General features: G+C 37.5%; 2 protein-coding genes across 10 annotated transcripts in view; both read right to left on the reverse strand.

The window, feature by feature from the left end:
* CFAP69 (cilia and flagella associated protein 69) overlaps positions 1–21,159 on the reverse strand; it is a 66,391-nt gene extending 45,232 nt beyond the window's left edge. For 2 of the 4 annotated variants that reach the window (XM_032252974.1, XM_032252973.1), the window contains exons 1-5: positions 20,804–21,159; positions 9,397–9,456; positions 7,106–7,171; positions 3,624–3,733; positions 440–516 (exon numbers count right to left, since the gene is read on the reverse strand). In XM_032252974.1, coding sequence (XP_032108865.1) covers positions 440–516; positions 3,624–3,733; positions 7,106–7,171; positions 9,397–9,456; positions 20,804–20,923 — 433 coding nt within the window. In that variant the 5' untranslated portion in view covers positions 20,924–21,159. Of the gene's footprint in view, positions 1–439; positions 517–3,470; positions 4,454–7,105; positions 7,172–9,396; positions 10,910–20,803 lie in introns of those variants that run through there. The other 2 variants (XM_032252976.1, XM_032252975.1) reach the window with 2 other exon arrangements.
* A 7,363-nt stretch (positions 21,160–28,522) lies between these two features.
* Positions 28,523–56,105, reverse strand: STEAP2 (STEAP2 metalloreductase). 6 transcript variants are annotated; one of them, XM_032252979.1, is made up of 8 exons: positions 55,463–56,105; positions 55,026–55,204; positions 41,292–41,816; positions 38,641–39,168; positions 36,028–36,192; positions 33,230–33,377; positions 29,165–29,292; positions 28,523–29,129 (listed from the first exon to the last, which is right to left on the reverse strand). In XM_032252979.1, the coding sequence occupies exons 1-7, from the start codon at positions 55,611–55,613 to the stop codon at positions 29,261–29,263; spliced, it is 1,728 nt and encodes a 575-aa protein (XP_032108870.1). In that variant the 5' UTR covers positions 55,614–56,105; the 3' UTR covers positions 28,523–29,129; positions 29,165–29,260. The 6 variants fall into 6 exon arrangements, with proteins under 6 accessions (XP_032108870.1, XP_032108869.1, XP_032108871.1 ...); XM_032252978.1 differs by having other exon boundaries at positions 29,165–29,876; positions 30,247–33,377; XM_032252980.1 differs by lacking the exon at positions 55,026–55,204 and having other exon boundaries at positions 29,165–33,377; positions 55,463–55,581; positions 55,781–56,105.
* Between the last annotated feature and the right edge of the window lie 15,984 nt (positions 56,106–72,089).

Here is a 72,089-nt window from a genome sequence, read left to right on the forward strand (position 1 = left end):
TCTTAATATGCTATCATTTTATGATTTGATTTAAAATTTTAGATCATTTAATGAATAATTCTATGATTGTAGCATCTAAGTATTAGAGTTCAAAGTTGAAATGTTTTTGTGATTACTTAAAAAGGGGGATGTATACTTTCTAATACAAAAATAGTTAACAAACATTTCATCAAATTAAATAATAATTCATTAAACTAAATAATCAGCCTGTCCTTGTACTTAAGGAACACAGACTTTTACTGGTATCATGAAACACCTGAGCAGAATACAGTACCAGAATTATCACCAAGCACACTGTGATTAATTCCCTACCAGAAAATAAGAGAAGATCCTAGACATGGAGAAGGAGTTCTCTTAGTCAAACTTGAAGAAAATAGATATTTCCTTGTCAGTAGGACCTGTCATGTGTTACATCTACCTTAAGGAAATCTTAACTTACCCAGAAGTGCAATTGAATTAGCAGTATCTTCAGCATAAGTTATTTCATCCGATACTTTCTTTTTCAAAAATGGCAAGCTTCAATAAGAATAGTAAGAGTAATTTTTAATAAGGTATTTGATTGAAGCATCATTTGTAAGTGGGGGAGATTTCATTTCTAAAGAATAAATTAATAATAATATTCTATTCTTTAGCCCTGGGGAATTGACAACTATTAATTACTAGTTGTAATACACAGTATTATACTTTAATAGTATTATAACTGTTTCTGGGACCTGGCACGGTGACTCATGCCTGTAATCTCAGCACTTTGGGAGGCCAAGGTGGGCGGATCATGAGGTCAAGTGATTGAGACCATCTTGGCCAACATGGTGAAACTCTGTCTCTACTAAAAATACAAAATTTAGCTGGGTGTGGTGGCAGACAGGAGAATCACTTGAACCAGGGAGGCATGGGCTACAGTGAGGCGAAATCGTGCACTACACTCCAGCCTGGCAACAGAGGAAGACTCTATCTCAAAAAAAAAAAAAGTTTCTGATAAACTGACCAAAAAAATTATATTAATTATAAAAATTAAGAGATGGATGTAAAAGCCACAGGTTAAGGAAGCCATTTTGCATCACTTCATGAATAAAAACTTAGTAACCCTCTTTCTCTTTGAGGTCAAAATAGTAATTCTATCAGAGTTAGTACAACATTGGAAAATCTGATACAAACCATAGATTTAAGTTCACTAATAACTTAAAAACTGGTTAAGAGCTTTTCCTGAAATTTCCAAAACTCTAGCCAAAATCAAATAATTTATTCATTCTTAGAGATCAGTGCCTTTTTCCTTATTAGCTGGGTTAGTTACTAACCACAAAATAACAGAATGCTTTTGCAGACATTAAGGCATTCAAGTTTACAAATATTACTATATTAGAATTGCATTTCATGCCATTATAACAAAGCTATTTGAATGTAACTTATTTATAAATCTTAAAGATCTAGCACATAAACCTGGGTCAATCTAAATTTCAAAGGAATTATAAAAGTTATTCTTAAATATATAAACTATCTTGACATTTCATGAGTTCAAAATGTGAACCTCCTATGCTATTTAAAGTACAATATATCCTATATAGAGAGGACTTTAAATTCATGTTTTTGAAGAAAAACTAAACACGTGGTTGAAAATGGCAGTGAGAACTATCACATGAGGATGTATTAATAGCATATAAGACCAATTTGAATTTAACGAAATATCTGAAGAGCAAGCTACAAAAAGGACAATTTTGTAAATGCCACAGAAGTTCATTTCTAGTGTTTGTCAGAATTTGTCATTTGAAACAAATAATGTGTATTTGTTGTCCAGCTGCTTGTTGGATCTCTAAAGTGAAAGACTCCAAAACTAGTACTTTTTGTCAAACTTTTTCCTTTTCTAGCAAAGGCGACAACCTATAAGATAAAGCATCAGAAGAGTTTTCAGCCAAAAAGTTATGAAAAAATTAGCATTATACTTCTTTTCTTTTTGAGATGGAGGATCGCTCCATTGCCCAGGCTGGAGTGCAGTGGTGCGATCTCCGGTCACCGCCACCTCGGCCTCCCGAGTTCAAGTGATTCTCCTGCCTTAGCTTCCCAAGAAGCTGGGATTACAGCTGGGATGGCAGCTGCCATCACACCCAGCTAATTTTTGTATTTTTAGTAGAGACAGGCTTGCACTGTGTTGGCCAGGCTGGTCTCAAACTCCTGATCTCATGATCCGCCCAACTTGGCCTTCCAAAGTGCTGGGATTACAGGCGTGTGCCACCGCAACGGGCCAGCATTATAGTTGTGATGCAATGAGAAAACCATACTACTTGGAGGCCAAAATGGAAAGCCTTGGCATTATTATTCTATTTTCATTGTTTTTATCTTCGAAAAATGTCTTGAAAAGAGAAACAAGTGAGGGTGAGGCATAAAGAAGTTATCTAGACATATGCTGAAATTAGAAATGTAGAAAAAATTAACAATGTGAATAATTATGAAATATGAGGGAAAATGAAGACTCCAGTTAAAAAAGATTTATCATATTATACAATTAAACATTCAGTGACAAGTTTTTATAGAGAACCAACCCTGTGCAGAGCTCTGTAGGAACATGAATATTGAAAGTAATGCTTATGAACTTGGCATTCTAGGACTTGCAAAGCCTTGAAATTTAAGTTTTATATTATATAATTATATGTCAATATAATAATTTCCAATTTGTTCCTGGAAAACACCAGAGCAACCATTTATTTCTTTATTTCCCATTGTTCCTATTAAAAAGCAAGGCATGGTGTAGATATTCAATACATTATTTTGATTATTTTATCCAGATATCAAAAAAATTAAACATAAGTGGTTACAAACATTTCAAATATTATTACTGCTAAATCTAAAAGTGAGAGTCAGAACCTACCATATATGCATAGTTTTACTAAACTTTTCTATTACTTATATATTTGTATATTAGGGTAAATAATTGCTATTTTAAAAGTTAAATTGGTAGAAAGGTTCAGAAGGTAAATAATTTGTCAGAAAGGTTTATTCCTCCCTACTACATTACGTTTAACAACTAAAAATATTTTAATATATACCTAGATTAGCCACTATGTGGCACCAAGGACCATACACTCTTAGTTTCCTGAACTTGTTAGGGAACCAACAGTAGAAAGAATGAGACATGTTAATTTTATAATTCTTACCTCTAACTTACATTGTTAAAATGTAGGTCAAATATGATTGTTGATGTTTTATTCTCTCAAATTTCAAAAATCAAGTAAAACATGACATATAACCGAATATATCTTTGAGACCCAAATTTTCTAAAGACAGAGGGAAAAGCTAGACTGAAACTATAAGTATATCCATAAGTTCACTCAAGGATTCCATGAAAAATACTACAATTCCTTGGTTACCTCTAATATTTATCATTCACTTGATAGCAACTAATTACAAGAAAGAATTTCAGTATACTTACAGTTTAATCTCTTGTGGCTAGCAATCTCAGAGCACAGAAAATTGATTACCTGAAGTCTCAACTGCTGGAATCAAGGGATGAACTGAAGTTGTCTGAGTTCTGTAGCAACCTGCTACACTATAATGCATAGTATGTTTGTGACATGAAACATAATAAAATATTCCATGCTAATACAAAACAAAGTTAAAGAAAGATAACTTACCCACACAATTTTATGATATCATATGCAGATTCTACAAAACGAGGCTGGTTTTTTATTTTTCCTGCACACAGATTCAGAATTTTAAATATCTGTGCTAAATCCCTTAATGGCTTTAATATGTTTAGTTAAGAAATAAAATTAAGATTAATATTTTTGTTAACATACTCTTTATAATAATTCTGTGAAAAAAGTCTAGAATTCCAACTATTTTGTTAAATGCAGTAGATACTGTTTTAATTATTCTTATTTTGAGGTCTAAGAAAGGAAATTTAGAACAATATTTTTTCAGAAAACTATTTTCTTTTTGCCTCAGTAAACTCCTACTCACAATTTTTTTCCTCTCACAACTTGAGTTGGATTACAAACTGCTACAACACAGATTTAGTTGATCAATAATTTCCCCATTGGCAATGAGTAATAGCACATTAAAAACATTAACTTATTGATTAGGCTCAATTTTACCCTTCATCTTCATCCCCTACCCTGCCCACACAAACATATTCTGTCTCAGAATAAGCAACCCAAACCTACTTTATTCCACTATTTTATTAACATTAAAACTCAGATGAATTTTCCTGTATTTAAGGTTTAAATTGGTTAGGATTTTATCTGAAACTAATATGAAAGCAAAATATAGCCTTTCTAGATCTTCAGATAAAGGTATCTTTTATTTTATCTATTAAAAATCCTATTGGCACATAAACACAATTCATTGATTTTGTTTTACAGCTAAGAAATTATGGTAGATGTGACTTAAACTTCTTGGTGAATCTTATTACTTCTAGCCTTTCTTTAGGACCTCTTAGGAAGAGATGGGAGAGCTGGGCACACTGGAAATAAAAAGCTCTGTTAACCTCCAGATAAGTGACCAACACACTTCTCTAACTTTGGTAAGTTTTACCACTTCTATAGCCAATCTGTGAAAAGCATTCAGAAATAGAGCCAATTGCCACCAATGGTTTAACCTGAAGAAAAACAATGATGGAGGTGTGGAGGTGTCAGGTTAAAACAGGAAAAGAAACCACCTGTTACTAGACTTTTTCAGCTACCAGTAAATAGGGCTTTATATACACGAGCCCTAAGATTGAACAGGTCAAAATAAAACCAAGGCTAAAATATAATAATAAAAGATTTAGCTAAAATTATAAGAAACATGGCACAAACACAGCTCACTGCAGCCTTGAATTCCTGGGCTCAAACGATCCTTTCACCTCAGTCTCAGCCTCTGGAGAAGATAGAAGAACTACAGGTGTGCACCACCATACATGGCTTTTTTTTTTTTTTTTTTTTTTTGGTAGAGACAGGTCTTGCTATTTTTTCCAGGCTGGTTTCAAACTCCTGGTCTCAAATGATCCTCCTGCCTCAGCCTCCTAAGGTGTTGAGATTACAGGCATGAACCACAATGCATGGGCTTGATACCTTCTTTAGACCAAGTCAGAAAACTGTTCAAGATCATTTTCAGGGGTGTCCAATCTTTTGGATTCCCTGGCCCACACTGGAAGAATTGTCTTGGGTCACAGATAGATGAAATACTCTAACACTAATGATAGCTGATGAGCTCAAACAAATTGAAAAACAAAATCTCATAATGTTTTAAGGAAGTTTACAAATTTGTGTCGAGACACATTCAAAGCCATCCTGGGTGGCATGCATCCCATAGGCTGAAGGTTGGACAAGCTTGATTTAGATGAATACTATTCCAAGTGTGGTCTATGGACCACTGTCAGTTCTGGAAGTGTATTTACCAGTCTATGACAAAATGAATACAGAAAGCAAGAGTGGATATATGAAAACTTTTATAACAACCTAATATCTGTGTGATACTTTTATTTTATTTTACAATAGCATATATATGTAAACATTTTTTTTTAATGGCCAGCTGCGGTGGCTCACATCTGTAATCCCAGCACTTTGGGAGGCCAAGGTGAGAGGATTATTGGAGCTCAGGAGTTCAAGACCAACCTGGACAACATAATGAGATCCACAAAAAAATAAAGCAAGCTGGGCATGGTGGCTGCATGCCTGTAGTCCTGGCTGCTTTGGAGGCTGAGGTGGGAGGATCACTTGAGCCCAGGAGTTTGAAGTCACAGTGTGCTATGACTGCATCACTGTACTCCAGCCTAGGCAACTAAGGCTGGATGGAGACCGTGTCTCAAAAAAAAAATAAAAAACACCCAAAAACCAAATCACAACCCAACAACAAACTGGTTCTTATCTACGCGTACTATCTGTTTGTTTGTTTTTGAGACAGGGTCTCACTCAGTTGCCCACACTGGAGTGTAGTGTCACAATCTTAGATCACTGTAACCTTGAATTCTTGGGCTTCAGCAATCTTTCTGTCTTAGCCTCCCCAGCAGCTAGGAATTTGGGCACACACCCACACCTGTAAAGGCAGAGTCTTGACATGTTGACCTATCTAGTCTTGACCTCCCAGCCTGAAGCAGTCCTCCTGCCTTGGCCTCCCAAAGTGCTGGGATTATAGGTGTAAGCCATCACACCTGGCTTTTATGTACAGATAGTTTTAAGATACACTGGTTTCCATGTATTCTGATCAGGGTGGTAAATTTGGTGGGGATAATATATTTATACAATATTTTGCAGATTATCAAGCGCCTGCATGTATATAATCTCATCTAATCTTCCTAACAACCTTATGAGCTTCTATTACTTTATAAGGGTGGAGAAGTGAAGAAGCTTATCAAAGGTATACCGCCCATGTAAATTAATAGAAACAAGACTTTGGTTTGGCCTTCCTAACTACACCCACTGTTTTTCTGAATCTACAAAAAACTGACATTATCCACAGTTACTTGTGTTATATTGTTTCTTCAATTTTATTTACATTTTCTGATAGAAAATACAGTTTTGTAAAAAAAACATAAAACATTAGATATTTTATGTGGTAGACAGAATAATGGCCTCTCCAGTTTTTCTGCGGTAGACAGATTAATGGCCTTCCCCAAGATGTCCATGTCCTAATTCCTGGAGTCTGTAACTATGTTACATGGCAAAGGGACTTTTCACATATGATTAAGGATTTTGAGATGAGACAATTATACTAGATTATCCAGGTGAGCCCACCATAGTCACAGGGATCCTCATACAGGAAAGAGGGAGACAGGGAGGGTCAGAGAGAGAAGATGATGTGATGACAGGAGCAGAGGTGACAGTGATGCCAGTGGGTGGACGAGAGCATGAGGCAAGGAATCCAGGAAGCCTCCAGAAGCTGGGGAAGGCAGGGAAATGATTCTCCTCTGGAGTCTTCAGGAGGAACCAGTGCTGTCAACATCTTGACTTAGTCTAGTGAGGTAGATTTTGGATTTCTAACCTCCAAAACTATAAGATAATAACTTTACGTTGTCTTAAGCCATCAAATTTGTGGTAATTTGTCACAACAGGAATAGAAAACTAATACATTTTCTAACAGAAATTCTCTTGTTTCAGAATAAATGAACATGTATACATACACATGTAAAGGATACAAGTCCATTCTGATAACACTGTACCAGTTTCTTGACAAATTTAAGTTGTTTTTCTTCTAAGCCATCCTAAAACAAATGACCTGTTTTAGTTCTTTTGTGCTATTAAATCTGTTGAGATTTTAAAAAGTTATTCAACATAAAAAGTAGACACATTAATATTATCAAGTAATTCTTAAATTTCTATATTATAATGTAAATATTATAAAATGTTTTCTGAAACAGTGAAGGTAAAAATAAACTATTAAAACTGTATGATCTAGCAATATCACTACTGGGTATTTATCCAAAGGAAAGGAAATCAGTATATTAAAGAGATACCTACAATCTCATGTTTATTGCAGCACCATTCATAATAGCAAAGATATGGAATCAACCTAAGATAATGAATGGATGAATGGATGAAGAAAATATGGTATACATACATAATGAAATACTATTAAGCCATAAAGAATGAAATCCTGTCATTTGTAGCAGCATGGATAGAACTAGAAGATATTAAGTGAAATAATCCAGGTTTAGAAAGACAAATATCACACATTTTCACTCATGTGGAGGCTAAAAAAGTTGTTCTCATGGAGACATAGACTAGAATGATAATTACAAAAGGTAGGAAGACTGTGATGGTGAATATTTGATAGCAAAATAGGGTGACTATAGATAACAACAATGTAGTATGTATTTCAAAATAGTTAGAAGAGGGGATTTGAAATGCTCCCAACACATAGAAAAGATAAATGCTAGAGGTGATGGATATCCTAAATACTCTGACTTGATCATTACACATTTTATGCACGTAACAAAGTATCACAAGTACCCCATAAACATGTACAAATATTATGTATCAAAAATAAACTATCATTTAATTTTGATTAGGAAATTGGGAATCAAAACGAGGTTAATATAAAAGCAGTAATTGTTTCCAGAAATAATATTAACAACAACTGAAGTACACTGAATATTTTTTCTATGCCATGTACCACATGGGCACCATATATACATATCACTTCATTAATTTCCACAATGACCCTGTTAGGAAGATACTATTATGATCTCTCTTTTCCAGAACAGGAAACACAAGCTGAAACACTTTAAAGTAATGTGTCCAAAATAAACAGCTAAAAAGTGGTGATGTTAGAAGTCAAATTTGGAAAGCTGACTCTAGAAATTGTACTTTTAACCTCTAAGATATGCTCAGTGTTCTATGCAAGCCAAACATCTTAAATAAATTAAAAATGAAAATAAGCAAAACTTCTACATAGTGATATGTTTCCATGACTGAATTCCATCTGTCCTTAAGTGTTTCTGAAAAGCTGTAATGTTGTCTACACTTTTTCTCTGTAGCCTTATTAAACAGCTAATGGGAGCTCTATGTAAAAGCTGTGATATTGTCTATACTTTTTCTGTGTAGCCTTATTAAACAGGTAATAGGAGCTCTATGTAGTTGTGTGTGTTTTTTTAATGCAGATATAGTCGCAATAAATATAACTTTTCACAACAATGTTAGCCAGCAAAAGATAAATTATTCCAATAGTCATTTTTTCTCCTTTCTATGTAAAAAAAAAAAAAAAGAGAGAATAAAAATGTTAAAACAGTGACCAAATTTTTGTGCCTACTATTCATAGGACATTGTTTTCTTTTGATAGGCTATACTGGGGTCAACCCATTTTCTGCTTACTAACAATATGTATTCCTTTTTGGAAATCACCACATAAGTTCCTAGTGTGTGCTGGCTTTTAGGCATTCTGTCAATTCTTGGTAACATCAGGTGGTGTATGAGCATGTGTGCACACACATTATCTTTTCTCTCAATGCCTACTCTCCCAATTTTGAGTCTTCTGTCTAAAATAACTTCATTTTCATTACATCTTATATATGATTGGTCTCAAAATAAATTATCTATGTGTACGTGTCTATGTGTATCTATCCCAATTTCATAATTAGTACACCATGGTACCGTGTTTTCTACCATTCCCCTCCTCCAATCCTTCTTGGTAACAAGCACTTAACAGAGGCTAGATGATCCTTTCTCTGCTCTTAGGATTCCTTCTGTTACAGCCACCATGGGTTTGTCCATCTCATAAAAGCAACTATTCTCTTCCTCCAGTCTCCCCACTTCATTAAATATATCATACTAAATTTAAACAGTCCTTGAATATAAGATATGTACTATTTGAAATGTTTTCAACAAAAGGAGATAAACGAGACTTACATTTGAAGGAATATATGTTACCTTTCAGGGAAATAGTTTGTAAGTAATGCAATGGAGTAATTTTCTCTCAAAGCTTACTCACTTTATTAGTCTCTTCAAGAAGTTTGATGACATGGTTAAGGTCCACAGGCTTGAAAACACCCTAAAAAACATAAAACTCTTAATATTCTATATCAATAAGTCATATCTAACAAACTAATTTATATTTTCCCTTTGTAACTTCAGAAATGTCTCATGACACTAACATAGTAAGGGGAGAATGAAAAGTAGATGAAAACTTAGAGGAATAAATAGATTTTGGAGTAAAAATAACCCTTCTGAATTCTAGTATTATCTTATAATCTCAATGTTTTAAAATTCCCTCAGCCCTAAAAGGCCTAAGAAAATATTTAGAATAATAGCCCTTCCATACCTTGAGAAATAAAATTATCTTTTACTTGCATGTACATTAAACCAAGTTTGCCTATGCAGATCTATGGTAAGAATAGCTTGTAAACTACAGGTAGGAGATTGCTCTTCTGAACTAGGTATCCCCTTCTCTCAGTACCACCATTCTTCCAGTCATCTACATTAAAAAAAACAGGAACTTGCAAGTTCTACGGATTTTACATCTTAAATATTTCTTGAGCTCATCCCATCTTACTGATTTATTCAGTTCTTAGCTCTTATTCAATTTCACAGGCTTCCTGCTGTTCTCCCTGCCTCCACTCTTGCACCCTTCAACACCATCCTCTACTCTACCATCAGAATAATAAAACTCAAATCTGAACATGACCCATCTAAACTATCCAATGACTCCCCACTAATGCCCCTCACCTCTCCTCTGTTTTCACTCATGTTGTTACATTCCTATTCCTCTCCTTGGTTAATTCTCACAGGTCCTTCAAAAAGAGGCTCAGGTATTACCTTCCCAAAGGATGAAAAAGGCTAGAAAAATGCTGTGCTCTCATAGCACCCTACGTTTACATCCATTAAAATTCCCATGACATTGTTCTGAAAGGGTCTATATGTTGGTTCCCCACCACTTTCTGCCCCAAAGTTCACTTAAGAGCAAAGATGTTTGCTTTCAGGCTTTCCCAGCATCGAACACTGGGCCTGAAATATAATATTGTTAGTTGCTTAATAAATACTTGGAAAATGCAAACAAGAAGAGGCTATATAATTTTATAATAAAGTTATTCATAGGTAAACGGAGAAGGAAATGAGTTCTATCATCCAAAGTATAAGTAGCAGACCCTGAGCAGCCAAAGCAACCCTAAGCAAAAAGAAAAAAGCTGGAGGCATCACACTACCTGACTTCAAAATATATTGCGAAACTATAGTAACCAAGACAGCATAGTACTGGCATAAAAACAGACACATAGGCTAATGGAACAGAACAGAGGACCCAGAAATAAGTCCCTGCATTCACAGCCAAGTCATTTTTGACAAAGATACCAAAAACATACAGTGGGGAAAGAATGGTCTCTTTAATAAATGGTGTTGGGAAAACTGGATAGACATGCAGAAGAATAACACCAGCCCCCTATGTCTCACCATATAAAAAATCAAATAAAAATGGATTAAAGACTTAAATGTAAGATTCCAAACTATAAAATTACTGAAGAAAACTTTGGGGAAACACTTTAGGACCCTAGTCCGGGCACAGGTTTTTTTTGGGTAGGACCTCAAAAGCGCAGGCCACAAAAGCAAAAATAGACACACGAGATTACATCAAGCTAAAAAGTGTATGCAAAGGAAAGAAAACAATGAACAGAGTAAAGACACAACCTAAAAAATGGGAGAACATATTTACAATCTATCCATCTGAAAAGGAATTAATAACAAGAATATACAAGGAACTCAAACGACACAATGGCAAAACAAGGCCAGCCACGGTGGCTCACGCCTATAATTCCAGCACTTTGTGAGGCCAAGGTGAGTGGATCACCTGACATCAGGAGTTCAAGACTAGCCTGGAAAACATGGTAAAACTTTGCCTCTACTAAAAATACAAAAAATTAGCTGGGCATGGTGGTGGGCACCCATAATCCCAGCTACTCGGGAGGCTGAGGCAGGAGAATCGCTTGAACCCAGAGGTGGAGCTTGCAGTGAGCCGAGATTGCACCACTGCTCTCCAGCCTGGGCATCCAGAGTGAAACTCCATCTCCAAAATAAATAAATAAATACATAAATAAAATACAAACAGCAAAACAAAAGAAAATGAAAAAACCCCAACAACAAGAAAGTTAAATAATCCAATCAAAGGTAAAGTATTTATGATGTACAGAGATCTACAAATTCTCAGTGTAGTTTTGACACTATTTATATTTGAAGTTAATGCATTGCTACCTGACATTTTATCCTTAATTCAGTATTAGGTCCTGTAACGCCATTACAGCAGTTAAGCTCTCCCAGTTTCCTTTGTATCCTCTTTCCTGCTTTCACGCTTACTTCTACTTTAAAACAAATGTTTGAAAAGATGATGTAATGATATGAAACATATGAAAAAGGGGAAAAAAATCCTACTTATTCCTATCATGTAAATGCATCTATTTTTATTTTTATATATTTTGCTTTTCCTTATATGCATAAGTATTTTATATAATGTAACTTAGTGTTAATACCATGGCAGTTTCTGAGTTTTAAATCTGCAATACTTTTCCATATTTCTACATAACAATTATTACATTGTCTTAGGTTTAGAATTTCCTTGCCTTTAAAAATTACAAATTCATATATTCTGATCTCAAGAAATTTCTTTCAAAAACAATTTTAAAAAATGAATCCTAACTCAGATGTCTTGGCATCAAAAACAATTTGTAATGAAACATTCTAACTTTAAGTCTGTGGAGTAAGTATCTGAATAAGCTCATTTACTCAAAATTATATTTATATGTATTTATTTTTTTAGACATAGGGTCTTACTCTGTCGCCCAGGCTGGAGTGCAGTGGTACAATCATGGCTCACTGCATGCCTCAACTTCCCTGGGCTCAGATGATCTTTCTACCTTAGCCTCCTGAGCAGCTGGGACTACAGGGGCACCCTATCCCACACTTGGCTAATTTTTATATTTTTTGTAGAGATGGAGTGTTGCCATGTTGCCCAGGCTGTTCTAGAATGCCTGGGCTCAAGCAATATGCCAGCCTCAGCCTCCCAAAGTGTTGAAATTATAGGCATGAGCCATCATGCCCAGCCATGTTTACTTTTAAAAATAATTTTTAAAAGGATTTACTAAATACTAATCTATACCTGGTCTTATGGTACCACTAAAAATAGTTAAATATTACTGTTAAATAGTTAAATTTATAGTTACTAAAAATTTTGGTAAATAGACTTCCGCCTTTTAAGATGTGGGGATTTAGCAGTGATATCCACCACTACCTTAGCTGTCTTTTCTCTTTTCCTCCTACGGTCTCAGATTTTATACACACACACACACACACACACACACACACACACACACACACAGAGTGGGTTTTTCTTTTCTGATTTTGTACAATATTTGCTTAGAGAGCTAGACAAGGATATTAGAATGAAATGCCAATGCAGGATTTTTTTTAAGGCTAATCAAGTGAAGCAGTGGGAATGAAGAAGGAAGAAATCCTTAATTGGTTGTAATCAATTAGCTGTAAACAGCACTGCACTCAGGCCAGCCCAAAGCACAATTTCCTTTCTAATATTTGTGTGAATTTTCAGATTTTTTCTCCAAATGAGGAGGTATAATTTTTATAAGAACAGGGAGTAGTAAAGATTAAAGCATAGATTTCTCTTAGATTTATCTTGCATTATCCATTTCATGTTACTCTAGGTTTTACCTGCTTGGCAGATTTTAAAAAGATTTCTTTCTCCCCGTCTACCTTCCCTAGCCTTTTCCTCCTTCTATAACTATTGATTAGCAGGTTTTTTATTTCAGGAATTGTGCTAAGTGTGGGGAATAGCAATGTCCTCACCTCATGCAGCTATTCGTCTGGTATAGGATTTTATAGAAGGCTTTGCATGTATACAAGGATCTTAAAAAGCCATTGGATGGATTGAGACTGAACATATTAACAGACACTGGTCAGACTATATATGACAAAATAACTCTGGCTGACAACCTCTGCAGCAACTGGCTCAGAAAAGTCAGAATTTGGCCAATGGCTGCCAGCTTTCCCGGTTTTTGTCCCCCTACTTCTAACTTAAGACCAGAGAAAGACAAATATGCTTTCCAATTCAATCACAGAGGATACCCTGCTTCTAGCTAGCCCACCTCCAGTTTTCCCATGTCAACAACCTACAATCAGAATATACCTGAAGACTCTCCTACACCTTTTTATTTTCCCACTATAAAGCTTTCCAGGATGCATTGGAGTCTCTGCTAAAAGCAAGTGATAGTGGCTGACTCCATCCCTATAGCAACCCTATAGCACCTCTAAATAAACAGTCTGTTTATTGTGGTTGTCTTCATTTATTTCCACAACATTTAACAAGAATTTAATTATGAAAAGATCATCTTGTATGCTGTGTGAGACTGAACTGAAGAGGACTAGGATGGAGATAGACCGTAACTTCAGGTGTTGAATAGGTAGCAGTAACTGGTATAGAAAACAGCAAATGAAATTAAAAACATCAAGGAGGTAGATTCAGCAAGACCTAATGACTGGACACAGTAGGAGAAAGAAGGAAAAAGTTGAAGATAATTTCCTGGCTTGAGGAATTATATAAATGATTTTAACATTTCCTGAGACACAGAATGCTGGGGGAAGAGGTGTGTGTTGGGGGTTGGACATGAGAAAAATTTGGTGCAGAGGTTTCTGAATCATAGGTTTAACATGATAATTGCAGATTTTGGGTAAATGAGAACACACAAGCAGAGAGTAGAAACAAAATAGAACATACATATGTAAATATCAAAATACTAATAAAATATTTACAAATATCAAAATACTTCAGATGTTTATGAGGAAATTGTAAAAATATCCACAAAACCTTTTAAGATCAAAAGTTTAATAAATTGTGTTGGAGAAAATTAGACTTACTTCAAATTACAGAATGAACTTACTTCCCACTTTACCAAGGGACATTTCAGAGGGGAGAAACCTGCTCATTTGATACTCAGTTACGGGGAAAAAGACTAACACTTACAGTGGTCCTTTCGTGTGTCCGGCATTTTTTATCTCAATTAATCTTCAAATCTACCAAGTAAAGGTAGCACTATCATCCCTCTTGATGAAACTGAGGCTCTGGGACCTAACTTGTTAAAGACACATGGCTATTAATAATTAATGTGCCAGCAGGTCTGTCTAATGTAGAAACTCTGATTCTTTGTTCCTTAGTTCTCTGACTCCTCAATGGACAACCAAGGAGTTTCTCTCTCTCTCTCTCTCTCTCTCTCTTTAAGGAGATGGGGGTGTCCCTATGTTGCCCAGGCTGACTTCGAATTCCTAGGCTCAAGCGATCCTCCTGCTTTAGCCTCTCAAGTAGCTGTCACTATAGGCACGTGCAGCCAACTACAGAGGTTATTTCTTGCGAAAAACCTATAAACCGGGCTAGGCAATTTTAAGCACACAGTTCATGGAAGTATTATAGACAGTGACAGGATACGACATCAACTAGAAGGTTGTGAAAGTTCTCGTAGGTTCTCAGAGGGAGACCAAATTTGAGCAAGGAAGTTCAGCCATGATACCTATGCCAGTCAACTAATCACTATATTAATTCTATAAATAATATTAAGCACCTACATTGTGTCAGGCATTGTTCTAGGTGCTAAAGATAAGGCAGCGAATAAAACACAAAATATGCTGTCATAAAGAAATGATATGTTTTCAGGGAAACAAAAATCAATAAGTTGTATATTGCACAAGAAGATGAAAGTCTTGGAGAAAATAAAGGGAGGAGGAAGTGCTGTGATGCTCAAGGAGTAAAATTTTGCACCCGGTCATCAGTGAAGGACTCACAGTGGGTAACACTTCAGCAAAATCTTAAAGGAGGTAAGGAAACCAGTCATGGATATCAAGGGGAAAACTTCCAGGCAGTGAGCATAATAAGTATAAAGGCCCTTAGGCTGAGACATCTGGCATGCTGGAGGAGAAGCCAGGAAGCCAGAGTGGCTGCAGCACAGAGGCTCTGGAAGCTAAGACTTAAATTTCCACTCTGATCTCAGAGAAAAAAAATTCTGGGAAGGACACAAAACTACTGAAATATTTCTTACTCTTAAAGGAACTCATGCTCTGGTGGAAGAGATAAAACTTACACAAATGAAATAATGACTAACATAAAGCAAGTGCTAATTAGGCGAGAAACAGTATGACTCAGAGCCAGGACTATACCCATTCATGAGGAGACTATGAGGATGAAAATCAACGGAACGCACTTCCTGTTGGACAGATAGGATCGAAAGGTAGAGTAAGATTTAGTGAAATTCGGAAGAGAGGGTAGGACATTTATATTCAATAAATATGCGTCCTATATACCAGGTATAGTGCTGCATAATGTATTGGGGAATATTACAGAAAAAAAACACATAAGGTTCCTGCCCTCATGGAGGTGGCAGTAATCAGAGCATACAGTACAGATAAAGTATAACTCATGTATTGGAAAACCCAGAATGTGGGACAGAGAAGTAGAATGGAGGCACTTTAGACTTTGGCAGAGATCTTAGATACCATCTAGTTCAGTGGTTCTGAGGCTAAAAATCATTTGAGGAAACTTTTTCAAAGTGTCCCCGGCTCCACACTGGGGATTATGACTGAGAACATCTGGGGTAGGGCCCAGCTGTGTAGTTTCTTTAAAAGACTCCTCAGATGATTGTAATGATCATGCAGGTTAAGGGAACACTCATCAAATACAGGCTGGGGAGAAGAGAAACAGGCCTAGAGAGGTGAAGTAATTTAGTCAATGTAGGCCGGGCGCGGTGGCTCATGCCTGTAATCCTAGCACTTTGGGAGGCCGAGGTGGGTGGATCACCTGAGGTCAGGAGTTCAAGACCAGCCTGGCCATCAGGGTGAAACCCCATCTTTAAAAAAATATAAATAAATAAATAAAACACTTCCTGGAAGGTGCATACATTTAAAAAAAATTAGACAATGTAATTATATTAAAGTGCAATAGAAGCTACTGTGGAATTCTGAAAGGAATAAGGTGGGGCTGAGGGGGAGGAAGGAAGATGATAAAGTGGTGTTTAAGGAAAACAGATTGGGGAGAGAGGACGAGGTGTGAACCAAATGGCTAACTAGAAGGAGTGACATTAATCCAGGATCAAATGAGGCATTGTGCTGACAGAGGAGAGCAAGTAGTATTTTTAAAGCTCCATTGGTGCTCCTTGTTTCATCTGATCTGATGGGGAGAGGTTTGAAATTTTGCTTTGTTGTTTTTATTGTTTCATAATCTGAATTTACATGAAACTACCTCTTATGACTTTCCAAAAATTAGTTGTTGTAAAACTCTGTAGAACTGTTCATACCATCCTACAGCTATCATGCACTAAGCATTGTTACTCAAAGTGGGAAATGAGGTCCTCCAACCAGCAGCACAAGTATCATCTGGAAACCTGTTCGAAAAGCCGAGTCCTGGGATCCATCTAAGACCTACAGAACCAGAATCCACATTTTAATAAGATCCCCATGTGCTCCATATGCACATTAAAGTTTGAGAAGCACTGCTCTAAAGGGGGTTGGGATTCTTTAGTATGAGGGGAGCAACATTAAATAGAAAATAGATAAAGGGTAGCCAATTAGATATCTTGTAATTTCAACATATTAAGGTGAATTTCACTGCCAATCCTACCATTCTCCAGGGATGAAGTGCTCTTTAAACTACATTACCTCTACCTTCCCATAGGAAGCCAGAGCCACATAAATCACTGGGATTAATACTAAAAAACAATCTGAGAACTATCTTCCTATTTGGTAGGTTTTTATACCCTGTGTATTAGTCTGTTTTCACACTGCTACAAAGACATACCCGAGACTGGGTAATTTAGAAAGGAAAAAGGTTTAATTGACTCACAGTTTCACCTGGCTAGGGAGACCTCAGGAAAAACAGTCATGGCAGAAGGCAAAGGGGAAGCAAAGACCTTCTTTACAGGCGGCAGGAAAGACAGAGAGAGACAGCAAAGAGGAGGAGTCCCTTATAAAACCATCAGATTTTGTGAGAACTCACTATCATGAGAACAGCATGGGGGAAACCACCCCCATGATCCAATCTCCTCCAACCAGGCCCCTCCCTCAACACCTTGGGTATACAATTTGAGATGAGATTTGGGTGGGGACACAAAGCCAAATCATATCACCTTGTAAATATCATCTGAATTTATTCAATAATTTAATAAAGCTGTTATGACTAGAGTCATTAATAATAACAGAAAGTTACCATTTATGGGGCACTTGCAATGTATGTGCGGGACACTGTGCTAAATGCTTTACAAATACTTTAAACTTTAATTCTCACAATAATTCAATGAAGTGGGCATTTCTAAAAATATCTTTTACAGACGAGGAAACAGACACAGAAAACACAAGTAACTTGTCCTAAGTTCCTAACAATTAGAAAATAGCCACCAAAATTCTGGTACTATTTTATTGTTTTGAAACTGAAAAGCATGATAAATCACTTTAAAAAAGAAGACACTGGAATTATTGCAGTAGGGATTATAAAAAAAGTTTTAGAGAGAAAATTTGAAGATAGAATGCTTACATAGAATATGTCTATGAGAAATTCACAACATGAGACAAAAATAACAATTCAAAATCCCAGATTCCTAAACTATTGTTTTCCCTATTTACTAATAACTTTACTCATAATATATATTTCTATTTTCCATAATTCCATCAATAAACATTTCAAAGTTATTGAAGTTAGAAAAGTCTAATACTCTGCAAATACCATTTGTTGTAGCTTAGATAGAATTCATAGGAGCTACTGCCTTTTACAAAATATATTTTTGTGAAAGATGCAGGAAAAAAATACCACTTAAGGCAGAAGTGAAGCATACACACAAAAAAATGAACAAAATAACCCGTACATTTTACCTGCTGCCTTAGGCAGCAATATTCAAGCCTATTTCTTTAATTGTATAAACTAAGGTTAGGGTAACTGAAAGCTACAATTTAGGTCTGTAATAAAGAAAATGATGCAAAACAGCTATCAAAAGCCCATGTAGCCAGAGTAGCATTTCTATATTAGGAAATCCAGCCACAACTTAGAAACATCTCCGAAGGGATAAAATGAGCAGACCGAAATATGCATTAAAACACATATTATTTCAGGGGATCCAGTCTCACTCTCACATCCTGGAAGCCAGTGGGAACAATAAAAATTCTAGAGAATCCCTTAGCTTTAAGGCCCAAATAATTTTAGGAGCTATAGTTCCCTGGATAAAGGATGATGACAATGACGATGATGATGTTGATAACTGCATGTTTTCAATATATAGGTCACTGTATAAGTTCTCTACATTATTATATAAGTTTGCTATTTGTGTTATTTCATTTAATCTTTATAATGAACATGGGTACTATCACTATCTCCGTTTGACAGAAAGGTTAAGATACTTGCCTTCGGTCACATAGCTGGTAAATGATGAAGCTGACAATGAACTGAAGTAGATGTCATACTCTCACTTTTAGCCACTAGGATATACTGTCTCGGAAGCACACACAGGCAGAAGAGAAGTTTGGAAATGTGCAGTGGTTTGAAAGAACTGGAAACAGTTCCAAGGGTCTTTCCTAAACTGGCCTTATGTAGAGGCCTAAAAGATTATCATTTTTTCATTCTAGGGTGTCTAGACACCATTCTATGAGTAAAGGAACTAAGTAGCTCAGTTAACTTTTCATGTACTTAGGGTCCTCATTTGTAAAAGCAACCACAAACAAAAAAAAGAAGGCTGAGTGATCACTAAGATTTCTCCCAGCTCTAAAAAGTTCCTATTCTATTTCTTTGGGGAGAAACTACCTTTTTCCTCAGTACTTTGAATGTTACTACTCCTAGAACTGGTTATTAACAAGTCAGAAACATGAATTAACTCAATTTGATTGCTTTCTTCTTGGAAGAGAATCCCAGGCCCTTGGAAAGAGCGTTAGTAATGAACGAAAAGAAATAAAACCTAAAAAGGGAGGAAATGCACACATATTCACAGGTATACTTGTTTAATTTGGTATGTTTTGGACTATTTTGGCAACTGCTTTTTAAAAGTATTTTTCCAAAAAAAAAAAAAAGTTGCCCAATTATTCTTGCAGCAAGTAAAGGAAGACTGAGAGCCATCCATTATCAAATTCACCGACTTTTCAGTTTTGCCCCCTGCCTAGGAGTATGGCTGTACTGTTTGTTGATCTTTCTTGCAGCCCAGGGAGTGGAGAGCTATTGTTCCTCAAAATTCTCCCCGCCCAGATGGGAATAGGTCCACAAAGTCGATTAGGCTAATTCCGCTAACACCTATTTCTCCTCTTGCAAAGTGCTATTGCTGGGCAGGCTACCTCAGACGTCAGAGAACTCAACCCTAATTCTCATGGTGGAAGAGGTCCCCAGTCAACTGACCACTCCCAGGGAACTCTCCAAGGTTCCAGAATGTGAACGCAGGAGACAGGGTTCCTGACGCAGTCTGAGACCTGAGAAGCCTCATTAGGAATTCCCACAGTGGCCTCACACCATTAGTGTGAGGCAGGACAGGGTTCCTCCGGGAATTCGCGGCTTTTAAGGCACTATCAAGGCTCTCTGGGAGAGCCTTGGAATGGAATCTTAGTAGGCAACAAACAACTTGGGGTTTCTAAACCCCTCCGCCACGAATGGGGATCCAAGGGCTTCAAGTGGAATTTCTCAACAGACCAACCTGAAAGAGTGAATTCTGTACTCATAACAAAAGCAAACCCCAAACCAAACACAGTACAAACTCAATCAACTCTCTTCTCTCCTAGTTCTCTCCGACCTAACCTGTAACAACCAGCTTCCAATTTCATTGTTTAATTTGGTATGTTTTGGACTATTTTGGCAACGGCTTTTTAAAAGTATTAAAAAAGGTTAATTTATAATTTTAACACCGTTTTCTTCCCCTCTCGGTGCGGGCTTTAGTCGCAGCAAATCTAAGCATGAGAAAATTTACATCTATGTCAAGAACATCATTCGGTAACAAGGATCTACCTATAAAAAAGTTCAGTGCAAACAGTGATCTGGTCATCAAATCAGATGTCGCTAAGAATGATTCGTTTCCTCCCAGGAGCTCCGTGGCCACTTTTACAAGAAGCTCGGCAAAGCCCAGCCCTCTCAGTTGGCTGGGACCCTCTAGGAGGACCACACAGCGCTGGTCCCCGGACAGGATGGTTGACAACAGCTAGCCCTTTGCAACCCGTGCAGTTCGCAGGGGCTTGGGGGATCCGTTATTAGCTCTGTGCTTGGAATCTCCATCCTGCGGCTCTCCCCATCTTCACTCCTGTCCCTAATTCCGCTCTTGCTACCCGCAGGTCGGAATCCAGTTCCCAGACCTCACCCCCACCCCCATCCCCTCCCCGCTCAAAGCACAGACACCTGTTCATACCTGCGCCTCATCGTCCTCCGTCACCACCCCAACCACAGGGATTTGACGGGAAATGCTAGACCTGTTCCTGCAGCCGGATTCCTGGGCCTCGGCCGTCGCCGCGGCTTTCTCTGTCCACATTGCCGGTGGCGGCGGGGTGGAGACTGAGGGGTCTTCCTGTCCTACAGTGCGCCCGCAGGCGGGGGTGGCCAAAGAGACCCCACTATCGAGAAGGGAAGGCAGCCTGAGAGTCGCTAGAGGACCCAAAATTCCGCCAGGGATCTAGGCCACCGGCATGCAGTCCGCACAGCGCAGGGCCGCACCCCAGAATGACCCAGGCGTCGACCCCCGGCCGGTTGTTAACACAAGCCAGCGCGTTGCTAGGGGGCGGGGCCAGAGGCGGCGGAGGCCGTGGCTCCTACGGAAAGCAGGAGAGCCAAACCACTCCGCGCCCGGGGTGCAATTAGGCTTTGGGGCGGGTTTGTGGGCGTGCAGTGAAGAGCCTGCAGGGGGCATCTCGGTAAGTAGCGGGGAGTGGTGCCTTAGGCGCCCGGTGCGTTTCAGTCTTGATAGTCTTGCTTCAAACAGGCATGGGTGGGTGGAGGGATGAGGGATGTCTATGGGATACGTTAGCGGTGATAGGATGGACGGATAGTGTTGAAAGCGTTTCTCACACAAAGGAAATGACCAGTCTCGCTTAAATTCCCCAGCTTTTATCTGTGTTTTAGCAGCCCAACTCGACAGTTAAACAAACAAGGCATTGTACAAAATGTGAAAAGGGTTTTGAGTCACATTACTGAATCTAGAGCGAGTTATCACTTGGAAGTCCCACTTCTCTCATCTGTAAAATAGAATTGTGAGGACTGAAAGACATGACAGTGTTAAGTGGTGCTTGGCGTAGCACCCATATGGTCGAGATTATCATGATCTTTATTACTGTTTGAGAACTAAAAATTAAATCCCGAGCCACCCAACCGACTGAACGGACCCCTTTTTGGCCAAGAGGACCCCCGATAAACTTTAAAAACTGAACTCCTGGTCCTGGCGGGACTGAAGGATGGACACGCCTCATTATAGCCCCCATCCCCTCCCTTTTCACGCCCCCCTCACCCCTGGTCTTTTGAAACAGAGTCTCACTGCGTCCCCCAGGTTGGAGTGCAGTGGCAGGATCGTAGCTCTGCAGCCTCCAGCTCCCGGCTCAAGTGATCCTCCCGCGTCAGCCTTGGGAATAGCTGGGACTACATACAGGTGCACATGCCACCAAGCTCGTCTCCCCCTCCCATTGAGCATCAATGTTAAAATAGAGATCAGAAGACTAACAGAATGGACTGCAGCAATAACAAATTATAAGCAAGACCTAAGGCCATGCCAGGCAAGTGTTAAGTCACTCACACCTACACTTAAAGAATAACCTACGTTTTAATTGTTGCAAGGTTTTTCTTTTTCTCTAGCTGTTAAATAAGCAATATTGAAATAATGGTCAAATGTTGACTAACAAGACCCTCCTGTTCCACAAGTCATAACTGCTGCTTTGATTGGACAAAGAACTCATTCAGTAACTTTCCCTTGGTGAAAGACCACCCACCGTGGACTGGTTCTGGCAGGTTTACAGAGGGTGAGCACAAGTACCTTCATGTCTCTGCTTCTCCTTTTGATGTATAGGGCCTGAAATGCATTTAAATGTTAAGTTTCCACTCCACAGTGAGCATGGGATACATGTTACATGCATGTTTATTCAGCACCCCTCTTCGTGAAGATTCACAGCTCCTCTTATAATCTGTTGAATATGTCTGTTTAGCCAACTCATTCAGCACGAAGCTCCTGCTCCAACCCCCCTCCTTCCAAGTGCTTGTTGACCCTCTCTGTCAGAGGCTGGGCTCCCTAGCCTGCAAAATGGCCAACCTGCAGGATGTAACCCTTTATAAGAAATAAAGTCTCCTTTCTAAATTTATAGATATCATTATTTTTCAGTTGACATGTTGCTACCTATCCATTGTAGCCTGAATAAGAATACAAGGGTCAAGACTTTAATGGAAAGTTTCTCATGATAATCATCAATATAATTTAACAACTCAAACACCATGACTGAAAATTTTTAAAAAACTTTAATTCTTTTAATCTGTTTTTTAAACGTTCAAAAATTATTCAAGGTTTAAATGTGCATTTTTGTATCTTCCATAGAATTTATGAATTTAAAATCAATTATAAACTCAATGACAATAAATGTTACTTCACTTCTCAGGGCTTCTCTTCTCATTTCTAGAATGAGATTGATAAGTGATTTTAAAGGTTCCTTCTACCTCAGACACTGAATATTTCTGGCCCTAAAAGAAAAATGGGAACACTAGATTGGGACTGGCAGCACTTGATGGTAAATCCTAGCCAAAGAGACCAAGTTTTGTTGAGAGAGTAGTGAGCACTTCTAGCACCTGTTTCTACACTTCTAGTCATTCTTCCACTTTCTCATCCTCAGCCCTCTGAAACTGTGAGATCACCAACACTTGGGGTCAAAGTCTATTAGCACTTTTCAGTTTTCATCCTGTTGTACTAGTCTGTAGCATTCTACACTGTTGCCCCTCTCCTCTTCTTACAACTCCCTTTCCTAGGTTTCCACATTCTTTTTGTTTTTCTTTCATTTTTACAGCTACTCACTGGCATCTTTAGGGCCCAGCACGCTTCTGCTGCACCACTCTGCTACCTAGCTACTGACAGTTACCTTTAGAACCACTCTTAGATGTTATATATAGAGGCCAGTTTAGTAGGTCTAAAGTTGCTTCCACCCAGGAAGAGTGCAAAGAGTATGATAAGTGTTTTATTCATATGTCCCTTAATTGCTGTTACACAGTCCAAGTAAACCACATCAAAAGACTGAAACTACTTGGATGAACTCAATGGAATCCTGTGAGAATTGCACCCCAAACTAAGATGGTGGCAGAGACCTAACAATGGTATTATTTGTTTATCCTTTGTGTGGTCATCCTAGCATCATCTCAGGATCAGGAAAGATGAAGAGGAGAGAGGACAAAGGAAAAAATTCCACTTAAAGTAGAGCTTGCCTAAGAGACATCAAGTGACACTTCTGAAGCGGATAAAGGTCTTTAAGCCTCAGTGACCTTAGACAGGCACCTTCCTCAATGGACCTAGCTGAAGAGACTTTCCTGACTAGTGAACAATGGGATATTTATTTTATGTAACCAACTATGTAAAGACCTATATATTCATTCTGCCCTATATCCAGAGTTCCAGTTTCCAATGCTTAATTAGCATAAGCCCCATGAGCTCCCCACTTCTAACATTTAAAAACCCCTGACTCTCTCTCCTCAGTGAAATTCTTCACAGAGTGAGTTCTCTTGCTTGGCAAGTTAATAGACTCTGCTTTGTATTTTTTTTTTTTTTTCTAGCTCTAATGGTATGGAAGGATGGAAGGGTCCTCAAATATCCCACAGCCAGCCATCTTGGGTGAATTACTTATAGTTTTCCAAAGATGCCAGCAGGTTTCTTCCTGCATTATGTTGTACGTGCCACCATCTTCAGATGGCGAATCCCTATGAAACTCAGTTCACATGACATTTTCTAGGAAATCTTTACATCCTTCTTTTCTGTGTTGGGTGCCACCTTGTCTGTCATTCTGTTTTTGTACTCATCACATACTTAATGATATCAACTGGTTCAGCAACTGGACCCCTTCCTACTGTACTGAGATTCTTGAAATTCACTGTGATACGCACCCCAGACCGTCACTATACTGTCTAGAGCAGTAGTTTTCAAAACTTAATGTGTATCAAAATCCTCTGAGGAGGTATTTAAAACAGAATCTCAAGTCCTACCTGCAGAGTATCTGCTTCAGTAAGTCTGGGTGAGGCCCAAGGTTACGCATTTTCAAACAGTTTCCAAACATGTTGATTCTATTGGTCTGGAGAACATACTTTGGGACTTCCTGGTCCAGATCATACTAGTTACTCAAAAAATGTTCATTAAAAGATTTCAAGGATTATAAATTACTTTTTATTTTTATTTGAAGCCAAATTAAAGCATTTTGTAAGTTATCCAAAGTAAGGTAAATATTCCAGGTCCTTGCTTCTCAAAATGGGGTCCTTGGGCATTACTAGGGGATTTGTTAGGAATGGAGGCTCTCTTGCCCCATGGTGGACCTACTGACTCAGAATCTCCATTTTAACAAGATCCTCAGGTGATTAGTACACATTCAAAATTTGAGAAGCAATGCTCGTGTGTGTGTGTGTGTGTGTGTGTGTGTTGTCATTATTATTGCTTTGGAGTAGTTTTAACAGCCTCCATAAAACTGGCTTTCACTATTAATTCAATTTGTGGATTTTCCAACTCCTTTGTTCCCAAATAATACTGGGTTTATTTTTTCTCTTGGTAAGTGTACAAAGATTAAGCTTCACAAAAGCTTTAATTTTTTATATTAGGTATGTTTATTTAATTTTAATCATTATTCATTGATTCTTCTGTTATGACACCAAAACCGAGAAGGATGAAAGGGTGAAAGGAGTAAATTATTTCAGCAAAAAAATAAATAGTAGAGAAACATGAGAAATGAGTTATACATATAGAAGTGCTTGAATCTGATAACGATTCTGCAGAATTTAATATCTGTTAAGTTACAAATTGCAATTTCTGAGTAGCACTTGTAGACTTAAAGATTAACTAGAAGTTTTAATAATATATTGACTTACAATTTTTACTTTTAAAAGTAACGAAGCTAAATATGTTTTAAAATATATTACAAATAGTGGTTCTATTTCCTTCTGACTTTTTGTTTGTACTCTCCCTAATTACCAATGTTTAGTAAAATTATAATTATTTGTAATCATATGAATAATTATATATTCATGAATTAAGAACGTGTCTACTAGTGTTTTAGACTACATGTGAATGTGATAGTCTCTAAACTAATGCCAGATGTTCTAAATGTTCAAGCAAATGTTTATCCTGAGTCAGAGACCGGGTCTCACTCTGTCACCTAGGCTGGGGTGCAATGTATTGATCTCAGCTCGCTGCAGCCTCAACCTCCCTGGGCTCAGGTGATCCTCGCACTTCCCATCTCCGACCTTAGCATCCTGAGCAGCTGGAACTACAAGTGCATGCTACCATGTCTGGCTAATTTTTGCTATTTTTTTGTAAAGATGGGCTTTCACCATGTTGCCTGGGTTAGTGTTGAAACTCCTGGGCTCAAACGATCTACCCATGTGGCCTCTCAAAGTGCTAGGATCACAGGCAGGAGCCACCACTCCCAGCCTATACTTCACTGTTTTAAAAAACTTTTTTCAGATTGACAGCATAGAAACAAAGCCTAAAAACAAAACAAAAGTAATTACCTCTTTCCAACAGAATCATTAATGCAGATCTGGGAAGAATAATTACGTGGAACAGAAAACAAAAGTAAAAGAATTGCTACCTCTGAAGTCAACCATTCTAATGAAAAATATACTAACAGTAATCCAAACTGCAAGTGATTTTTAAGTAGGAAGCTGCAGGAATTACTTATGTTTAGTGAAAAAGTAAATAAATTATAATAAGTGAAAGGAAGAATTTATCCGTCGCAGTGGTGGGAAAAACTACAGGGAAAGGACATAAACATTCTGAAAGGTCGGAAGGTTTTGCAGAGTCCCGGTGAAGATCTGAATACTCATTTCTTCCATCGGCCAGGGTCTGTGGGACAGACCCGGCAATAAAGAGCTACTTTTACCCAATCAAAGCTTCAGTTCCATGAAATGGGAATAATTACATGAAATGAAAAATGTTCCTGAGATTTTGGAACTATTTATTGTGTTTAAATGGTGGGTAGTTATAGTGAAATAACCCCAGGATAGAACTGTCTTTATTGTGGAGCAAGATTACTCAGACAAGTTTGTTCCAATGACATTAGTTATTTGAGTTCTCTATCTAATTTGACTTGTGTGACCCTTGATTCTGTGACCCTTGTATTAGTTTTCAAGGGATGCTGTAATAAATACCACAGACTGGGAGGCTTTAACAACAGAAATTTATTTTGTTACAGTTCTGGAGGCTAGAAGTCCAAGACTAGGGTGTTGGCAGGATTGGTTTCATCTTGAGGCAGCTTTCTTTGGCATGCCATTTTCTCCCCTTTTCTTCACATGGTCTTCCCTCTGTGCATGCCTGATTCCTAATCTCCCCTTCTTATGAGGACACCAGTCATACTGGAGAAGGACCCTACTCTATGACCTCACTTTACCTCTTTAAAGATCCTATCTCCAAATACAGCCACATTGTGAGGTAGTGTGAGAGTTAGGATTTCAATGTACCAATTTTGAGGAAATACAGTTCAGCCCATAACAGATCTCAATATCTTTTGAATTATAACTTGAATTCTTATTAACAACATACTTAAGAATAGAATATGTTTAAGGTACAAATGGTATTCATGCCTAAAGGACATTGATATTTCACAGAGTAGTGCTAATTTACTATTCTGATTTTACAGTGTATCACTGTACATTTGATCAATGTGAATCTGCCCCTGAGGGATTTATCTACTCTCAGGGGTCTCAACAAATCTGGATTTTGAGCCTGCAGGGTCCTGTGCCTGACTTTCTCAAAGTCATCATTTATCTCATTTTACTTCCCATTAGAAGAATCCACTACCTAAAGTACTGCTCTAGTGTAGGTTCCCAAAGTCTGCCATAAATAAACAACACCAACATTCACCTGCTGCCACTCTATGGGGAGGGCTTTCTCTGAGAAACAGAAGTGAGGAAAAAAATGGAAGTGAGGCAGTAGGAGAAGGGAACACAAATGCAGGTGTTACTGAGCTGGTCACAGCTTTGCAACAAGTGCAGCTAACTGCTAGGGCTTTGAGGATGTTTTCATGAAGATCTTATGAATTGTTGCACTTTAGAACAGCCCATCTGGGGAAAGGTAGGGAGAATTTATCTACTAGTTTCATCTTGCGCTATATCTCCTTGATAAAAGTTCACTCCTTAAATAGGGTTGCCAGATTTAGAAAAATTTTTAAAAGGTCAGTGCTGATAATAAAAATTAATTTCTTATTTGTCTGCAATTCAAATTTAACTGAGAGGCCTGTATTTTACCTGGAAATCCTACTCTTAGCATCTTGGCACCTAAGCATTTCCAGGCAGCAGCTGGGAAAGCCAGAACCTCCATGGACAGAGCCGGTGCACAAGCACAAAGGTCAGTTTCTCCTTGTCAGTGTCACAGTGGACAGGACTCCTCAACATGGCAGCAGCAGCAGCAGCAGCAGGAACTCCTCTTTACAACAGGGTAGCACGAGGCCACTGGCCAGGAGGCAAGGCATGAGGAGGAGGCAAGGGGAAGTAGGCATGGCTGCATGGATGCGGGGTGATAAAAACATAATTTTCTATAAAAATGAGTAATGATTTATTATATCTCTCTTGTATTTATCATAGACCATATTGTACTAGATACTGGGGATTTAATAGTAAATAAGACAAAATGTCTGCTACCAGGGAGTTTACAGAATAGCTTGAATATTGTATGTGTCCTGATTTAAAGATGCTTAATGAATGCTAGTAAAATGAAATAATGTAACAAAATAAACATAAATGGAGGTTTTTCTAAATTACTACTTTGGTAAAAATAAACAAAACCCCTCCGAAACTATCACATCTATTGCTTTCTGAATGCTTCTGAAAACAAATAACTCAGAAAAGTATTAGAAGGCCTTCATCAATACTGAAATTATTATTCCGTGAGAAAAAAATTCACTTGTATACAACATTTCAAAAGAGAAGTTATAACATTAAATAGTACTTTTTATTTAAATGTTTATAAGGGAGATCTATGAGAATGATATAAAAACATGGTAGGTAATTTGATAGCGATATTTTGGAGATTACAGAATTTTAGTAATTACTGATCACACAGTTAAAAAGAAGACAATATAGTCCAAGCAGATACAAAATATCTAGTGAAAAATCAAGGCAAGAAAATGAGTATAACTAATTAACAATGGAAAATCAATTTTAATGTGAATTGCACATTATCCTTTGAAAGCTTAAAAAAGTAAGAATTATTGCAGTCTAGTTAATTCAAACAGTGTTAAACAGCATCAGGACAAAGAACTGAAGGGCAGACAGGATTAATTTTCACTTCATATAACAAACCCAGTTTACAATGGCTTAAATGCAGGAAAAAGCAGTGGAAATAGGGAAGTAGTCAGGTCTTTCTGGTCTCTAAACTGCCTTCCTCTTCCGGTGTGGCCTTGATCATCTGGGGACAGCAGCCAGGGCTCCTGTTATATCCACAATCCCAGCAGCAAGATAAAGGGATGATAAAGGACACGTGCTGCCTTCCTTTAAGGAGACTTCATCTCACTGGCCAACACCTATTCACATGGACACCTAACTGCAAGGGCAACACCTAGTCACATGGACACCTAACTGCAAGGGCAGCTGAGGAATGTAATGGGCAGCAGCTTTTAAAGAAGTAAATAGGAAGACAAATTCCAGTTCCAGCTCAGTCTGGATATCTGCAAAGCTGCAAAAGACCTTTAAAGACAATTTCAAGAGAATATTTCCTTAAAGTTGGCAATTTGCAGATCATACAAAGGCATCTGGTTCTGTGATTTAATTTAGCTTGTCTGGCCACTGGAAGAATCCATACAGTCTGCCTTAATTTTGGATGATGGAAATTCAATAATTTATAAAGTTAAAAAAAATCTCAGTATGTTAGGCTGAACAAAACATTTTTAGTATTCACTGTTTAAAATTCACTGTTTAAAGGTAAGAACGGATTGAGTTTCCACTGAATTACTACAGTTTCATGTAGAGCTAATTATTTGTACTGAATGTATATCAGAATTTGTTTTACTGAATGATGAACAATTGAGGGCAGGGCATCTCATTTCACAATATAAATCTTAACACTGTGAGGTATGTTATACTATGTATGTATCCTGCTTTAAGTCATGGATTTACAAAACAATTTCAACACATTTTAAGCTGTTTACTTATTTCAAAACAGGGGTTTCATAGACTGACACAGGTATAATTAGTTCAGTGTTTACAGTATTCCTAAATAAATATTTACTTACTACATTTATGATACTTTATTTAAAGTATCACATTAGAAACTTTATTTCATAAATAAATCTCTTTTGGTGGAAACTCTGTACAGAATTTATTATGAAATAGCTTAATGGCAAGTGGTAATTTAGAAGAATTAAGTTTTTATCATATTACATAGGACATCAATAATCAAAAAAATTGGATACATTCTTGAAGCCCTTTTACATAATTTCTATAATTTGATTGTAATGAAAGTATGATATACCTTATGTTACTGTTATCAGATTAATTTTTGAAAGTAAAATTCCTTAATCAAGCCAAAGTTACGCTGCTTTATAAGAAATTAATCAGGTAGTTTAGAGCTCATTAGCCAACCTGTATGTAGCACAAAATAATCATCTCTGATAAATACCTATAAATATATTTTATTCATACTTTTAAATATTTTACAATTTAAACAAAAAGCTTACATGTAGACAAATCTGGGCTAAATTTCATGTATGTTTTGAAAAATAATGTGAGCACGAATATATTCACATTTAAATATCATTTTAAATCTTAATAGAGGAGACATATGAAATATTTACATGAAAGCTAAGTAGCATGATACAGCTTATGGTTATTTTCCTCATAGGGAAAAATTATTTATTTTTGTTTTTTTGCATAGGATTAAGACTGAGTATCTTTTCTAGATTCTTATAATTTTCTAAGCAGCACTTCTCAAAACACAGAGTAGGTAGCAGATCTCCACTGTTCAAAGTTCTCATCATCACTTTCTCACATTTAGCAATAGCAAAATTCAGTCTTACTTCTGTGGCCAGAAGAATGATTCAGAAAAATAATGATTATAAAAAATAACAATTAGGAAAAATAACCACATAGAAGTAAAATAAAGCAACTAAACATCAATTAATAGTTTTGCATTTTTAGAAAAGCATTTAAACATTTAGAAATATAAATAAGACTTATTCTAAAACTTCAAAATTATTCAATTTTTATACTACTGAAAAGATGATGCCATTTGAAACAACAGATGCATCTTTTGTACGTTTTCATAAAAGTTTGTTTTTCATATATAAAGGCCTCATTTATCTGTAACAGTGGTATTTTTATTTATAGCATTGGCTACTTAATAGACACATGCAACAATATATACTTTAATAGTCATCTAGCTTTTAGGAATATTTCATTTCATTTTCACATTAACTGTTTAGCATAGTCTTAACAGAATGGAATTTGAGGAACAAGAAAATATTGAAAATATGCTGTTATTTTCATTAGTTCACTATAATAGAATGTTTAGGTATTTGCCTATAAAAGTTATCATTGCACAACTGAATTCCCACCAAGAACTAACAAGTGATTACCAAGTAGGGAGAGATATATTTAAAATAAAGAAAATGTAGAGCTCAGTTAGAAAGTATAAGATAATAAAATTCACCAAGAGGAGAAAAGAGAATCATGAGTGAATTTCCAAACTGACAGTGCAGTAGTAGGAAAAGAGTCACTGGTGGGTAGCCTCTACTAAATAAAGTCTTTATTTTTGGCAGCTGGATTCAATAGTACCTATGTAGGTAAGTTCAGGAAGAGGAATGCATATAATTGTATCTTGTCTATAATTTTCTATTTTAATAAGGAAATAGCAAATGTCGGTGGAGGGAATGTAGGGCATTCTATGGTTTGAGCAAAATGCAATTAAATGTGGAATGCTAGCATTGAAAAATTTTATGAATAATCTGCATGATTATATGTCTCTAGAGTAGATTTATAATTAGCCACTTACCCTAATATCCTTCATGCTGGTAAACTGCTCCCTAATGAATGGTTATGCAGGCAGGAGAACTTCTCAGGAAGAGAAAAGGAGAAGACCAGCTCTACAGAGATTTTTGAAAGACTGTGATCTCAGGGATTTGTTAGCACTGCTAGGGTACTTCACTGCATAGAGAGGCATCTGGACTGCCATGGGTCTCCAGGATCATGTTCCAAGCAAGAATAGGGTAAGTAACTATGAATTACCCTACAGGCAGTAATAATTTATTATTATTATATGTTTATACATTTTTTGGTGTACACAATCCACTCTAAACAATGTCAGTGCCTTTATACAAGCATCTAGATTGGCATCATGAACATAATGCATAGGGATGCAGTGGGAGCTCTGTAACTTGGTGTTAAAACTATGACCTCTGGAATATGACTACCTGGACTTGAATGCTCACTCTGCCACTTATTAACTGTGTGACCTTTGACAAATAACTTTCCTATCCTTCGGTTCCTCATATGTAAAATGAAGATAATAACTACCTATCTCATGGGGTTGTTCTAAGTATTAAATGTGGTAATACAAGTAAGGTACTTAGAACCATGCCTGACATATCACAATCCCTCAAGGAACATCAGTATAATTCCATACCATAGCAAGTGGTGACTGGTTAAGGTGCTACAAAGATCAGCTGACAGACCACTTGTGTGCAAACTTGATACTTTTATTCTAAGCAGGAACTATTAAACAATTTCTAGGATTGGTCCTCTATTAGAGACAGTACTTTTGGAGGCCAAAGGTTACTGAATCCTATTCCTGATCATATATTAATATAAAAATGAAACTGCTCTGTAACACAATAAATAAAATCTTTCATGAGGTATGCATTATCAGTATGTATTTCGTAATATATTTTAAATATAATTTCAGGTTTAATTTGTCTTTTTGTGTCTGTTCATATAATCACATTGCTTCATACAATTAATTTCATTCTTCAAATCCTATTTTATGAGAGAAATACAGGAATGCTATCATGCACCCTTACCTAGATGCTAACATAATGTGTCCTTTCTTAAAAATAACATATAATAATGCATTTCTACTTTTTAAGTTGAATAATTAAAACCTTACTTAATCTTCAAAAAATATATATGTCCATTGAATTATTTTAAAAGCTTAAAATTCTGCTGGTTTCCAAATTGTTTTTGATATTATATTATTAACTGCAAATATTTTTGCCTGATTATGAAATAAAGTAACAATAAGGTTACAGTTGTGCAAAATAAAACATACCTAAATTACAATAATATGTTGACTAGAAAAATTCATATTGGTAAACCATGACATTTGTGAAAATTAACTTGTAAAGAAAACTCTATCACTAATTCAGCTGAAATCTCATTTAACAAGTTTCAACCCATGATAATTTGACAGCACACTTGTAACTGAATGTAGAAGTCATAAAAATAATGGCATGAGTAGAATTTTATATGGCAGCTGTGAACACCACTTATCATCACATTACTGTGACCCTCTCCGGGGAGAGATGAGGGATTGTTCCTCCAATACCTTCTTCCAGAAATTGGCTCTTTTCCCAGCCTTTTTTAATTCGTTTTAGCTTTTGGCTTATGCATGGAAGGAGTAAAATGATCTTACCCAGAATTACAATTGAGGGCAAAACAAGAGCCAGAACAAAGTTTGGTGGTGTATAAAATCTGTAGTACTCTTCTTCAAAAGCTCGTTTCCATCCATAAATTAAAACATGGAAAGTACTTATGAGCAGAGCAACATATCCAAGTGTAGACTTGGACCAGGGGAGGAAGGAAGAGAAACAAAGATAAGAAACAAATGACTGAAACTCATAAATTAAGCTATCAAGATACACAATGTTTACATTTGGATAAAACTATTTTGTCTTAAATTACCAAGTTAACCTTTGTCCTCCACTGAATTAAACAATATTGATATTTTTATATGTGCATATATATGTATTATTTATATGCACACTTTATTTGACACAAATGAGGCCCTACTGCATACACTGTAATATTCTTACTACTTCATTTATTTTATCAAGAACATTTTCCTCATGTCATTAAATATAAAAATGACATTAATACTGTATAACATTCTATTGAATGAATGTGCATAATTTATTGAACCATTCCTTTTTGATGATAATTTACTGTGTTCCAACTTTCCTAAACTATAAATGTCATGTTAGTCCCTTTTCCATATTTTTAACCCTACTATTAGAAACCAGTCCTAAGACTGGTTTGGTCAAAACATCTAGCTTTTCCTTAAGGGTATTAATACATATGCTAAACTCTTCTTTATAAAAATTATTCACATTCCCACCAGTTGTATATTAAATGTGTACATGTGTGTATACATACACATAAATATAGTCATGTGCCACATAAGGGCATTTTGGTCAAATATAGACTGCATATACAATGGTGGTCTAATAATATTTCATACCATATTTTTACTGTACCTTTTCTATGTTTAGATATGCTTAGATACACAAATATTTACCATTGTGTTACAACTGCCTGTAGTATTCAGTACAGTAACATGCTGTACGGGTTTGTAGTGTAGGAGCAATAATAGGTCGTGGTTTGTATAAATATGCTCTATGATGTTCATATGACAAAACTGCCCAACGACTCATTGCTCAGAATGTATCCCTATTGTTAGATGACACATCATTGTTAATACATAAACAGATATATGATAAAATTAAATAAATTAATTTAAAATTGTTAAAATTAATTAAATTAAAATTAAATTAGCATCCTCATGGACATACACACACATATACACATTGGCTAATAGGTAAATATAAAGAATCCTGCAGTATTAATATAACAGCAATTCAAATACAGAGTTTATTAAGACTACTCCAGTTGGCACTTTACAGGTTAAATTCTAAAAGATCGGCATTCTTTAGTTCCCTAAATTATTAGGCTTAAGACTGCTTACTTTGAAAAATGATCTGTTATATAAAAGGAATATTACATCAGCATAATGACATAATGTCTAACTTTACTGGGAAAATTTCAACCCTCCAGCAGGCAAAATATTTGCAATTACTCATCTAAATTTATAATGGTAATTTGCATCTGTCTAGAGCCTTTTATCAGAGAGCCTACTATTACTTTTCAGGTATGAATTAACTAGCTGTTGGGAAAGTACTCTCCCTTTTCTTCAAAAAGGAGAAATAAATTCAGATAAGCATTATGGCCTTATTTTGAATGAGATTTTTTACATGACCTTAAAAAAAAACAAGCAAATAAGCAATTAAATGAAACAAAACTTAAGTGTACCACCAAAGATCACGAATTTGCCTACTGTGCTGTAAACCATTTGGATACAACCAATGCAGATTTAGTGAAAATATAGGTAGGGTCTATGTTTCAGTTATATACATGTATGTATATATATATATATATATATATATATATATTTTTTTTTTTTTTTTTTTAGACAGATTTTCACTCTTGTTGCCCAGGCTGGAGTGCAATGGCGTGATCTCGGCTCACTGTAACCTCCGCCTCTGCCTCCTGGGTTCAAGTGATTCTTCTGCCTCAGCTTCCCAAGTAGCTGGAATTACAGGCATGCACCACCATGCATTTTGTATTTTTAGTAGAGACATGGTTTCTCCATGTCCATCAGGCTGGTCTCAAACTCCTGACCTCAGGTGATCTGCCCACCTCGGCCTCCCAAAGCGCTAGGATTACAGGCATGAGCCACTGTGCCTGGCCGGTTATATATTTTTAAAATATACAACTTTTTAATTTAGATGTTGTTGGAGAGCATGAATGTTTAACTATTAAAGAATACAATGGTGCTTTGAAATCCCTTTACAGATATCCATACATATTAGTATACTACTGATATACTAAATACATATACTAACAAAATTCTTAAGGCTGGTTGCTTGTCATAATTCATTAATCTAGTTACCTAGTTTGCAACTGCTTGTGTTTGTATGTGTGTGTATACACACACATTTCTTTAAAATATTCAGATTGATATCTCCACTTGAGTTCAAATTAATAAGACTTTTCTGGACAGATCAAAATGAATCAAAACATAAAATAATTTTTCATTCACTTGGCTAATAATGAATTGAGTTTCAATATTAAGTTTGATCTAAGCTCATCCTTCCCCAGTTTCTTTTTTTTTTTCTCTTTTAAAATAACTTTTCATTCTTAACATAGTGTACTGGAAGGCAGTCCTATTAAAGCCTTCCAGTACAATCATGTACTGACTGGTCTTTCACCTACTTAACCAGAGCAGTCCTAAGCTGGCTTCCAGCATAATGTATTTAGACGCATAAATACAGCCTCAAAGGCACCCTTATTGTAAGAAACATGTTTAAAATTCAGCTGTTCTTAACAAGGAAATCCTATCTTGCAGAATCCTTCAACAAACAAAACCCCACATACCTGAATAAAACTGAATTCTCTCCAGTTTAAAGCATTGCTCACTGAAGGGATAGAAGTGACTGCCAGGAGGGAAAGTAAGCCAAGGCTCATTATGCCAAAGGAGATATACATTTCAATTCTCCAAACTTCTTCCTCATTCCAAGAGTTTTCAATATTTGCATGAACCTAACAAGAAAGCAAATGTGAATTTTCTTTATTTAGCAGAACATTAACTGATTCAGCACAGCATTCACTCTTGGCATAAGAAGAACCTGGTCATATGTGGACATATTTAAGTTGTACCATTTAGTCTAACAAACCATTACAGAGAATCTGTTACCGGATGACACTGCTTCAGGTGTAAGGGAAAGGAGAGTTAAACAAAAGGAGGACAAAACTTTCTCTTTCCTTGTGTATGTGCTAGAATAGAGGAGCAGAAAATTTCCTTGTATATTTGCCATCGAATGTGTAATACATCATGACAGGGACTCTGGAGTCTAAAACCATAAAATGCCTAGTGGTTGGTTCTAGGGTGACACAAAAGAAGTTACTGGCAGTTAAACTTAGTTTTGAGGTACTTTTACAAGCTGTTTTAAACTTGGTTTAGTATCTGGGATATAGTCTGGCCTTAGTTCAACTTGGATACAGGAGGGAATTTCTAAACTACGTCAGTATCTTCCTCCCTCACATGAATAATGTATCTCTCTTTTATCTTTCTTCTCATATTTTCTTCCTAGAAAGCTGTGATTTCCCTGGCTATAGAAGCCTATCGGGCTCAAGTATTTATCCACTTGAACTGCTTCATCAATATGATTCCCAACCATCCAATTGTGTCATTTATATACAGTATTTTTCCAAATGTCTTTTCTTTATATTGATAATGTGTATATAATCAAGTCAGACAGTTAACTCTGAATTTGAGGTATTTTGTGTAGGGACTACTTTTAGAAGTTCTATTTACACTCATAATATAATTAGAGTACAAATCAAGTATTGGAGTCCTTCAGCTGAAATTTTTAAGTAAGTATCTATTAATGAAAAACAGATTATAATTTAACAACAGTTTAACTTTGTCCAATTCTAGTTGACAAAACATACTTGAAATGTAACATAATAAGCTGCTTTTTAGCCATTAGTTCCCTGAAGCAATCATACCATCATCTTGAAAGAGGCCACAGAGTTCTTACCATCCTCTTATTTGATATCTGTACAATACAGAATAACGGCATACCCCAGTGTACTCAGAGACTACACCCTGGATCTACCTGCCCTCCCAGTTCATTCATTCATCCCACAAATGGGCTGTTTGAGTGTCCACAATGCTCAGCTCAGATATAGAAATTGGGGATATATCAGTGGAAAAGATGGACAAAGATCCCTCTTCTCATGAACTTACATTCTGATGGGGGAAGGCAGACACTGGTAAATGTATTTAACATGGAAATAATCAAGTGTATTAGAAGATGGTAAGAGCTATTAAAAAAAGAGAGGTAGAGCAGGGTAAGTCAGAGGGACTGGAGATACTGGTTGGGGTGGAGGCAGGTAGCAGCATTTAATATGGTATCCAGCGTAGGCCTCACTGAGAAGGTGAGATCTGGGCAAATGACTGGAAAAAGGTAAAGAAGCCAACTGAGCAACTATAAAAGGCTTAGTATCCCATTAAGAAGAGTGTGTGTGTGTGTGTGTGTGTGTGTGTGTGTGTGTGCGTGTGTTTTCAGAAAGTGGATGGCTTAAAGTTTACGAATTAAAAAAAAATTATTTTAGGTTTTGTTGTTGAAACAAGCTTAAGTATATCTAGATGCCACATACTTGGACCATGATGCCTTGGATCCTTACAAAATGCACATGCTTTTACACATTTCATTTGTTTTGATACAATGTTCTTGGCGTTCACTGAGAAATGTCATGCCAAACAGCTTCGGGGAAACCCCTTAAATTACATTCGTGGATTGGGAATTATTGAGGAAAACCATAGTCTACCTCATCATCAAGCCCCTTCCATGAAGTGCTCCCTGAGATTTTTTTTGTTTTTTTTCTTTTGAGAGCTAAGTGCTAGAAAAGCTTCACCCCGGAACTATTATCTTTTCTGCCTTTTGATAATAAGAGTCTTGTAAACAATAGCATCTCCTTTCTCATTATATTAAAAATCTCAAAGCCAAAATAGAAGATGTATAGATACTATTAGCATAGAAGTATTCTACTTTTTTCTCCTGATCATGTCTTCCTGTTCTGTTTTACATTTTTACCGGTTTCAATTTTATTATACATATTTAATGACAGTTGCCTCATCATTTTGTGGAGCACAGCCAATTATAAAATATTACAATAATGAATTGTTGAATACTGAAAACATTCATTACAATCATAATATTGAAAAAGGGAGAGATCCCAACCCTCTACTTTTCTGCTTTTATTCTGTAAGGAAAGGGATGGTAGCAGCCTGTACTTGAAATAATTTTGAATTAGTCACATCACTCTTATGCAAAAACATTGTTTAAAGAACGATTCTTTTACCTCCCATAGTATACCAAAATCAAATTTCCATTACAAGGTATGTAAAATTTTATATTTTACAATTTATATTAATAAAAATAATTTTACTAGCATCAGATAAATAACAAGCATGTTCGGTACCTGCTGATAAGCCATGTTGAGAAACAAGTATCTCTCTGATCTTCTCATCGGTAAGCAGAGGCTATAGGCAACATGGACCACAGTGAAGAAAAAACTTAGTAATCCAAGCTGTTTTCTACACTGTAACCAGGTTTCCAACCAAGGTGGAAATCTCCTATACTTGGTGCCGTAATAAAGCTGATAAGCAGCTGCCAGGAGACCTGCTAGGTATACCAGGGAGAGCAAAGTAATGGCAACTATAGGTAAGGTTTTATTCACAATCTCAATAGGAATCTTGTAAAAGTCACTCTGTTGGTTTCTGGCATATGGATGAATCACATCTCTGACAAAGGAATAAAGGAAGAAAAATGTGGCCAAGCTTATAGCTACTACCACTGGCCCTCTCCAGAGAGTAAAGAGCTGTAGGGGTAAATTTTCAATCTCTCTGGCTGATGATAAGGATCCCAAGTCAACGGGAATGAAATTCAACTGGCGGGCAAGCTCAATAACCTGTTGTCGGGCTTGAATATTGTTGCTGCATATGTAAACCTGTAGGAAAAACAAAAAGACTCAGCATTACTATCATTGTTTATAAAAATGGTAACAATCGCATGCTCCACTTACGGAGTATCACCTGTGATGACCGTGAGTGATCCAAATGGTTAAAGATCAGGGATAAGACATTTATGAATATATTAACCTATTATTAATAGATTTTAAATAGTGTCATAGAAACAAAAAATCCTTACCACTTATGCTAACAGGGCAATGAAATGCAGGAAAATGCAGCTGCAACCTGGATCATCAGAGGGGGACTCCCGGGGGGAGGCAGGTGGAAAGAAAAGTATACTTTTCTAGGCCGCATGGTTCAGTAGCAGCAGCCAGGTAAAGCCTCCTCTCCAGGGGTTTAGGTGGACTTTGAGCTGCTGGCCATGCCCCTGCCTCACTCCAGCTCTTTAATTCCCAAAGGGGACAGTGTGGTGCTAGCACCTCCTGCTGTTATGGACAATGTGTAGTTCTAAGACTGTGGCGGTTCTGTCTAGTGCAAACACTGCCCTTTACTGATATTTAACATGAGTGAAAGTGGGCATGCACTTTGGATGATGACATCTGCAATTAAAACCTTTAAATTATGTCATAGTGCTATATTTTTAATAAAATTTAATAAAGTTTTAAATAAAATTTAGGCTTAGAAACCAATACACCAAGTATCTCTGAAAAAACCCTAATAATCTCAGGCATATTATTTCATTGGTCAGTATATTAAATTCTTTCACCTCTAAATAATGATATACCTGACAAGTAAAAAGAATTATAAGGCGTAATTAATTTAAATAGAAAAGCAACTGTCCTTTTCTAAGCCTAAGATATTACTTTTACAGAAACTCTAATGACGTGATGGGTAGAGATGAGGGTAGGCTTTCAAACTATTGAAATCTGTTAGATACTGTAATATAGTTGAAAATTCAACAACTATTTGTTGAGCACCAAGTTCATTACTGGAGTGAGCTACTATTATTAATGGGTAGGCCACCTCATTCAGGACTAGAAAAATATTGCTATAAAGTCTCCAAGTAATGTTTGGGGAAAACAAATCCCTAAATATATCCCTGAAGATGTTTGTATAAGGACTCTGAAATAGATCATACAGAAATATTTGCATGTAAACCTATTTACATAATGGTGACAATATAACACCCTTTGGATTATTAATCTTAGATAATATTAGCCAGATGAATGACAAATCCTTTTTGAATGAGCATTATGTAATCATTTGTGAACTTTAAAATATAGGTCCTTTTATAACAAAGAAGTCAGAAAAAAGTATTCTAAATTAATTTATTACAGTTGTAACAATGTTGAGATAAACTTTTTAAAATGCATTTGGAAAAAATTTTGTATAAATGATAATATGGTATAATAAGACTAAAACTAAACCAAACATTCAAAATAATGGCACAAGCACTACAAAATACAAATTTAGACTATTTCTGTAGCTCATTTTGAATTTAATCACTGTTCAACATTCTTTTCTGCTAAAAATTTTAAATTGGTATAAATATGGGTATATGATTAAATTCAAGTTTGTCTCACCAGTCCTTATTTCTAATTTGCTTATTCTATGTCCACTGCTAAACTTTGGTGAATATGCAAAAGAAAAAAAAAGGGATTCAGAAATATTCTTTTGCTAGTCATTAAAATAAAGACTGGAAAGTAAACGGTTATCATGACTGATATGCAGCATACAATGATATAACACTTAAACTTATTTTCTAAAGAACCTAATCAACTGTCTTTACGGACAAAAACAGTAAAAGTGTTTTATAATCATGCTTAACTGTAATGCATATGCACATTTAAAAGATTTTTAAAACATATTTTATGTGTTTATAAAAGCTTATTCCACAATGGCGCTGACAGAGCACCCCATTTGCTTTATTCTCAAGTTGAACTGGATGAAGTTCACGATATTTTCCCAGCTTTCCACATCATTTTGAGAATGGAAATGTGCCCTTACAAGGTCAGAACATTAATCTTCAGGTGCTCATACTTAGTTTTCAGATGATAATCATTGGAAAGTGTTAGAATTTGGTTTTAAAATGTTTGATATTTGCTTAGCTGTCTAACTACAAAATACCAGATAAATAAGCATAAAAATTTAAAATACATACCTGCCGGCTGGCATCCTTAGGTCCTAACTGAAGTGCCCAGGCTGAGATAACATTAAATCCTTTGACAATCAAAGAATCTGGGAATAATGAAGCCAAATATTCAGCATTGGATTCTGGGTACTGGTTTATCCTCATGTTATTGCTCACATCAATCAGGATTTTACCCACAAGCAGATGTCTCAGGTCCCACAGGGAGGTATAATGTTCTCTATGTATGGCAACAAATATTATATTTGTTTTTGTGAGAGCATCTTCATGATGGGTGACATCTACCACATGAGGAAAAAATTCAGAAGCAAACTTAGGATTTCTACTTCCTATGACCACATGATAGCCACATCTAATAAGTCGAATGGTCAAGGATTTGGCAAAATCTCCACTTCCAATTACACCAACAGTGACTTTCCTTGCATCTTTGATACCATTTATGCCATTAGGTAAAAAAGTTTCACTAAGGCTCTTAGGGCTTCCCATCATAGAGATTGATTCCATGTTACAGACTCTTCCAAGATCTCCAAGAATATCCTAAGGGAGAGAAAATAAAATGGTCATCAATTACCTATTACTGAACATTAAAACACTTCTAGACATTGTAATAATGTCCTGTATTTCTAGAGGTAAAGTGTTTCACCACATTGTATAACAGAGAGCATAGTAAGACACAATTTGTAAGCTAAAAAAGGATCACTATTCTGGTTTCTCTTCATATCATATAAATCTTTTGGCTTTTAAAAAATCATCTCGTTGGGAAAATTAACTGTCACAAAGGTGATGTGCTAAAGTGGGGCTTCTCAAATTTTAATGTGCACACAAATCACTTGGGAATCTTGTTAAAATGTAGATTCTGATTGAGTAGGTCTGGAGGGAGACCCAACCTTCTGCCTTTCTGATGAAAGCAGTACCAATGCTGGTCTGAGGGCCCCTCTTTGAGCAGGAAGGCACTAGTGATGCAGAACAGGAAAGCCCCCAAATTGGGGCTTTCCCCAGGAGGGTACTTGGCTTTGCCCAGGAAAGAATTCAAGAGCAAGCCGGAGATGTTAAACAGCAATGTTTATTGAAGGAGCAGTTTACAGCAGCAGCAAAGGTGCTGCTCCTTGTGAAGCAGGCCTACCCCATAGGCAGTGTGCCCAGAGTGGCAGCTCAATGGCAGCTATGCACTCATATTTAAAGCTCCTTTATTTATATGCAAATTAAGGAATGATTTATGCAGAAATTTCTAGGATGAGGGTGGTAACTTCTGGATTGTTGAGCTGTTGCCATGGAAAGGGGTGGTAACTTCTGAGTGTTGCCATGGAAATGGTAAACTGACATGGCACGCTGGTGGGCATGTCTTATGGGGAGGTGCTTCTGCCCTGACCTCAGTTTGGTCCAGCATCCCAACTCTGCTCTGGATTCAGGTTCTGCCTCCTGCCTCACTAGAGCACATGAGAAGAGACTGAAGTTTTCACTCAGAACTTCTGTGAAAAACACACTTGTAACAAGCATAATTATTCAGCTTCTGAGCAGATCAGAGGCAGCAAATCAGAAATACTGCTGGAGACAGAGAGGATTATGATACTAAGTGATGGCTCATAAGACAAGAGGAGAAAGAAAACCCATTTTTTAAAAAGCCATTTAAACCAAGACTGTCTACAGTCATTTGGGGTGGAGGTTAAAGTTCCCTATATACTTCAGTAGCTAGTGACTTTATTATTAAATGAGAACCAGATAAATCAGCTAACAATGAACCCTGATAAATAATAGTTTAAGAAAAATAGGCATAAAAATATAACAAAAGAGTAAATGCCATGAACTTCTATCATTCACCCTAGATCTTACAATGTATCATTGAGAAAGATAGTTTACCTATGGAAAAAGGGATTAGTAATGTGTTTATGGTTTTAAATTATATAATATTTATGAAATCTTTTTCTTCCCCTTTGTCAGGAACATGGCTGTGCTTTGGTCAAGGATAGGCAGAGGTAAACATCCACAGTGACTCAGTGAGTTTAGTGCACAGGCATATAACTCCACTTGTTATCAGAGCCATGTATATGTAACAGAGAAGCTCACCACCATAGCTATAACATAGGGAAGACTCATCACTTGGCTCTAAGCCACTATTGTCTGTAAAAGGTATAATTGCCCTGCTGACAATGTACAGGCACTGTTGCGCCCAGGGAAAGAGAGAGAGTCAGAGTTGCCTGTCTTTTCAGAAGAACACTGGTAGCCAGGACATAGCTTGGGTCACCCATGCCCAGAGAGAAAAATAGTCAAGCAGCTGTCCCTGAAGGCAAGGGAGACTGGGCCAGCAGCTATGTGTGTGAGAGCCACCAGACTAAGCATCCGAGACAGGACAGACAGTGTGAGAAAGCTGTTGACGATAGCTGCTGCTGAACAAAATCATCTTTCTCCTGCCTAACCCCCCGCACTCCCCCCCACCACCAAGTATTCTCTCTGCTCATCCACCCTCTCCCTTTGGACCTCAACATGACATTGTATTCGTTGGCTGCATAAACTATGATAGAATTATTCTTCCTGGAAAAATCTCTCAAATTATTTTTTAGTTAAGAGACTAACATTTGGAATAATTTGCTCAAGAATACAAATCAGATTGCCATGAATTAGTGTCAAAGTTGGGTCTGAAAGAAAAATACTCTTCCACTCTACCCTCATTGCACAATTTCTTTTATGCTCACAGCAGATGTGGCTCACTTCAGAGGATTTAATGGACTTTACAGGCACAGGTAGAATGTTTCAAAAACATGTTGGGGTTTTTACTAAATGAAATTTGAAATGTCTAGAGCAGGAAAATTCAACTTTTTACCCTAGAAATGAGCCACATCCAGTAACTCCAACTTACATCAGTATATTAAATTTTAGAAAGACAATAATTATAGTAATATTACCTAATACTTATATAGGACATAATGTATTTTAGCTCTCTTGTATTTTTTATGTATTAACTAATTGAATCCCCACAACCACCCTAGGAGATAGATGCTAATAGTGTTGCACCCATTTTGCAGATGAGAAAACTGAGACATGCAGAAGATAATTAATTTATCTAAGAGAGAATACAGGGGAGCCAGGATCTGAACCCGGGTAGTCAGTCCAGCTAAGACATGTGTCATTTAGGTGTATGTGAGGAATTTAAGGAAGGGTGTTTTTTTTCGGGAGTATAGGTATCAAGGTGTAAGAATTATGGTTGTACTCAAATTAGTATATTATTCCTTTTTCTTTGGTCATTTCATTGCTCTTCATCATTACCTAGGAGCAATCGCTCCTGGGAAAGAAGAACATTTACTATTTTTAATTCAATTAAATGTTTCATTTCACATCTTTCAAGATAGACCACTTCCTTGGTGTGGTCCATGCACTCAGAAGGGCAGACAGGAGTCAGGGTAAGGAAAAAACTGTCAATGTCCATTTGGAGATGTCACTGGCTATGATGGGAATCAGGAGCGGTTAAAGAAACCAGAAGTAATAAAATCCATGCTCACTTCATTCAAAAGTTAAAGATAATCATGTGCATTATCTAAGGGTAAAAAAGGTTGCTAGATTCACACAAGGGAATCCAAGTGTCCTATAACCTAGTCCTGAGTTCTTCTGAATATATACTGTAGCATCTCCCAAAATATAAGAATTGCAAAATCTTTAAATCTAACAATCATGATGATCAATACTTTTTCAAACTAAAAACAAAAACAAAACAATGTTAATTATCTGCTTATTTTACAAAGCAAGTTCAAACTCCTTCTGTAAATCAGAATGTGAACAGGTAAAAATTTTATTTTGCTGAGGGTTCCTTTATAAGTGACTAGTCATTCTTCTCTTGCTGCTTTTAGAATTCACTCTGTCTTTTACTTTTGACAATATGACTACAATGTGCTGTGTGAAAGACATTTTCGTATTGTATCTGTTTGGGGAATCTCTGAGTAACCTGTATCTGGGGGTCTCCATCTTGCACTAGACTTGGGAAGTTTTCATTGTTGAATAACTTGAATGCAAATGGATTAAACTTTACACTTAAAAGATATAGACTGGTAATAGATAAAAAATCATGACCCAACTACATGCTGGGTACGAGCAACCCACCTAACCTATAAAGACATATAAGACCGAAAGCAAAGGGATGGAAAAAGATGCAAATGGAAACCAGAAGTCACTATATTTATGTCAAATAAAAAAGACTTTAAGTCAAAAACAGTATAAAGAGACAATGAAGGTCATTACATAATGATAATGGATCAATTATAGCAAGAGGATATAACAATTCTACATATATATACACCCAACAACAGACCACTCAGATATGTTAATATAAATAAAATATTATTAGATCTTAAAGGAGAGACAGACTCCAATACAATAATGGTTGGGATTTCAACACCCCCTGCCAGCATCTGACAGATAATCTAGACAGAAAATTAACAAATAAACATTGGATTTAAACCATACATTAGACCAAATGGACCTAACAAACATTTAAAGAACACTTTATACAACAGTTACAGAATACAAATTCTTCTCATCAGCACATGGACATTCTCTAGGAATGACCATGTTAGAACACAAAATAAGATTCAACAAATTTTTTAAAAATCGAAGTCATATCAAGTATTTCGTCAGACCACAATGGAATAAAACTAGAAGTCAATAACATGAGGAACTTTGAAACTGTAAGAATAAATGATTAAACAACATGCTTCTGAATGACTACTGTGGCAAAGAATAAATTAAGGAAGAAATCCAAAAATATCTTAAAAAATAAAAACACAATACACCAAAACCTTCATGATACAGCAAAAGCAATATGTACCTACACCAAAACCTTTATGATACAGCAAAAGCAATAAATACCTATATCAAAAAATCATAAAGATTTCAAATAAACAATTTAATGTATATCTCAAGGAACTAGAAAAGCAAAAACGTGCCAATCCCAACATCAGTAAAAGGAAAGTAATGATGAAGATCAGAGCAGAACTAGACAAATTGGGCCTTAAAAAACAATGTGAAGGATGGATGAAACAAAAAGTTTTGTTTTTTGAAAAGATAAAACTGATAAAGCACTTGCTAGACTAACCAAGAGTAAAAGAGAAAATAATCCAATAAAAAATAAGAAATGGAAAAGGAAACATTACAACTGATACCACAGAAATATATAACATCACCAGAAGCTATTTTGAACAACTATACACCAACAAACTAGAAAACCTAGAGGAAATGGATAAATTGCTACACACATACAACCTACCAAGAGGGAAACGAGAAGAAATAGAAAACTTGGACAGACCAATAATAAAACGGTTGAGGCAGTAATTTAAAAACTCCCAAATAAAGAGTCCAGGGCCAGATGGCTTCACTGCCAAATTCTACCAAACTTTCAAAACAGATCTAATGCCAATTTTCTCCAATCTATTCTGAAACATTGAACAGGAGGGAATTCTGCCTAATTCATTCCATGAGCTCAGCATTATCTTCATACCAAAAGCAAACAAGTCTCAACAAAAAAGAAAACTACGAACTAATATTCCTGATTGAGCACAGATGCAAAAATAATGAAATACTAACAAACCAAGGGCCAGACATGATGGCTAATGCCTGTAATCTCAGCATTTTGGGAGGCTGATGCTAGAGGATCCCTTGAAGCCAGGAGTTTAAGCTCAGCCTGGGCCACAAAATGAGACCCCCATCTCTACAAAAAATTTAAAAATTAGCCCTTTGGTGCACACCTGTATTCCTAGCTACTCGGGAGCTGAAGCAGGAGAATTGCTTGAGCCCAGAAGTTGAAGGCTGCAGTGATTTATGATTACATAACTGCACTCCCTCCTGGGCAACAGAGCAAGACCCTGTCTCTTAAAAAGTGTGTGTGTGTGTGTGTGTGTGTGTGTGTGTGTGTGTGTGTGTGTGTGTAGCAGCAAAGCAAATCTAACTTATTTAAAAAAAAAAAAAAAAAGTACATCGGCCAGGCGCGGTGGCTCACACCTGTAATCCCAACACTTTGGGAGGCTGAGGTGGGCGGATCACAAGGTCAAGAGATCGAGACAATCCTGGCCAACATGGTGAAACCCCATCTCTACTAACAATACAAAAATTAGCCAAGCGTGGTGGCATGCACCTGTGGTCCCTGCTACTCGGGAGGCTAAGGTGGAAGAATCACTTGAACCTAGGAGGCGGAGGTTGCAGTGAGCCGAGATTGCGCCACTGCACTCCAGCCTGGCAACAGAGCAAGACTGTTTCAAAAAAAAAAAAGCACATCATGATCAAATGGTATTTATTCCAGGGATACATCCCAGGGATACAAAGATGGTTCAACATATGCAAATCAATAAATGTGATACATTACCTGAAGAGAATGAAGGACAATAACCATATGATCACCTCAATAGATGCAGAAAAAACATTTGAGAAAATTTAGCATCCCCTCATAATAAAACTTTCAACAAACTAGGCATAGAAAGAATATGCTTCAACATAATAAGGACATATATAATTGATATAATAATAATAACTATCGTTATTTTGAAATTGGGAAAAGCTCAAAGCCTTTCCTCTATGAACTGAAACAAGACAAGGATGCCCACTTTTACCACTTCTATTCAACATAGTCTTGGAAGTCCTACCCAGAGCAACCAGTAAAGAGAACGAATAAAAGGTATCCACATTGAAAAAGAGGAAGGTCAAATTGTCCCTCTTTGATGATGATATGATCTTAGCTCTAGATAAACCTAAAGATTTCACCAAAAAACTCTTAGATCTGATAAATAAATTCAATGAAGTTGCAGGACACAAAATCCCATTTATGATAGCTATAAAAATATGAGGAATACATTTAACCAAGGAGGTGAAAGATTGCTACAAGGAGAACTACCAAGCACTGTAGAAAGAAATTAAAGACGACACAAACAAATGGTAAAACATTCCATGCTTAGGAATTGGAAGAATTAGTATCATTAAAATGATTATACTGCCCAAAGCAGTATACAGATTCAATGCAATCCCTATCAAAATACCAATGTCATTTTTCATAGAATTAGAAAAAGCAAACCTGAAATTTATATAGAACCAAATAAGATCCTGCAGAGCTAAAGCAATCCTAAGCAAAAAGAACCTGAAACAAAATGTATTACAAGGCAATAGTAACCGAAAAAAACATGGTACTGGTATAAAAACTGACGCACAGACCAATGAATGCAACAGATTAGAGAATCCACACACACAAAAAAATCCACACGTTTACAGCCATCTGATTGTCAGCAAAGGCACCAAGAATATACACTGGGGAAAGGACATCCTATTTGAATACATGGCACTTGGACAACTGGATGTCTGTATGCTGAAGAATAAAACTGGACCCCTGTCCCTCACCTTATACAAACATCAACTCAAGGTCAACTAAAGACTTAAACGTAGGACCCAAAACGACACAATTTCAAGAGGAAAATATTGGGGAAACATTTGAAGACATTGATCTAAGCAAAGATTTCATGGCTAGGACCTCAAAAGCACTGCAACAACAACAACAAAATAGACAAATGGGACTATATTAAACTAAAGGACTTCTGTGCAGCAGAGGAAACAATGAACAGAGTGAAGAGACAACATATTAAATAGGAGAATATATTTGTAAACTATTAATATGACAAGGGACTAATATCCAGAATATACAAAGAACTCAAATAACTCAACAATATAAAAACAGATAATCCCATAAAAATGGGTAAAGGTCATGAACAGACATTTTTCCAAAGAAGACAAACAAATGGTCAACAAGTATATGAAAAAATACTCACCATCACTAATCATCAGGGAAATGCATATTAAAACCACAATGAGATTTCAAATTATCCCAATTAGAACTGCTGTTATTAAAAGACAAAAATAACAGATGCTGACAGGATTCAGAGAAAAGGGAACCCTTATAAACTGTTGGTGGAAATGTAAATTAGTACAGCCATATGGAAAACAGTATTGGGGTTGTTTCTCAAAAAACTAAAAATAGAGTACCATACAATCCAGTAATCTCACTACTGAGTATTATCCACAGGAAAAGAAATTAGTGTATCAAACAGATACCTGCCCTCACATCTTTTGTTGCACACTATTCACACTAGCAAAGATAAGGAATCAATCTACATGTCCATCAACAAATGGATAAAGAAAATGTGGTATGTATACACAATGAAATATTATTCAGCCTTAAAAAATGAAATCATCTCATTTGCAGCAACATGGATAGGACTGGAGGTCATTTTGTTAAGTGAAATAACCCAGGCACAGAAAGATAAATATCGAATGTTTTCACTCGTGTGGGAGCTAAAGAAGTGGATCTCATGGAGGTAGAGAATAGCATGAGAGATATCAGAGGCTGGAAGGCTGTGTTGATGGGAGGAGGGGATGAAGAGATGCTAGTTCATGGATACAAACTTACAGTTAGAAGAAATAAGTTCTAATGTTCAACAGCAAAGTAGGTTGCCTATAGTTAGTAACAATGTACTGTGTATTTCAAAGTGGCTAGAAGAGATGACTTGAAATGTTCTTAGCAAATAGATATGATAAATACTCAAGGTGATGGATTCCCCAAAAACCCCAACCAGATCATCACACATTCTATGGATGTGACAAATACTCATGTGTACCCCAAAAATATGTAACATGTAACAATAATTTGTTTTAAAAGTTAGTCTAAGCAAGCTTCTTCAAAAAATAAATTCTACTTCCTTCAATGTTCCGAAAACCCCACTGGCCAGTGAGTGTGACCTAAATATTGCTGACCTGGCTTGATACTATGCTTATGGTAGTGAGAGAGAGTCCCACTGTTTTGGCACATGGAGAGACACAACTGCAATCTCAGAGCTGCCTCTGAATGAGCTACTAAAGCAGTGGTTCTCAACCCCAGGTGCATGCTCTAATGACCTGGGGAGTTATAAAACACAGTGATCACGGGTCACCCCCCACCACCCAGTTTTTATTTAATTGGTCTGGGGTTCATTCTGAACAACATCATTTTTTTTAAAGATAAACATATTTTATTATACAACCAAGATTGAAAATCACTCTACTAAAAGATTCAGAATTCAATCTAATACTTTCATGATTTGTCATAGTAGATGTGGCTTTTGACCCTCACTTAATTTTTACACTGTTGTTTGTAGTAATGAAAAATTACACTTGTGAAAGAGTAGCAGTTACTTTTGAATACAGGATGCTGAATAACATGCATGCAGTTCTTTCCCCTTTTCCACTCAAGGAGGAGCAGTATCAAAAGGTCCACTCATTATTTTGAAATTTCCTCTCTTCACTTTGTGGGAAGGACAAATCCTTAAAATGTATCACTCCCTGCACAGCACACTTTGTTCCTGTTGTTTCATAATATTCAAAATTCAGAATGTTTCCATGACGATATCTTTTCTTTCTGTTCTACAAAGGGATCCTCTCCCCAGTTCTTGAGGCATCACAGATCCTGCTGACCTGAGGAGACCAGTGTTTCCGAAGGACTAAGCACTGGAAGGGCACTTGTCAAACTCTAATGCTAATATGGTCACTTGGGGATCTTGTTAAAATGCACATTCAGATCCTCTAGGTCTAGAAAGAGACTACAGATTCTGCATTTCTCACAAGCTCCCAGGTGATGCCCACAGTGTCTCTACCTTTGCATTTGATGTTATTCATAAGGAATCGAAATTAAATAACTGATACAACTATGTCATTTATAGACTGGGCATGGTGGTTCATGCCTGTAATCCCAGCACTTTGGGAGGCCAAGGCAGGTGGATCACTTGATGTTAGGAGTTCGAGATTCAACTGGCCAGCATAATGAAACCCCATCTCTACTAAAAATACACAAAAATTAGCCAAGTGTGGTGGCAGGCACCTGTAATCCCAGCTACTCGGGAGGCTGAGGCAGGAAAATTACTTGAATCCTGGAGGCAAGGGTTGCAGTGAGCTGAGGTTGCACCACTGCACTCCAGCCTGGTCAACAGAGTAAAACTCGACCTCCAAAAAAAAAAAAAAAAAAAAAAAAAGGTAAAAGCAAAAACAACTATGTCATTTATAGAAAGTTTTCATGGTGTAGGGGTGAAAGAGCAGGCCTGAGCCTCTGCAATCACTTTGATTCTCTGATGTCTCAATTTCCTTTATTAAGTGGCAAACAAATAGGTTATACTTGACTTCGGTGGCAGTTTCCAACACAAAATAGGTCTTGAAGCTGAATAACAATGGTAATATCACCACCCTATATTTAAGGCTTCAACTTTGGGAGCTCAATCTAGAAGTGTGTGTCACAGACATAGTTTTCTTGAATGGGCATTTGACTTGCTGTACACATTTAATACTTGAGAATGTATTATTACGATAGGGAATTCAGTCACACTCAGCTAGATAGCCTCTTAAGATTTTCAATTTAGAAGAATTTCCTGAACATTCCTGAAGCTGAATGGCAGCTGCTGTGCTATGTTAATTTTGAAAAATAGAATCTAATTGGTTTCACAGATAAATAGGACATTTATTATTGGATGACAATAACTCTGACAGGGCAGTCCGCAGAGGTTTTGATGACATTTCACAACCTGCTGATTTGGAGAAGCCATCAAGAAAACATAATTCTCCAGGGCCATGAGGTGGGGTGTTGTAATCTTCACTTCATAAGCCCACATCTGAACATTTCTTCTTCATCATCTCTCCTGCAAACACCCAGCTCCTTTGAGGCTCATGGTACTTCACCATACCAAGGACAGGGACACCTCTTCCTCTCCTTACTGCTGTCCTCACTGCTGTCCTCTACTGACTTCTAGTTTATTCCTTATGACTGCACACTCTGGCTCCAAGTATACACATGGTTGTCCTCTGTAACCCAATAGTTGTCATGTTTTTCCTGGACTTTATCATTCAAGTGGATGAACCAGTCAATGTCAGGGGCTCTTGTTTTCTTGACTTATTCACTGGAGGTAATGAATTTTTGCCTCTACCCCACCTCAGTCACTCACTTCCTGAAATCTCCAAGCACTATCTCTTGGACTTCCAATAACCTTAGTTTAAATATTCACACTGATAACTCTGAACAGCAAAAGAAATCTGATCCGCTGACCTCTACCTCCACTCCGTTAGCCTGCTCTGGTTTCTCTTTAAACTCAGACTAGATTTATAGTCACGCCCTTGAAAAGATCCTTAACTCTCTTACTCCCCATCATATCTGCTTGGCAAAACTCTAGTCCTGGAAGAACCCAGCTATCCATTTTCTCTGTCTCTGTATCCATGTTGGTGAAGGTTACTGGAGAGAAAAACCAGAAAACTGAGCTCATTAGTTTCACCTTAAATTCACAATGACCAGTTTGACCTATCAAAGACCAGTCTATCCACTTATGTCCTGGAGGGCCTCTTTTTGCATCCCGAAGGGCTATAGTTATGGCCTCTTTCCATGACATCTCAAACTTCACAGGTTCAAACCCAAACTTTTGCCACCCAGACCTGTTCCCATTCACCTGAAAATTTGTAAATGGCACCATTACCCACCAGTTGCTCCAATCCAAAAATTGGGAGTCATTCTTGAGTCCTTGCTGTCCCTCACTTTTGACATAAAATCCTCCACCAACTCCTGTTCTCCAACATATTTCATAAATCCGTCTCCACCAATACCAGGCTAGTCCAGGTGTCTATCATCTCACCTGAACTCTGCAAACATTTCCTAATGGGTCAGCATACTTTCTCTTTTGACCCTTTCCAAGCCATCCTCAACAGCAGCTAAGATCATCTTAAAATATAAATCATCATAAAATGTCTCTCATTAAAATCAGTGCTTCTTGTACTTAGAACTACAGCCACCTTCCTATGACATAAAAGGCCCTGAATGAGTCAGTCCCTGCTTCCCTCTCTAACCTCATCTGTAGATTGTCCACCCACAGCATCCTCTTCTAAAAGGAGAAAAGAACAACCACTTTATGTACCTTGGGAATGTTCCATATGCTGTTCCATCTCGATAGCAGAATAATTCACTCAGCCCTTGTTAAATTTATTTTGTAGTATTTTATATGATTGTTTCTTTACTGTTTACTATTTCCCCCACTGGACAACAAGCTGCATGAGAGAAGAGCCATATTTGTCTTGTCCATCACTGTCTCCACATTGTCTGGCAGTATAACTAAGGATGCAATAAAATTTTTTTGTTGTGGAATGCATCGAAAAACGTCAGGACAAAAAGACATGTAATAATTCTCTAAATCAGACTTCTCTTTTTGTTGAAAGACTTGAGGGCCCTGAAGGGATAGGTGATTTATCAATGTTATTGTTATGTTAATGTCTCAGTTACCTCAATGCCAAGGTTTCTGGCCCAGCAGGGATAACGGATCTCCTGATGTCCTATGGCCTTTATCAAACCTGCAGTCTTATTCTTTTGCATTTTTGGTGTATCCTCTTTCTTACTTTTATAATTCATTTACAATCCATTCTTTAAAATTTGTCTTCACCTGTCCTGTTTTTTCAGTATTAAAATACAACTATGCTCATTCACCACATTTTCCATAGCACCAGCACAATAAAAAGTGACTTGAATAAAGCTTTTCATTTCCTTCCTGCACAATTTGCTCAAGTTATCGTTCTTGATATTGTCTCATTTCCCCTGACAGAGGGACTAGCTAAGAGGCAGAAAGTGCAGCCATCCTAATGGCAGCACATATAGTTACGCTTAAGTTCCTAAACACCCTGCAAATTATTTAGGACGACTGTTTTTGTTGTTGTTGTTGTTTGTTTGTTTTCCATTAAGTAGCCTCTAAACTTTAAAGCAACTGAGAGAGACTCGGAGTAAAAAAATTATAGGGTTAAAGAAAGAAAAAAAAAATAAACAGAGATCAATAAAATGAAGAAATAATAAAGTGGAGAAAAAGGATGGGGAGATGGTTTAGAAAACAAAAAAGGTTCCAAGCAGCGGGGCTGTTAAAAGGACTAGAATCTAACTCAGAAGGATGTGGGTGGGGGTGGGGGTGGGGCAGGGGCCTGAATTCTGTTTCTCCTACAGTGATGAGCAATAATTTACCATGGCCTGGACTGCCTTTCCACCTAAAAAACTAACTGCTTGAGGAGTAAAAACTGACCCCAGCCCTTCTCCACGGGGTAGGAGAGATAATCAATGGAAATCTCCCAACAAAAATTATCTTTATCTCTCTGCTCTATTTTCAGAGCAAGATTTTTAGGGCATAATTTTCAACAAGTTTTGGCTGAGGCTGAACGCAGGGCTCAGAGATAATTTAGGACAGCCAAAGAAGAGGCCAATTACTTTCTAACACAAATGGCCTAAACACACCACGATTACATTACTGGGAAATAAACAAAATGACTGCTAGAAATACCTGTTCGCAAAGCAGCACTGCATAATCTTCCATGAAATGCCCTGCATCAACCCAAAGTGGCAGGGAGACCATGAAGGAAGCGAAAGTAACCTGCCAGTCCTTTCCCGCTGGGACACATCCTACCTGGGAAGTCTCCTGGCCTTCTTTCTCCTGGGCCCAACCTCAGGACTTCTCCGAAGCTCCAGGAGACCAAGAGGAGGAGGAGGAGGAATTAGTGAGACAGACACCCTTCACCCTTCTCACTTTCCACCTCAAGGTGCCAGGAGATCAGGGACCTCGCAGCTCAGGGCGGACACACGCAGAGGGTGCCGAATCGGGTAGGATGGATACAGCGCGTGGCGCCGACTGCATCTTGACCCTAAACTCGGCCGCCGCCACTTCCTTTCACGCTCCTCCCCGACCCGCTCACCTCCGCGCCCCCAGCGCCCTCCGCGCTGGGCAGGGGCGAGACTTGCAGCTCCCCGGGAGAGGCGCCGACTCCCCAAGGGCCCACCCGGGCGCCAGGGCCTAAGGACTGCACCTCCGACTGGTGGCTGCAGGGTGGCTGCCGCGGCGGTCGCGCTCCAGCTGCTTCCCCGCCTCCCCGAGCTAGACCGCGTACAGCCGGGGAGGAGGAGGGAGGGGGGCGCGCGGAGGCCGTGCTGGCAGTGACGCGCCGCTAGGGGCTGCGCGCCTGGACGGCGCAGGGCGCCCAGGGCCCGGGGAACGCTGGCGGGAGTCGGTTAGAGCCGTGGAATGCGGGGGAGGAGTCGGGGAGCTTGGAGGGGGCGGGATGTGTGTGGAGGGAGCTGGGGAGGTCCAGGGCACCGAGGGGGGACCAGCAGTGAGTGCACGGGGGAGACCTACACGCGCGGCTCGGCTGCTTTGCGCGCCCCTCTTTCGCGAGCGGCCGAGTATCAGCCCTTTGCCTGGCTACCCCTGCGGGGTTCCTCCGTGGTCTTCCGGAGATTCTTTCTGAAGCAGCTCTAAAATGGTCAAGCCCATTTTTCTGCTCCATTTCTTTTTGTAATGTGGGGTCACTTTTCCTCTCTAGACGTTATTTTTCTTAAGCGACTCCCACCCCAGCTCGCGCCACGGGCCCTGGTTCCCACCTCCCCAGTCTTAGTTTCTGACAAGCCTCCGAGAAACTGCGCTTTTTTCTTTTGAAGTGTTCTTTTGCCTCACCTTTAGCCTACCCCGAACGCCTTTTGACTGGACTGTGTCCTTTGAATTAAATGTTCCGAAATGCCCTTTCATGAAAACTCCCTCGGATAGAAGGACCCTCACAGACCACGGACTGCAGAGATTATTCTGTTGACTTTGACCTTCACTCTAGCTGGTGCCGCGCGACACTTTGGTGTGGCGTGAAGGAAGGTTAGGCTGGGAGTCACGAGACCTGTGTTCCCGGGAAAGGCATTACCTTCTGGGGCCGCAATGGCTTTGATTGTTTCAGGGGATTCCCTAGAGCACCTTTGGTTTTGGGTTTCTGTAAATGTTCTCTCTGCAGATTCAAGTAAAGTGCCTTTTATCTTTTGTGTAGAAGGTGTCAGTAGAAGCAAGAGATCTTTATTCCCAAATATAAAATCAATTTACCAAAAATTCTCAAATTTGGGGATTTTTTAAACACATTAATAAAGTACCATTTCAACGAATTAAGTTTAAAAACTATCACTCTAGGTGGTTTATTAACCAGACCAAAAAAAAACACAAAAACCAACAACGAGAGGGGGTCTTAGATCGATCACTGGGGCACTGCACTTTCCCCTTTGTAGTCTATACACAGAGTAACCTTTGCAAATGCTGCTTTGGAAATACATTCTTTGTTTGACTTAAAATGTAACCCCTCCCCTACCGCCAAGTATTATTAAGGTTTAAAGTTTAGGCAGAAGCTAAGGTTTTAACGATGTGTCAGGTTGTGGAACCATTGACAGCTGGTGGAATACTTTCCATTTTGGTTACTGGAAACAAGTAATTAAATCTAATATCAATTTTAAAAATTTCGCTTCAACAAAACTGTCAAATAATGAGATTCGTGGAGTGTTTTCTAGTAGTTCTTCTGTAGAACTTGTGGAGAAAATTCATGAATCTTAGCAGTTAACGAAAAGTATTAGCTTTTCCATTTACTTTAAAAAAACATAGTATTATATAACTTCCCCACATGGTTGTTAAAAGAAGTTGCACTTTCTAACTTCTAAAACCATAAATTATTGTGTAAAACATGTAGGTAAGCCATATATTTTAAATATTTTTAAAAGCTGTCTCAACACGGGCTCTGACTATTGAGAAAAAAGATAAAGTAATGTGAAATCCCTTTTCCCAAATGAGAATCAATGAATGAACAGTTTGCAGTTTCCAGAAGTGATATCTCTTTTGCAGGCTTGAACTATTAAATAAGCAAATATCTTTGATGGAAAATCCAATGTTACCAAATGTGCTGCAGAAGACTGTTAATATTGATGCAAAGCATGATTCCTTTAACTTCTTTCCATGGTAACTAGTTTTATCACTGTTTTTCAGTGGGAGTTGCAGAGTATGAAAATGATTTTGCAAGACGTTTCCAGGTCATGAGGTGCTCTCTGAGAAATTTCTTCTGCTCCCTAAAGCAGTAAGTGACTCAACAGAAGTGAAGCAATAATTTATTAAATGGATCTCTAGTGGCCTAGAGCCATTAACACAATTTTTTCCTTTGAAGTTATTATACAATTAAATAACTTTAGAGTGGTAGTTCCCAAAATGTGTTACTTAAGGCACTAGTTTGCCCAAATGCTGCTCTAGCAATTCATTCACTACAAAAATATTTATTGAGACCCTTCTACATGCCCTGACTGGCACTCTAGAAACAGTGGTGAAGAAGACAGATATATTTTCCCGTCCTGACAGCAGTTACAGTTTGGTGAAAACAATAAATTAGTAACAAGTGCAAATACAATTTATACAGATTTATTTACACAAATAAAAGTAAGTCATGATGTAAATAGATTTTGAGATAAACAATAAGTGGAATCTCTTCATTTTTGAGATCTACAATGTATATTAATGAATTAAAGGCTCTGAAAATTCCTATAGTAAAAGGATTTTACTTAACCTGTTCCCCAAAACCCCAAATTTGCTTTGATCAAATTTGTTTTTAAGCAGTGCTTTTAATAAAATACAATGATTTTTGTGAAATGCTGGTTCGTTTTGAAATTAAAGAATTCAATAAACATAAAATTCTGTTAATATCACCTTACATTTGTCAATATACATCCATATACTTCAATAGATTTATATATATGTAAATATAATAATTTGTTTGAAATAGACTGTGTTTGCACGTTTATAGCAGGTCAATTCACAATTGCAAAAATGTGAAACTAGCCTAAATGCCCATTGACAGTGAGTGGGTATAGAAAATGTAGCATATATACACCATGGAATACTACTCAGTCATAAAAATTAATGAAATAATGGCATTCTCAGCAACCTGGATAGAATTGGAGATGATTATTCTAAGTGAAGTAACTCAGAGTGGAAAACTAAATATCATATGTTCTCATTCATAAGCTGAAGCTAAGCTATGAGGCCACAAAGGCATCAGAATGATATTATGGACTTTGGAGGCTTGGGGGGAAGTGGGGTGAGGGATAAAAGACTACATATTGAGTGCAGCGTACACTGCTCTGGTAATGGGTAAAACAAAATCTCAGAAATTACTACAAACGAATTTATCCGTGTAACAAAAAACTACCTGTTCTCCAGAAACTATTGAAATAAAAAATAAATTGTTTAAGTATGATTTAAAAATACACTGTGTTTGAACACAAAATAATGTAGAAGCATTTATAAATCTATTAAAATGACTCAATGTACATCTCTACAAAACACATATTTATAATTAACATTGTTTCATGAACATATTTCCAGAGATCAACATGGTCTAAAATCTTGTAATTCTTCATGATATCGTTCATATATTGGTATAGACTAGGTTTCTTTTTCTTTTCTTTTCTTTCTTTTTTTTTTTGAGATAGGGTCTCAACTGTTGTCCAGGCTAGAGTGCAGTGGTTCATTCAAGGCTCACTGCAGCCTTAACCTCTTGAGCTCAAGTGATTCTCCTGCCTCAGCCTCCCAGAAGCTGGACTACAGGCACACGCCACCACACCCGGCTAATTATTTATTACTTGTAGAGAGGGGAATCTCCCTAGGTTGCCCAGGGTGGTCTTAAACTCCTAGGCTCAAGCGATCCTCCCACCTCACCCTTTCCCCCCCAAAGTGCTGGGATTACTTGTGTGAGCCACCACGCCCCGCCTAGAATAGTTTTCTTAACCCTAATCTTTAGGGAAATATATTTCTGACTCTTTTACTATTATAAGCAACACTGCTTTAACCTTCTTGAACAAATTACTCTGTGGGATAATAAGTGATGGGAATATTTTCTTGGGATATATTTTTAAATGTGGGTTGTTAAAATTAAAAAAAATTTATTTTTCTGTTTACATAGTCTCATATTTCTTTCTATAACAATTGAAAAGTCATTATGAAAAATATGGATGTACTTTTATCTTTTAGATTCAGTATCTCTTTGGCACTGAATTTAATTATTTGTTTAAGTTGACTAAGGAAGCTTTAAAATGTGTATTATTTAAATATATCCATAGGAAATAGCAAAAATACCTGGAGGAATTTGATTGGATAGCTTTGGTCATAAATCCATAAAAGGCCTCAAAGCTATTTCCTTCCCAATGTACCTCTCCTCTGTGAGTTCTTCTAAACTAATTTTGTGGTAATTTTAAAAAAGTATCTAAAGTTAAAAAAATGCTCAGGAAAGTTCAACTTAAGCATTGGCTCTAGATCTGAGTTGGTATAGATCAGCAAAATTGACTGACCAACAATGAATAAGGGCTCAGTGTAAGGATAACTGTGTTTGGAGGATCCCTGTAGGAAGGGAAAACTTTTCCAGGATTCAAAAGGAATATGTCAGGGCAGAATATCAGCAGGGCTTTGGATTTCTTCATAGCTTTGAAGTAAGCAAGAAAAAATGGAGACAGTCAATCTGACCCATGTGCTTCCAGCATCTGATGACCTGGGCTGAATTCATGGATATTGCCAGCTATAGAGTTAAAACTTACAGAGTTTCTCTGATAGTAATGAGATAGACTCTCCTTAAATATAAAAATATAATCATATCCTGATGTCACAACATGTCTTCATATTGATTTTTAAATCTTCAAACACTGGTCAAGCCCATTCTTTCACTCAAAGAGCACTCAGCTCTTTCTGTCTGTTGCTAGAGATTTAGTCTATGCACAGAACAGTGTTTACATGGCAGATATTCTTGAGGATATTAGAGCTCTCTAGCAAACATTTTAAGTGTGCATTATTTAAAAAACAAATTATGAAACATTATAATCTTAAACATTTCCAAATAATTAAATTTGATTCTGGATCTCATGGATGACCACCGTATAACTGAATACAACCATGCAATTTCAGAGCCCCTGTTTTTTGCATTTATCATTGCATTGGTGTGGTATTACCCTGTCAGACCTTAATGAGAAAACTCTTGCAGCTAAATAAAAAGACAACCCAATTACAAAATGGCCAAAGAATTTGAATACACATTTCTTCAGAGAAGATATACATGGCTAATAAGCAAATAAAAAGTTGCTCAACATCCGTAATCCTTAGATAAACACGAATCAAAACCACCTAAGATACCATTTCACATCCACAGGGATAGCTATAGTCAGAAAGTCAGTATCACAATATCAAGTCTTGGTGAGAAAGCAGAAAAATTAGTATCCTCATACATTTCTGGTGGGAATGTAAAATGTGCAATTATTTGGAAAACAGTTGGGCAATTTCACTCCTAGTTGAGCAATTTCACTCCTAAATCCATCCCTCCATGACCAAAACACCTCCTATTAGGCCCCACCTCCAGGAGAACCGAAAACATTTTTACACAAAAATTTGCGCTCACATGTTCATCACAGCATTATTTATAGTAGCTCAAAGGCAGAAACAACCCAAATGTCCATTAATTAATTATAAATGAAATGTATATGATCTCATCCACAAAATAAAACATTATTCAGGTATAAACAGGGATTAAATACTGGCACAGATTACAACATAAACCTTGAAAAATTATGCTAAGTGAAGGTGCCAGACCCATAGGCCCACATATTTTATGATTCCATTTATATAAAATGTTCAGAATAGGAAAATCTATACAGAAAATAATTTAATAATTGGGAACCTACTGGCTGGTGGGGAAGAGTGTGGGGCATTGCTATAAAGGAATGCCTAGGCTGGGTAATTTATAAAGAAAAGAGGATTTTTTACTTACAGTTCTACAGGCTATACAAGAAGCATGACACCAGCCTCTGCTTCTGTTGAGGGCGCCAGGAAACTTCCATTCCTGGTGGAAGATGAAGGAAAGCAGATTTCACGTGGCAAGAGAAAAGGAAACAGAGGAGGGAGGTGCCAGCAGGCTTTTTTTTAACAACAGTGAGAACTCACTGACTCCAATAAGAATGACATCAAGCCATTCATGACGGGTCCACCCTCCATGACCAAAACACTCCCTACTGGGCCCCACCTCCAACACTGGGGATCAAATTTTAACATGAGATTTCGAGAGTTCAAATATCTAAACTATATTAACTGCTTAATGGGTGTGGGATTTATTTTTGGTATGATGAAAACATTCTGGAATTAATGATAATGGCTGCAGAAGTTTGTGAATATACTAAAAGCCACTGCTGAACTGTACCCTTCAAAAGGATAAGCTGTATAGTATGTGAATTAAACCCCAATAATAAAGAAAAATAGTAATCAGGAATATCTTAAAAAAAAATTTGAGAGAATAGATGTAGACTTAATTTGTAACAAGCCATTCCCTTAAAGTGAAGACCAAATGACATTAATTTGTTCTGTACCAATACCTATTTAGCACTTGACAGAAGAGAAAAAGAAGTGGTGGGAGAAATTAGTCACTATACAGCTCTTTTTTTTTTTTTTTTTTTTTTTTTTTTTTTTTTTTTTTTGAGACAGAGTCTTGCTCTGTCACCACACTGGAGTACAGTGGTGCAATCTCGGCTCACTGCAACCTCCGCCTCCTGGGTTCAAGCGATTCTTCCGCCTCAGCCTCCCGAGTAGCTGGCACCACAGGCGTGTGCGACCATGCACGGCTAATTTTTTTGTATTTTTAGTAGAGATGGGGTTTCACCGTGTTGGCCAGGATGGCCTTGATCTGTTGACCTCGTGATCCGCCCGCCTCGGCCTTTCAAAGTGCTGGGATTACAGGCGTGAGCCACCGCACCAGGCCCCAGCTCATTTTAATTTATGTATATTAAAGCCAGAAGATCTATAGTTACAGTGAGTACCTTATTCACATTACAAGGAGCAATTTAATTTCTGTAAAACAATATCATTTTAGCATTCACTTGTCTGTTAACTTTTCTGTGAAATCCAGCTCTGCCATTTATCAGTTTTGTGACATTGGACAAGTTGTTTAACTTCTTCCAGTCTTGATTTCCTCCTCTATTAAATGGCGATAATAATCATGTCCACCTCATTGGGTTGTGAATATTAAATAAGTTGATATATGTAAAGTGCCTAGTACTTATTATCTACTATACATGTTAGATATTATAATTTAACAATTTTGCAATTTGTTTTGGTTTTATAGTTGTCTGTAAGCTCTAATCATAAGGAATTTATAATTCATTTTATATCTGAACATATTTATGCAATTTTTGATTTAAAAGTTTTAAGTCTACAATGTAGTCACTGGGGTTTTTTCCCTTCTTTTTTTTTTTTTTTTAAATGAGTTATATTTTATTCAAAGTTGGGAGACACTAGTTTAGAACCAAATAACTTGGGCTTTTTGTTTTTATTCCATACTCTGCTCTATACTCTCCATGACTTCACAGCTCTCACATTTAAGTCTTAAAAATTAAAAATATAAATCATACCCAATTTCAGTTGCATTGTTAGTATAATTTACAGTTATATTTAGGATACTACGTGATAAATGAAAAAGACAGCATGTTGCAGTGCACATTAATGTGGACCAGGAGTTAGAATGTCTTTGATGACTTATCTGAACTTTCAGCAGCTTGCTTAACCATTCTGAGCCTTAGCTATATTGTCTTTAAAATAAAAGTTGTGAAAAAAATTGTCTTTAAAATGAAGTGTGAAAATAATAAATTATTGTTTTAAGCTGTCAATATAGGAGCAATTTATTATGCAAAGATAGATAATCAAAACAAGAACCCAAAAATGTTCATTTTCCTTGTTCAAATAATAATATGTATTCTATATCTCTTTATACAAACTGTTTAAAAACTGCTAAGGTACAGTTATAAACACTTTTTTTAGCACACTATTTTCTTCTTTGCTTTATTATACACACATATTTATACACACACGTATATGTGTGTGTATATATTTATATATATATATACACTAAAAAAATAAATGCACACATATAATTATACACACACAAATATATAAAATATATTTAGAGACTGGATCTCACTTTGTCACCCAGGCTGGAAGTGCAGTTGTGTGATCATAGTTTGCTGCAGCTTCAAACTTCCAAGCTCAAGCAATCCTTCCTCAGCCTCCAAAGTAGCTGGGAATACAGACACAAGGGCTACTTTATTCTTTTAAAAAAATCGCAAAGACATTATTTCATGATTTCATACCATTTCATCATCTTTTTGATGCCCATTGTTAATACCTGATAAAAGAAACTAGCTTTAAGAAACAAATACAATCTCTGTTTCTATAAACATGAATGTTTGACTTTCATGACTGTAAAGGGATCAGAGAGGATTAATAATGGAGGAGCTATTAAAGCAGGAGCTGATTTTAATCCCTGTTTTATTATGTTTAAAAATATATTTAACATAGTTAACTTATTTTTAAAACAAATTTAAGTAAAATGAACATGTTCTTTGAAATGCTGGAATTTTTTGACTCTAAATCCAACTATCTGTGAAAAGAGATTACTGTTTATTTCTAAACAAATGTTACCAGAATTGTTCACAGTGTTTTTAAGTAACAAAATGCTTTATAGTACAAGTTTCATATGATACACCAAACTAATTTCTATTAGGTATTTGAGTATTAAAATTTCAAAGCACATGAAGAAGAAAATTAGAAAAAGCAAAAATGAATGTTTTTCATGTTGCTGGTGGACTATTTAAGCTTGAATAGATGACAGTGATCTCAAAGACCAAGATTTACAAATTTGACTAAATATGTAAAGTTCTGTATATTTTTTTCAAAACATAAACTGAGGAAAAATGTTTAAACTTAGTGGAAGATTTCAAAATAGCTCGCACAAATTCAGAAGAGAAGCAATAGTTAAGGCTTCAATAAATGGGCAAGAGAATTGAGCAAACATTTAATAAACAGGAAATACACTTTAATAAAAGAGACACTGGGACAGGTACCATGTACAGACTTTCTGTAGTCTTTTTATTTTTTCCTGTTTATTAATTTTGAAAATCAAGTATTTCCTTCTAAATCATCAAAGAACGTACCATTCAAAGGACTTTAAAATTTGCAGTGCATCTTCGTAAAGGCAAAAAATAAAAGGTAGGCCATTGACTTAAAAGTGCCAAGAACAGGCTGGGCTTGGTGGCTTATGCCTGTAATCCCAGCACTTTGGGAGGCCAAGGCGGGTGGATCCTCACCAATATGGTGAAACCCTGTCTTTACTAAAAATACAAAAATTAATTGGGTGTGGTGGCAGGTGCCTGTAGTCCCAGCTACCCGGGAGGCTGAGTGCTTGAAGCCAGGAGACGGAGGTTGCAGTGAGCTGAGATTGTGCCACTGCACTCCAGCCTGGGCATCAGAGTAAGACTCCATCTCAACAAAGAAAAAAAAGTCCCAAGAACAACATTCCCCTGTTCTTATTTTTATTACACAATTAATAAAATAATTCCCATACTTTCCAATATTTAGTATGTATGCTAGGCCTTATTATCTTAATTCCTAAGTTATTTTACAGCAGTTATTTTATCCATTTTATGAACATCATCAATGTGCTGAGGCCCTCTTTTCCTGGATTATGTTATTTTGTTTTTAATTTTAAAATAATAATTAGTAACTTTTGCCCTTTGTGTTTTTTCAAACTTTTAATTCATTTTTCAAATATTATCGAGTGTTTGTGTGCCAATCTCTAAGGGTCTGGGGACAGAACAACAAACAATAAGACAAAAAATATCCCTGTCTTCATGAAGCTTACATTCTATATAGAGCTGTCAATCATGTGTATAATGTTCTGTCCAAAGGCATCTGGCTGAGGAGTTGAAATAGGCAGGGGGACACTAGGGATGGATAAAATTCATCTTATACTCTGCTCCTACCTATGTCTTTTTCTTTGCACAAATGTAGTTGCTAACCAAATCCTGTGCATTGAGGGTGGGATGGGCATGTGTGTATGTGAGTGTGTGTGTGTGTGTGTGTATGGGCAAACATGTACATGCCTGAATAATTTTCTAATTTGCACCAAGATGCCAAAGATGAGGCCTCAATTCTGTTGAAGAAAGACAGACAATACATAAGTTATATAAATAAAAATGTAAGCATGTTTGATGATGATAAATGCTACAGGAAAAATAAAGAAAGGGAAATAAATAAGGAATATGGCCAGGAATGGCAGGAATGGACTTCAGGGTGACATTTTAGTAGGAAGTGAGAGTTAAGTAGGTGAGCCATGTAGACAGCTAGGAGAAAGGGTCCTAGTAGGGGTGAAATCAAGTGGAAAGACCCTGAGGCCAGATGGGAGCTGTGTCCACAGAACAGCCAGCTTGGCTAGAAAAGACTGAATGAGACCAACTAAGTGTGAGATGAGTTCAGAGAGCTTGAACAGAAGGTAGGATGTAGGGATGTAGGTGGGCTGAGATTGTTTAGGGCCTTGCAATCTAAGTAAGGAATTTAGTTTTTATGCAGAGTGAGATGGAGAAGTCTTGGAGGATTTTAGGTAGGTGTGACAGGATTTGATTTACATTTTAACAGACTAACTCTAGCTACAGTGTAGTAAATAGACTGAAGGGAGGCAAGGATGGAAGCAGGGAAACTAGTTAGAGGGCTGTTGTAATAATGCAGGTGAAAGGTGATAGTGGAATAGATGAAGGTGGTAGGAATGGAGTTAGGGGAAATGTAGGATTCTCAAATGTATTCTTAAAGTAAAACCAACAGAACTTGATGGTAGATTGAATGTGCGGTCTGAGAAAAGAGTCAAAGATAATGGTAAGATTAGGCCTGATAAACAGGAGGACTTGGAGTTGCCATTCACTGAGAAGGTAGAGATTGTATCAGACCAAATTAGGATGGGGAATAGATCAGGAATTCAGTTTAGGGGATGTTATGTTAGAGATGGTAAGTGAGGAGTTGAATATTTGAGTCTTGGTTTCAGAGGATAAGTCTAGTCTAGAGATATTATTAATTGGAGTTGTTGGCATATAAGATATACAAACCATGAAGTCACCAGTGGAATGAGAGAAGTTAGAAAAGAGGAGAACCCCAAGGATTGAGTTTTGGAGTATTCCAATGTTTGGTAGTGAGAGAGAGAAGGAGTAAAGAATAAAGGAAAGTAAGAAGATGCCACTAATGAGGTAAGAGAAAAAGCAGGACAATCAAATGTCCCATAAGTCAAGTGAAAATAATATTGCAAGAAAAGGGGAATAAACAGCTGTGTCAAATACTTTTAATTTTTTCCTTTTTTAAGAGACATGTTCTTGCTATGTTGCCCAGGCTGGACTTGAAGTGCTGGCCTCCAGTGAACCTCCCACCTCAGCATCCTGAGTAGCTGGGACTTTGGGTAATCAAGTAGAATGAGAGATGAGAACAAGATTTAAAATGTGCAGGCCATGGGGCACAGTAGCTCATACCTATAATCCAGCAATTTGGGTGGTTGAGGTGGGAGGATCACTTGAGTGCAGGAGTTTGAGGCTGCCATGAGCTTTAATTACACCACTGGACTTTAGCCTGGGTAACAGAGAGTGAGATCCCATCTCAAAAAAAAAAAAAAAAAAAAAAAAGGTTATTGGTAACTTACCTGATAGGAATTGGTTCAGAGAATGGAAAAACAGAAACTGGAGACAGCAAGCAAGCATAGGGAACTCTTCTTCAGAGTTCTGTTGTAAGCTGAAGAAGAGAAATGGTGTGTTAGCTGAAGGAGAAGATAGAGTCCAGAGAAAGGGATATTTTAAAAGGGAGAAACAATTGTTATTTATGTATGGTTATGGGAAAGATCCAGCAGAGACTGAAATATTGGTGATTAAAAAGAGTAGAGCATTATTTGAGCAAGGTCACTGGGTAAGCAAGAAGAGATTGTATTTAGTTTATAAATGGTGAAGCTGGCCTTTGCTAGGAAAATGAACAATTTATCCAGTTTATCCTCAATGGAAGAAGGGGTTATAGATGGGTCCCTCAGATGCAGTGAAGTGGCTACATTTTGTGGGTGGGCATGTGGAAGTTCTTTTCTGATTCCTTCTTTTTTCTCTGTGAACTAAGAAGCAAAGTTGTCTGCTGAGAGTGAGGAAAAAGAAGGGAAATTTGGGGAAGAGGAAAAGGCATAAAAAATGGAGCAAATGAAAATCAGTTAATAAGAAGGTGGAAATAGGCTGGGCATAATAATCCCCTACCTTGGCCTCCCCAACCACTGGGATTGCAAACATGAGCTTTAATCCCAGTGCTTTGGGAGGCCAAGGTGGGGGATTATTCAAAGCCAGGAGTTTGAGACCAGCCTGGGCAACATAGCAAGACCCCCTCATCTTTACAAAAAATAAAAAAATTAGCCAGGTATGGTGGCACACAATTGTAGTCCTAGCTGCTCAGGAGGCTGAAGCAGGAGGAGCTCTTGAGCCTAGGAGTTCAAGGTTACAGTGAGCTATGATGGTGCCACTGCACTCCAGCTGGGGTGGCAGAAGAGACCCTATCTATTAAAAAAAAAAAAGAATGTGGCAATGATCCAAATGTATCAGTAATCACCAGAAATATGAATGGAATAAGCTATTCAGTTAAAAGAATTTTCAGACTAGATTAAAACAAATACATAATGTACTATGTATAAAAGTTAAGCATAAAGCTTAAGAGCACAGAAAAACTAAGAATTAAAGATTCAAAAGAGATACCAGGCCAATAACTAAAAGAAATACGATATAGGTATATTACTATTGAGGTAGGAGAATAGCAGAGGAAGTCGGGGGTAAAGGGGACCTGGTAGATGTAGGCTAGCTTAAGGAGAACATGCAAGATAACAAATGCCTGTAATCCCAGTACTTTAGGAGGCCGAGGTGGGTGGATCGCTTGAGGTCAGGAGTTCAAGACCAGCCTGGCCAACATGATGAAACCTCATCTCTACTAAAAACAGAAAAATTAGCCGGTCATGGTGGTGCGTGCCTGTAATCCCAGCTACTCCAGAGGCTGAGTTAGGAGAATTGCTTGAACCTGGGAGGCAGAGGTTGCAGTGAGCTGAGATCGTGCCATTGCACTCCAGCCTGGGTGAAGAGCAAGACCCCATCTCAAATCAGAAACAAAAGATAAACAAAAACAAAAGCAGAACATTCAAGATAAAAAGAGGTAAATAGTAAGTTGGCACAATCAGGGAAAGGCAAGAATGAACAATTAGCTTACAGGAGATAAAGTAAGGTTAAGGTGCAGGAAGGGAAAGGCAAGGATGAGCAATTTGGTCACAAAGATTGAAGTTCAGTAAGTTAGAGTAAAAAAACATAAAAGGCCATGAAATGTAACTAACCGGGGCTGATACCACTTGTGGGTCAGCCTGTGCTTAATAAATTTTTTGCTGCTTTGCTGTCTGTGGGTCACATCCAGTTCTTTGCTCAGGACACCAAGAACTTGGGACTTCACATCAGCCAGTAACATAGCATTTTTGATAAGCCATCCAAGAGGTAAGCCCCAATTTGACATGTTTGTTTTTGCTTTTGCTTTCTGTTTCTTTCCTCTGATAGCGCTCTTTGGGGACACAAGATTGGCAGTTAAGAGCCATTAGGGTGTCTCCGGCTAGAAGACTCAGGACAGTATAACCTGGTTGGGGAACGGAGCAATCAGGCTTTGCCAGGCACAAGACAAATCCCTGTGCCTGTGTGGTGCTTCTATGTGTGGCAAGACATAATACTCTGATTTCTGCTTTTGCAATGTTGAAACAAGTAATTGGTATACCCCGACCCAAAGGGCCAAGGCAATGGCTAAACAAGGAAAAAAAAAAACCCTGCTTGTTTTGTGAGAGACGAGCTCTGGAATGTTTTAGTTTAGCAGACCTGGTGCTGAGAGAAAACTCCTGGTGGAGACTCTTGGATCATTACATACATTGTGCAGTGGATCCATGGAGAAATCACTGCACACAGTTTATCTGGGCAGAAGGCATTCTCTTCCCTTATTGAGAGGCCAATCTTTAACATATTCAAGGTAGGCAGTCTGCAATCCCTTGCCCTTCAAACTACAGTGACCACAATAGTTAAGGAAACCATTTGGGAAAAAACTATTTTGGCCAGCTACAGGGATGCCAAAAGCTGAGGGCTGCACCTACGGACTAAAGGGAAACTTAATCATACGTCCCCAAATATGGCAGGATCCTTCTTCAAGTGACGCTGATGCCCATCTAAGGCCAGAGACATTCGGCATGTCATGAAAAGGCCCAAGCAAGGGATGCCCTCTTGGCCCTCAACCCCAGCAAAGGCCCTCCCATGGGCATGTGGCCCTAGGCCAGAATGCTCTAAATTTCAAGTTTTTCTTGTTCTACACAGACAGAAGATGGGAAACTCAGTCTCAGTCTCACTGGACTTCCCGCTTGGCTACATCCTCAATCACTGAGGGGTGGTTCAATCCCAACAGATATCCCTAGAGCGTGTGCAAGCTGTATGTGGATTAGACCCACCCTACATCAAACAACTTTGTTCTTTTCTGGGGATGGCTGGATTTTGCAGAATATGAATTCCTAATTTTGGATTCATAGCAAAGCCCCTTTATGAAGTCATGCTGGGGCCAGAGAATGAGCCAATGGAATGGACATCAAAAATAAGGAAGGCCTTCACTAAGTTAAAACAAGCTGTCAGCCAGGCTCCTGCACTAGGCATCCCACACTTCACTAAGACTTTTTCCTTACATGTAGCTGAAAAGAAAGATATAGTGGTGGGTCTCCTAACCCACAAATTAGAATTAGAATCTAGACCAATCTCTTACTTTTCAAATAAATTGGATGGGGTGGCCTTGGGATGTCCAAGCTGCTTGTGGGCAATTGCAGCCACTACTATTTTAGAAGAGGAAGCCACTATGATCATCTGGGTCAACCACTGGAAATACTAATCCCGTTCCAGTTTTAGATCAATCTTGGAGGCAAAAGAACACACCTGGATGACAGGAGAAAAGTTAACCAAATATCAGGCTATGTTTTTTAAGTAATATGAAGTTATACTTAAAATCTGGAACACCTGAATCCAGCTTCACTATTGCCCACAGGCCCAATGACTTCCCATAAGCAGATCATTGTTCACACATCTCTGAGCTGTTCTGATCTAAAAGATCAGCCTCTCCCAGACCCTGAAGATCACTGGTCCACAGATGGCAGTAGTTTTGTGGCAAATGGAGAACGCAAGCCTGGGTATGCAGTAGTAAATTACAGCACCATATTGAGGCTCGGCTGCTGCCCCCAGGCACATCAGCACAAAAAGCTGAGATCATTGCTTTTACTTGGGCTCTTATACTAGAAAAAGAGAAAAAGCTCAACATCTATACGGTTTCCAAGTATACATTCCTCGTGGTTCATGCTCATGCCACAGTCTGGAAAAAAAAAAAAAAAAGAATTACTAACCAGCAGCCATTCCCCCATAAAACATGGGGCTAAAATTCTTCAATTATTAGAAGCTATATATCTACCAAAGGCTATAGCCATAATTCATTGCAGGGGGCATGAGAAAGACTTAAGCTCATAACGCTGGAAAACAGGAAGGCCGATAAGAAAGCCAAAGTGTCAACCCTCAGAATACAATCCCAACGAGTTTTAGCTTTGTTTCCTTATCCCCATTTCCCCCATAAAACCTAACTACATAGTGCAAGAAAAACAACAAATAAAAGAGCAAGGGGGACAAAAATAAAGGCTCTGGTGGCATATGGGGTCAAAATTATATCTCCCTCAAGCAGCCCAGTGGAAAGCTAGAAAAACCTTGCACGACTGCTTCCTCAAGGAGAGGAATGCCGTACTAGCCATGGTAAACAAACTCTTCATCAGATCTAATCTGGCTTCGTTGGCTAAGCAAGTATTTGTCAAAACTGTTCACTGTGTACATTTAACAACCCAGGAGATAAGATGCCTCCCCTAATAGAACCCATCTATATGCAAGGCTCCAAGAGAAGGTACTCAAAAAGGGAGTTCCAAGTCACCAAGGAAAAGGAAAAAAACCCAGCTATGTTTTACAGCTGGCTAAAAGAGGCCTTTAAAAGGTACACTAACCTAGACCCAGCCTCACAAGAAGGGAAGTCACTTATAGCTGAACACTTCATAAGCCAGTCTGCCCTTGATATTAGATGCAAGCTTCAAAAGTTGCAAACGGGGCCCCAGACACCTCGGGCACTTCTGGATACTGTTTTTATGGTATACAACAATCGAGGCCTAGAGAAAGGGAAGGAAAATAAATGGCAATCTAAAATTATGGCTGCTGTCATTGACAATGCCCTAAAGGCCCAAAAAGTATCAAAGGGAAACCTGTGAGGGTCCAAAGGTAGCACCCCTTGTTTGAAGTGCAAAAATAATGGACATTGGATGACAGATTGTACCAGGCCCCCACCAGGCCCCTGCTGTCAGTGTGAAGATATCAGTCACAATCTTTGGCACTAGGGGATTGACTGCTCCACTCCTAATTAGGGGCTTGGCCAGTCAAAACTCTAGCAATGCAAAGGGAAGAACTGGATGAAGACTGAAGGGGCCCAGGGTCTTCCTTACCACCCTGGTCCAGGAATATCTTAATTACCATTGAGGAACCCCAGGTAACTCTGGACAGTATGGGAACCCAAATTCAGTTTTTTTGATACAGGGGCAAACTGCTATGTCCCTATTGCTTATGCAGGAAAACTTTCCTCTTTGTCTACAAGTGTTATCAGAATGGAAGAAAAGCCACAAATTATATTTTTTACTCCTTCTCTGACTTGTCAATTTAAAGCAAAAAACCCAAATATTTCAACAAGAATTTCTGGTAGCACCAAGTTGCTCAGTTCCACCTGCTAGGAATGGTATTATGGTCAAAACAGGGGTACAACTACAATTCCAGACCCAATTAACAGTTCTAGAACAGGAAAGGAAGCATGAGGTCTAGAGGCCAAAACTGGAATTCTTTTCATTCCTTTAAATCTTACATCTAAGCAAACTTTAATAATAAAATGGAATATTATTACTTTAATATTCCAAAATACATTATGTCAGTCTAATCACTCCCATAACAGTGCTCATGAAGACTATCACTGCTTATGTGCAGATGAC

Source organism: Sapajus apella, unplaced genomic scaffold (assembly GCF_009761245.1).
Source record: "Sapajus apella isolate SASKATOON/1434 unplaced genomic scaffold, GSC_monkey_1.0 scaffold81, whole genome shotgun sequence".
In the NCBI taxonomy this organism is placed as follows: domain Eukaryota; kingdom Metazoa; phylum Chordata; class Mammalia; order Primates; family Cebidae; genus Sapajus; species Sapajus apella.

Coding starts and splice junctions, on each gene's coding strand:
- STEAP2 (XM_032252978.1), bottom strand. CDS start 55,613: ATGGAGCAGAAAAATGGGCTTGACCATTTTAGAGCTGCTTCAGAAAGA. Junction 55,205..55,462: donor AAAGCAGCCGAGCCGCGCGT/GTAGGTCTCCCC, acceptor TACGCGGTCTAG/CTCGGGGAGGCGGGGAAGCA. Junction 33,378..36,027: donor GAGAATTCAGTTTTATTCAG/GTATGTGGGGTT, acceptor CCCTGGTCCAAG/TCTACACTTGGATATGTTGC.